This window comes from Salvelinus alpinus, chromosome 39, assembly GCF_045679555.1.
Source record: "Salvelinus alpinus chromosome 39, SLU_Salpinus.1, whole genome shotgun sequence".
NCBI classification, from domain to species: domain Eukaryota; kingdom Metazoa; phylum Chordata; class Actinopteri; order Salmoniformes; family Salmonidae; genus Salvelinus; species Salvelinus alpinus.
The window spans coordinates 3,921,161-3,991,989 of NC_092124.1; the positions used below are offsets into that span (position 1 = coordinate 3,921,161).

Consider the following 70,829-nt stretch of genomic DNA (forward strand, 5'->3'; position numbering starts at 1 on the left):
CAAAACACTGGCATAAAGTAGACAGTGACCTCTCACCATGGATTCCTTCACCAGAGACTGACCTCGAGGGGTTAACCACCCTAAGGACAGAGGCCCAATCCTGTGGCCCCTGGCTACAGTTTGGACACCTTATAGTTCCAACGTTGGTCCACTAAAGCACACTACTTCCCTGTTCACATTACTGAGCCAAACACAGCCAAGTCAAGCCAAGCTGTACTCCACTGACTTGGTAACTCATCTACTGTAGTTGCTTGAATGGAAAAAGGACAATGTGAAAAGAAAATATCCAGGCCAGCACAGTATGGTTTGGGTCAGCCCTGTAGTGTGAATTAGACATCTCAGTCAGTCAACAGTCTCCTGGACTTTTTCTTACTTTCTAATCGTTGTCTGGGATCTCTGTGTTCGTAATTCTGTACTTGGACGAAGGTGTGAATGAAGGCGTCATGATGGATAGCAACAAAAAAACAAGGACGATTGAACATGGCTAGAGGTCAAATGTGACACGGCTCACGGATCGCCACAGCTGGGGACTGAACTCTGAGACAACGGGTGAGAAGTTCAGCTCGTCTGGTCTTTCGCCGTCACCAAGAGCACACGTTGAGGGACCTTGACCAAGATGGCGGTGGAGTGGAGAGGGCGGAATCTGTTCTTCTCTATGCACACCAATGACGACACAGGAAGCCTCTCCACGCGCTGCCACAACAGTGAAACGGATAATCAAATGATGAACATCTCCGATGTCACTACGTGACATGTTGTCAAAGATGCATTCATGGTTTTTTTGTATGTAATACTGAGTATGTATACAACGGGTGGGTCTAATCCTGAATGCTGATTGGTTAAAACCGCATTCCAGCCGGTGTCTATTCCACAAGTTACTTAGTATGTATGTACTTCCCTCGCCGGGATATTCCTTATCATGTGAAGCCAGGCTTGGATTTGGAGTTATTTATTATCTTGCCTAGGTGATCTGATGCTTTATTTTCTCTCAGATTCTCTCCATCTCTGCCTTTTACTTGTTGTCGGTCAAGCGAACTCGACTTTGTTCATCATGTGACAAAAACAAACCGTATGCATCATAACATTCTAATAAAGAATCGCATGTGTAATGATTGTCATATATATGCATATGCAACTAACATTATAACTAACATTGATCAATGGCAATTTCTTTATGGTTGATATCATTGACATGGTATCGTCAATCAAATCTGTTAGAGCTATCATCGCTGATGTGTACTCGTTGGTTTGTAATTTATTGTTTGTAAGTTGCTCAATTTTATGCTTTACTCGGTCCGCAGTTGCTTTAAAACCTTTATCGTCAGGGAATGGGGAGACAGGGTGGATGGGGAGGACTATTGTTACAGCATCCCTGTTTACTGACTGACGTAATGGCTATCTCTATGTGGAACATACGGTGTGATTGACATCCTGTGGTGAGTTTGTGGAACTACTTTTTAAAAATAAACTGAACCCGTTTCAGTGACTTACTGTGTACGTTGTTTGGACAGAAGAGTGATTTAAATAGCACATTCGTCCAAAAAGATGTCCATACCACATGTGGAGAGATGTCAACTTTTATTATTTGATAAGTCATGCATTTTGTGACAACCTATAGCAAGCCCTACCGAGTATTCATTTTAAAACACTTTGACAGTCATTCTATGAAGTTACAATGAACATGTAATTTCATAGAATGAAGTTGTCCTTTTCTTTTGCAAACACGGCTTTTTTATATATGCATGCTACCCTCTCTCCCTCTCTCTTCCTCCTTCTCTCACGGCTCGGTCACTCGGCCCACGAACAGTGGGGCCTTGGCCTGGTCGCTCCACAGTATCATCAGGAAGGGCCTGAGGGCTGAGAAGGAAGAGAAGGAGCGGGAGAAAGAGAGGGAGGTGGCCGCCCCAGCCTCCACACCTTCCTCCGTCAGGGAGAGGAAGGCCCGGTGGCGGGCTTCCGTCAGGAGCAACTCGTTGTCGGGGTAGAGGCCACACAGGTTGGCGCTGTCGAACAGCTCCGACAAACCTAAGGGAAGAAAGAGGTGTGGGAGTAAGAGGAGGGAGATATGAGAGAAGGAGAGCGAAGAGGGGCAGAAGGAAAAAGAGAAGGTAGAGGGAGAGAAGTGAGAGAGTCAAATCAAGAAAAGCCAGAGTTGTTGGTTTAGGTTGACTTAGAACGACCTGGGGAACAGGTCGCCGTGGTCTAACAAACTGATGTCCTGTCACATGTGCAACAGTATGGCTGGCAGTCCAGTGAGTCACGTTTCCTTGGTGACAGTCACACAAGATAACCCTCCGTCTGAATTATTCTCTGACCCCTGCTCTGTGCCCTTTGACCTTTGAATTTTAGTGAATTGAAAGCTAGAGAGCACAGAGAGATTTCTGCGACCGTCTCAAACAAACTATAGCCCTCTACTCTAAAGAGGGGTTATCAGAAGTGATCAAATACCAACTATTGGTTGTGCAGGTTTTTGCTCCAGCTCCAGCCTAATGCAGTCTGGACAATAATAAGTGTCATCGGGTGTGTTCACGCTGGGCTGGAACAAAAGCATGCACAGTAGCTCTCGAGGACTTAGAGAGTTTCCTCCTAGTTCACTGCGCCCTTACACTAAGATTTTATTTGTAAATGACTGGATTTTTTCAATTTCGGTGAGCCTCTTGTAGACATTCAAATGTTCCATCTTGGAGAAAAAAATTATAAGAAAAAAATATTAGTGTGAAAAATATGGCAAAAACTCCATCTGTAGCCAAAGGAATAGGTTCATTTGACATTTGATCAATGTCTAAGAGGAGGAATTCAAGAAGTGTCTAGGTCTAGGAGTGTCTAGGTCTAGGTGTCTAGGTCTAGGAGTGTCTAGGTCTAGGAGTTTAGGTCTAGAAGTGTCTAGGTCTAGGTCTAGAAGTGTCTAGGTCTAGGAGTCTAGGTCTAGAAGTGTCTAGGTCTAGGAGTGTCTAGGTCTAGGAGTCTAGGTCTAGGAGTGTCTAGGTCTAGGAGTTTAGGTCTAGAAGTGTCTAGGTCTAGGTCTAGGAGTGTCTAGGTCTAGGAGTCTAGGTCTAGAAGTGTCTAGGTCTAGGAGTCTAGGTCTAGAAGTGTCTAGGTCTAGGAGTTTAGGGAACTATGCGAGAGAGACTACCCAGGCTGTTTTTATGAGAGAGGACTACCCATGGAGCTTAAAAGACTACCATGGGTTGGTTGGACAACAGAGATCCCGGGGATGGACAACAGATACCCCCCGCCCTGTGATGGATTTCCCCAGAGGAAAGAGAGATTGGCTGTGATGAATTATACTCAGCATGGCAACAATCCCTCCCAGAGGCTCGACCACTGGCTGTGTGGACAATCATGGACTAATGTACATGCAGGATCAAAGGATACCGACACAAAGTTTGTGTGTGTGTGTGTGTGTGTGTGTGTGTGTGTGTGTGTGTGTGTGTGTGTGTGTGTGTGTGTGTGTGTGTGTGTGTGTGTGTGTGTGTGTGTGTGTGTGTGTGTGTGTGTGTGTGTGTGTGTGTGTGTGTGTGTGTGTGTGTGTGTGTGTGTGTGTGTGTGTGTGTGTGTGTGTGTGTGTGTGGCGCGTTGTGTACATGTCTGTGTGTGTGCATGTTCATGCATTGAATCTGAACACACTCATGGACACCCCACTCCCCCCACCCTCCCTTGCAACAAAACAAAACACTGGCATAAAGTAGACAGTGACCTCTCACCATGGATTCCTTCACCAGAGACTGACCTCGAGGGGTTAACCACCCTAAGGACAGAGGCCCAATCCTGTGGCCCCTGGCTACAGTTTGGACACCTTATAGTTCCAACGTTGGTCCACTAAAGCACACTACTTCCCTGTTCACATTACTGAGCCAAACACAGCCAAGTCAAGCCAAGCTGTACTCCACTGACTTGGTAACTCATCTACTGTAGTTGCTTGAATGGAAAAAGGACAATGTGAAAAGAAAATATCCAGGCCAGCACAGTATGGTTTGGGTCAGCCCTGTAGTGTGAATTAGACATCTCAGTCAGTCAACAGTCTCCTGGACTTTTTCTTACTTTCTAATCGTTGTCTGGGATCTCTGTGTTCGTAATTCTGTACTTGGACGAAGGTGTGAATGAAGGCGTCATGATGGATAGCAACAAAAAAACAAGGACGATTGAACATGGCTAGAGGTCAAATGTGACACGGCTCACGGATCGCCACAGCTGGGGACTGAACTCTGAGACAACGGGTGAGAAGTTCAGCTCGTCTGGTCTTTCGCCGTCACCAAGAGCACACGTTGAGGGACCTTGACCAAGATGGCGGTGGAGTGGAGAGGGCGGAATCTGTTCTTCTCTATGCACACCAATGACGACACAGGAAGCCTCTCCACGCGCTGCCACAACAGTGAAACGGATAATCAAATGATGAACATCTCCGATGTCACTACGTGACATGTTGTCAAAGATGCATTCATGGTTTTTTTGTATGTAATACTGAGTATGTATACAACGGGTGGGTCTAATCCTGAATGCTGATTGGTTAAAACCGCATTCCAGCCGGTGTCTATTCCACAAGTTACTTAGTATGTATGTACTTCCCTCGCCGGGATATTCCTTATCATGTGAAGCCAGGCTTGGATTTGGAGTTATTTATTATCTTGCCTAGGTGATCTGATGCTTTATTTTCTCTCAGATTCTCTCCATCTCTGCCTTTTACTTGTTGTCGGTCAAGCGAACTCGACTTTGTTCATCATGTGACAAAAACAAACCGTATGCATCATAACATTCTAATAAAGAATCGCATGTGTAATGATTGTCATATATATGCATATGCAACTAACATTATAACTAACATTGATCAATGGCAATTTCTTTATGGTTGATATCATTGACATGGTATCGTCAATCAAATCTGTTAGAGCTATCATCGCTGATGTGTACTCGTTGGTTTGTAATTTATTGTTTGTAAGTTGCTCAATTTTATGCTTTACTCGGTCCGCAGTTGCTTTAAAACCTTTATCGTCAGGGAATGGGGAGACAGGGTGGATGGGGAGGACTATTGTTACAGCATCCCTGTTTACTGACTGACGTAATGGCTATCTCTATGTGGAACATACGGTGTGATTGACATCCTGTGGTGAGTTTGTGGAACTACTTTTTAAAAATAAACTGAACCCGTTTCAGTGACTTACTGTGTACGTTGTTTGGACAGAAGAGTGATTTAAATAGCACATTCGTCCAAAAAGATGTCCATACCACATGTGGAGAGATGTCAACTTTTATTATTTGATAAGTCATGCATTTTGTGACAACCTATAGCAAGCCCTACCGAGTATTCATTTTAAAACACTTTGACAGTCATTCTATGAAGTTACAATGAACATGTAATTTCATAGAATGAAGTTGTCCTTTTCTTTTGCAAACACGGCTTTTTTATATATGCATGCTACCCTCTCTCCCTCTCTCTTCCTCCTTCTCTCACGGCTCGGTCACTCGGCCCACGAACAGTGGGGCCTTGGCCTGGTCGCTCCACAGTATCATCAGGAAGGGCCTGAGGGCTGAGAAGGAAGAGAAGGAGCGGGAGAAAGAGAGGGAGGTGGCCGCCCCAGCCTCCACACCTTCCTCCGTCAGGGAGAGGAAGGCCCGGTGGCGGGCTTCCGTCAGGAGCAACTCGTTGTCGGGGTAGAGGCCACACAGGTTGGCGCTGTCGAACAGCTCCGACAAACCTAAGGGAAGAAAGAGGTGTGGGAGTAAGAGGAGGGAGATATGAGAGAAGGAGAGCGAAGAGGGGCAGAAGGAAAAAGAGAAGGTAGAGGGAGAGAAGTGAGAGAGTCAAATCAAGAAAAGCCAGAGTTGTTGGTTTAGGTTGACTTAGAACGACCTGGGGAAATCCATTCCTGCTTCTGGATGAAGACATTTTTGTTGTAGCCAAGCACAAACATCTGGTTCAACTAATCAAGGGCTTGGTGGCTAGTTGAATCAGGTGGCTACAACAAAATGCACAGTCTTATAATTCGAACAGTCAGGCAGCAGGTAAGCTAAAAGACAGACAGATAGACACGCATACGGACAGACCTATCTTCCTGAGCAGGGTGTTCATCTCGGTCCGGATGTCCAGTTTGATTTTGGGCAGAGTGACCTCGGTGGCCTGGGGAGACACCTGATTCATCTGCTCCACCATCTGGCTCACTGCCTTGTCCGTCATCTTCCCCTCCACCAATTGCAGGTCTGAGAGCTTGGTAGTGGGCGGGAGCAAGATGAACAAGCTACTTGCACCAGAGAGAGGGAACATCGCCACCTATGGGTGATAGACAAGGTCAGAATGTTACGTAGATTGTGTGTGTGTGATCGCTTACAGTGTATCTGTGCATGTAAGTGTGGGTGTGTGTAATCAAAATGGTTACCTGTGCCTTCACTGCCGGGACATATTTCACAGCCAATTTGTATTTGGCACTGTAGAGGACAGGCACCTTCACAGTATCACCATTCAGTTTCACAAATGGAAACATGTTGGATTTTGCATCAAATTTCATCTTCCATTGACCTGAAACAGATATATTTATTATCCACATACTCCATATCCGCTAAAATAGACTATATCCTATCAGATAGACACACACAGGATACTGACCATTGAAAAACACAGCATTGAGGAGTAGCAGTTCGGTGTGGGCGGGAACAGAGTCGACCAGCTCTTTGATTTTATTATTTGTCTGCTTTGCAACCCAACTGTTGATCATTTCCACGTTTACCTCACTGCTATTGGTCAATTTGACTGGATCCGCATCGTAGAACTGCATGGATTGGTTGGTAAAGGACTCACTCAACTTCATATCTGAGGGGGGAGAGAGAGGGAATGTCAGAGAGGTGGACAGACAGACAGACAGACAGACAGACAGACAGACAGACAGACAGACAGACAGACAGACAGACAGACAGACAGACAGACAGACAGAAAGACAGACAGACAGACAGACAGACAGACAGACAGACAGTGAGTTAAGGGGGTATGGCGACAATGATTAAATTGACAATATACGACGAGAATTCGAAATTATATGTGGAGAACAAGCTATAACTATCATGAGTATTAATTGTGCTCTGGTAGTACTGGGGTTGTAGTAGATCTGGGAGGCCATCTTCAGTGTGTCCTGAAGTTTCAGCTTCAGTTTCTTCATCTCGGAATGAACACAGAAGAAGTCGTGAGACAGACAGAGAGCCGTCTCCATGTCTCTCCTTGTCTTGCCACGAGCCCCTAATGAGAGAGAGCGAGAGAGAGCGAGAGAGAGAGAGAGAGTGAGAGAGAGAGGATGATACAGTATGTATTTTACTTGGCCTTCCACACATCAATCATTCAGTGAGAGTTTATATCAAGAGTGTTGCTTTATTTTCAAAAGAACTGAGGTCTAGAGTATGAGTGCAGTTGGACAACCCCTCTCCATGTTCCATTTTAAAGAAGCCCCACCCTCTCTTTCTTACCTAGTAACAGGTGGGTTAACACCCCGCTGATGCTGATTGGAGAGAAGAGCAGGTTATTCATGGGCTGTGATTGGCTGAGGTGGGCATAAAGCTTCATGGAGAACTCATTGAGGGATTCTCCTAGCATGGCCTCCCACGACCTGCTGGTCTCGTCCTGACACGATTCCCAGGGGGTCATGAACCCAACGCAGGAGTAAGGAAGAACGGTGGGCGCAGCTAAAAGAAATGGCGAATGAAGATTATAATTTCAACAAATCAAGAGTGTGACAGTGTCTTGAACATTGCAGGTGAGTGTCTAACATTTGGACATTATGGCTATTTGGAATCAATTTGGACATTTGCGAATTACACCAATTTAACAAACGTGTATATATATGCAAATTTTGAGAGTGTAATGGAAGAAGAAGAAGGTTAGCTAAACGTACCTTCCACAATTAGTTCAATTGTATTAAAGTTGCTGCTGTCTCTGCCCTCCTCAGCTGTCTCACAGTAATATATGCCGGCATCCTCCATTTTGACCCCATTAAGTGTGATTGTCATATCTTTTTCAAGGGGGCCAAAAAGCCATTCTAGTCTGTCACCATCCACCATTTCTCCAGTCTCTGCAGGATTCAACTGCTTCCGTGTGCCGTTCGTCATTCCTTTATCATATCTGTACCAATGGACCAGGTCTTTGCTGGATGGTGGGCGATCACAAGGTAAATTCACAGTGGACCCTTCGTTTACTTTGAGAATGTAGCTGCTGGACACTGGAGGGACAGAGACCAAGATGGAAGACAGAAAGACACCACAACAGTAGAAATAATTTCTGGAGCCAACCTCAAAATGCATGCAATGTTTGCTGACCTGTAGAGTTTGCTAAACTGCAACAAAATAATTGCCCCATATTTCACCAGTGTTTAGGAATCACAATCTATGAATACACTGAAGTTCTGGGGCTGTATGTTTAAATCGACTGAATGACTTATTCATTGTGATCTAAACCCTCTTGTCATGACTTGCCCTTTAAGGTGAGGATCATAGATGCCAGATTGCCCCCCCCCCCCCCCCCCCCTCTCTCTCCTCTCTTCGCGAAAACTCCATCATCCAAAAGTGGGGAATGAAACAATATTTCTGTAATCCAAAGAGTTGGAATGGTCCGTGATATTTAAAGAACAATTATGTCAGATCAGTTGTGTTTTGGGATCTCATGAAGGACAGTACAACAACCTAACTGTATCTCTGAATGTATATATTTCCCAGTTGTCAGGGTCACACCCAAATGTTGGGGGAACGTATATGATTAAATATTAAACTATTTGTGAGAAGATGTAACGTGATGTTAGCCTTGATTTTCATATGAAGTCTTAACCAGTCAGTGACCACACCCACGTGAGCACAGACATTACGACAAAATGAGGGAACGCCCCTTTTTCCCAGAGTGCTTAAATAGGACTCGTGACAAAATGTACATTAGGCCAGCGAGACCGACAGCGTGAGCTGAAAGGTACGGAATGGCTCGAAACTCTGAAACTTTCTTTAGAGAAGAAGAAAATCTCTACAAGTCCAGACATCACGAGAACCACACAAATGGTTAGACTCTATAGACCAGCTATGTGCAGCGCCAGCTGAATACGTTACAAATGGTTCAGAAATCTACAAAACTAAAGACTACACATTCACAGTCAGCAGCTGTATATGTAAAATAGTCTAGGAACCTCGACCGAAGACAAGAGACAAAGAACAATTTCCTCTCACCACCCTATTCTAAGGAACAGAGCCGCTGGACAAGCTACGACTGCAAAGGACATGGTGACCTCTGGTGGACAACCAGAGACTTTCTGTCGACTGACTCTCCAGAAAATGGACCGGCAATTTCAACAGAGAGACAACAAAGGCATACAATTGTAAATAAGTACATTGCAATTATTTTCGAATGAACGGGCCGTTCATGTGCAAAGTATTAGCATTTCCATGAGCATAGTTATCAGCTGTATGTATGATAGTGAAGTCCTTTGTCTTTTCTCCCGCTCTTTCTTAAATGCCCCTCCCTTTTCATTTTGTGTAGCAAGCCGTCATATCGGTTTATTACCCTCGGGACCTTTCATTGCTTTATGTAGTAATCAATGTGTAAGCTATTCTGTTTTTGTTTATGTATTTCTGTGTGATTATTTAGTTAGTTAGTAAATAAAAAATTAAGCCAATTTGTATATAGCTCTGATTCATAATTTATGCTAGGGTTTGTGCAGATATCCAAGGATTTTGCGACATTCAGAATGAGACTGATAGAAGATAACAATTAATTAATGACTGATTGATGACTGAAATGTAAGAGATCTTTATATCCGTGAGAGTTCATTTGAAAAATGGTAACTCGTTAAATAAACTTTTTCCGTGGTGCCCCAAGATTGGTATTGAGTAAATTGTTACAGGATTCATTTAATCATTGTAATAATTGAACATAGTTAATCGAGTTGATAAAACAATCGTCGTAACATTAATGATAGCCAAGACACAACACTCTGCTAAAGTTGTCGACCTATTTCTCTTCTCAACATAGACTTGAAGATTAATTACTAAGTGTAAAAATGTAGGCACTCTGTACGAATAAGGAAAAGTGAACCAGTGATTGAGTTTTAACTTGTAACATGATTTTTTTTTAAATGTTTAAATGAAGTGGAGTGTCTATTTCAAGAAAGGCCTACATCACGTCACAGGCAGTTGCGATGAAAATAGGAGGTGGCAGTATGTGTCCTTACCATCAACCTGGACTATGTGCACTTTTTGCCACTCCATATCATTCTGCTTGATCACACATTCATATTCCCCCTCGTTGGCTACACTGACAGGAGAGATTTCCAGATAGAAGCCATCCTTGGAAAGCTTGAGTTGCTTTGACGATTCTGGGTAGTCGGGAACCAGGAAGTCGTTGTATTTCCAGGTGATCTTAGCCCCAGCAAAGCTTTGTTGGTTTTGGCCAGGGAGACATGGGAAGACCAGGGTGGAGCCAGGTACACCTTGCAGGACCCCAACGGAGGAAGAGAAAAGCTGGATAGAGAGACAGGGATGGACAACCAAACAAGAAGGTGGAGGCAGTAAGGTACATGAGGTGTCTCTGTGCCACATTAGCATTTGTCCTAAAAACCAGGGTTTGATATTACAAAACAAAATGGGCCAGTTTCCCAGAACCAGATTTACGCCTAGACTCCTGGGCCCTTATTCAAAAAGTGTCTTCGAGTAGTAGTGCTGATCTAGCGTCAGGTCTGCCCTGTCCATATTATCATATTCATTATGATCTAAAAGCGAAAGCCAAACAGCAATCCTACTCTTTGTGAATGCAGGTAACGGACCCGGGACTAAAAAGCATTTTCAACAGAGATTCTCCATTTAGCATGCTTTTCAGTCCAGGAGTGTTCTTAATCTTTCTCCAGGAAACTGGACCTTTGTGTTACCTCAAAGACAAGCAGGAGGGAGACACACGATAGGACTGAAATCCCCATCTAGGGAAGATGAAGAAAGATAGAGAGGGAGAGAAGAGGTAGGAAGGGACGGTGGGACACAGCGGGCAAAGGGGCAATGGGAATGAAAAAATCAATAGAAGAAAAAAAAAACAAGACTAGTTTGGCACATATTCATGGATTCTTTCCTAATCCGATTGGTCATTCACTCATGCTCTATATCTCAGGGCAACAAGCAAAATATTAGACATGGCATTTGCAGTTATAACAACATAGACAAGCAATATCAGAAATATTATTTCTAGAGTACCTAACCATGATATCCCTATGACAGTAGGCCTATCGTGATTGAGTCATTGGTAGATCTTTAGAAAGGCATTTAAAAAGTTTACTCACACTGCAGGTCACTTGCAAATACTACAGCATCAGAAATTGTCTAAGGCGGATGATGATATATTATCTCAACTGGGGGGAAAAAAACGTTCACGTCCTACTGCGTGTGTTCAGTATGTGTGTGTCCTTCCCTTCCCTCCTCTCACCAAAAATAATGACTTATCTGTTTACTGTTTGATTAGTGGTCTTGTGTGTTTGCACTTTGTACGGGCTGATTTACCGAAAATCACATGGTTATTTGGCAAAAGCTCCCATAATACACTGAACAAAAAATAGAAACGCAACATCTAGTGTTGGTCCCGTGTTACACGAGCTGAAATAAAATAAAATGAAATGTTCCATACGCAGAAGTTTATTTCTCTCAAATGTCGTGCACAAATGTGTTTACATCCCTGCTCAAGAGCATTTCTCCTTTGCCAAGACAATCCATCCACCTGAAAGGTGTGGTATATCTAGAAGCTGATTAAACAGCATAATCTTTACACAGGTGCACCTTGTGCTGGGAACAATAAAATGACACTCTAGAATGTGCAGATTTGTCACACAGCACAATGCCAAAGATGTCTCGGGTTTTGAGAGAGCGTGCAACTGGCATTCTGACTGCAGGAATGTCCACCAGAGCTGTTGTCAGGGAATTTTATTTTAATTTCTCTACCATAAGCCGCCTTCAATGTCAATTTAGAGAATTTGGCAGTACGTCCAACCGGCCTCACAACCGCAGACCACGTGTATGGCATTGTGTGGGCGAGCGGTTTGCTGATGTCAACATTGTGAACAGAGTGCCCCATGGTGGCGGTGGGGTTGTGGTATGGGAATGCATAAGCTACGGACAACTAATACAACTGCATTATATCTATGTCAATTTGAAAGCACAGAGATGCTGTGACGAGATCCTGAGGCCCATTGTTGAGCCATTCATCTGCCGCCATCACCTGATGTTTCAGCATGATAATGCATAGGCCCATGTCGCAAGGATCTGTACACTATTCCTGGAAGCTGAAAATGTAATTTATAGAGTAACTAACTAGTTCTTCCATGGCCTGCATACTCAACAGACATGTCACCCGTTGAGCATGTTTGGGATGCTCTGGATAGACACGTACAACAGTGTGTTCCCGCCAACATCCAGCAACTTCGCACAGCCATTGAAAATGAGTGGAACAACATTCCACAGGCCACAATCAACAGCCTGATCAACTCTATGCAAAGGAGATGCATGAGGCCACACCAGATACTGATCCATGCCCCTACTTTTTTTTAAGGTATTGGAGACAAACAGATTCATATCTGTATTCCCAGTCATATGAAATCCATATATCATATCAAATCAAATTAAATTATATTTGTCACATGCGCCGAATACAAAAGGTGTAGGCCATACAGTGAAATGCTTACTTACAAGCTCTTAACCAACAATGCAGTTTTAAGAAAATACCAAAAAAAAAGTTAAAGATAAGAATAACAAATAATTAAAGAGTAGCAGTAAATAACAATAGTGTGGCTATATACAGAGGGTACTGGTACAGAGTCAATGTGTCAATGTGCTGGGGCACCGGAATTGAGGTAATTATGTACAGTGGGGCAAAAAAGTATTTAGTCAGCCACCAATTGTGCAAGTTCTCCCACTTAAAAAGACGAGAGAGGCCTGTAATTTTTCATCATAGGTACACTTCAACTATGACAGACAAAATGAGAAGAAAAAATCCAGAAAATCACATTGTAGGATTTTTAATGAATTTATTTGCAAATTATGGTGGAAAATAAGTAAAATAAGTATGCCACATCCGACGAGCTTCGGAGCCGGTGTAGTGCGATTCGATCTTAGGGCATGACTGATTTCCTTATGTGAACTGTAACTCAGTAAAATCTTTGAAATTGTTGCATGTTGCATTTATATTTCTGTTCGGTATAGTTTATCTTTGTATTTTTTATAGTTATGTATATTCATCTTGATTAACATTGATAAGGTCAACTTTTCACAAATATGTATCAATATAATATTTATGTGTGCCGCTTGTTGTTTTGCTATAAACATAACATGAACGAATGAACATGAACAAACATGAACGAATGAAAATTAACATTCGTGTTATTTTATGGATAATACTTTTTTTTCGTATTAAGTACATGATAAATCGACATTGCAAGGCAGCGATCGATTAGTAGAGCCTTTTCATTTGGGCGTATTAGAATCCGAATAGGTTTCACTCAGTCATGTCCAATCGTAAACCGGATGCATAAGGAAAGTCTAAAGTTTTGGGAAGTTTTTGCAGTCAGATTAGTATGGCATATTACAAACAAAGGCTTACAGCAAATAATGTAAATATGTGAACATGCACATGGAAACGTGAAATTTAAGTCAAATCGCCTGAAAAAGAGAGTAAGTTTATTCCTTATGTAATTTGCTAGCCGTTAGCGGAGCAGTGCAACCAAACAATGTAGACATAACCGATAAAGTAGCTATTAAAAGTTGCTTTTAAATGTTTCCAATAATTATCTCATAAAGAGCTTCAGATAATAATGTACGTTGACGTAAACGCATTTGTGTTTATTAGTTAGCAACGCTCTTTGTTGATGTTGTTTCTACCACTTAGCTAACGTTTTTCAACCGGATAACGTTACTAGTAACGTAATGCTGCTTAATGTCCTTATCTACGAAAGACGTGTTTGCCAGTCGCAGGGCTAGAGGGTACAGTGGAGATGTAAACAATTTGGTTTATCAAAGATTTACGCAAGATCTGTTTAATTCATATGAATGTTACAAATACGAAAAAAAAAAGAAAAAAAAAAATATCGCTGAATTTTCTTTGTTGAAAACGACATGCAGCCTGAGCTTCAATGTGGTTAATCATTAACCCAAAGGCTGGCTGTATGATGTCGATTTCACACATGTCGAACTGCTAACACAAGACGAGTCCACTTAACTATTAGCTTAACTATAGCTTAACTATAGTCCACTTAACTATAGCTATTAGTTTAGCCTAGATCAGAGCCCTATGTTGACATCCACATATATGGCCCTTGGATAGAAAATCTGCTTTTGTACATTTGATTTGATTTCCATTGTTTGCTGAATTTCCCCCTCAACCCACAGTGTATATCAACCAAAGCAGCGGCAAGGTGTGAGAGTATTGGCAAACGCCGGCTATGGAAACGCAGTTCAGCATCGATGACGCGTTTGTGCTGGAGGGAGAGGATGAAGGGGTATCTGATGGAGAGAAGGAAGGATGGAAGGGCCGAGAGAAAGACAGAGAGGGGGGAGAGATGACGTTCGGTACCCTGTCCTTTGCCAAACCCCAGACTCACTCGCCCTCCGCTGTGGCTGGCTCCCCCGACCACAGCAGCAGTCTGAAGTACCAGGTGATGCCCCATCATACACACACATACGTATAGACGTAACACACACACACACACATAGAAGTGATATCAGGGTGTGGTGGTGACCTAACATTTTTCTCTTTCTCTCTGCTCGCACAGAATCTGGAAAATGAAGACGTCTTGGGCAGCAGTGGCAATTCCTCTTTCAATAACTTCTTCAAAATCAGGTTTGTCTTCATTGGCGTGTTGTGATTGCATCTGGCATTACCTAGATGAAAATGGCACCCTCAAACGTAAATGCGTGTTCCTTATTTTCTATGATATCAAGAAAGATGTTCAACTTTCCCATTTCCCCCCCCCCCCCCCCCTCAGTGATCCCGCTACTCTGTCTTACTGCAGCTCCCAGTGGTCGTTCAGCACTTTGAGTTCTGTCACTCAGCTCTCTGCACACTGCTGCGGGTAATTAACCACGCACACAAACGCGCACACAAACAGTCATTCACAAGAATGCATTACACTGAACCATGCCCACAATATCACATAAGATCAAGGATGTACTCTCACACACTCTCAAACACCCACAATGACTGAGGAAAACCCTGATGTTTTCCTCAGGTGGACGTCTCACCCTCTGGTGAAGAAGAACAGAAGAGTGGTCCTCGCCTCATTCCTTCTCCTCGTCACTGGAGTCGGTAAGTCACACCATCTCTGCTGAAAGAGAAAACATCAACCGTGATTCTCCTCCAACAGTGTTTTTCGCCAATCCATTCCTGGGCGAACGCGCAAGGTGTGCACATTTTTGTACCAGCCCGGCACTAACACACTTGATTCAACTAACCAAAGGCTTGCTGATACATTGCATCCTGTGTGTTATTACCAGGCTTGGGAAAAAAATGTGCACACAGCCCAGGAATGGGTTGGGAAACACTGCAGTCTGACATTTAGTTTGTGTACGGCGGTTTATATTTTATAGATGTGTCTTGTTTTTTACCACCCATTGTCAGCCATTGTAATGCATTCATGGCACTGAACTTTGCCCCGGAATAACTCCTCTTGTGTTCTCATATCTATTTTTAGTTATCTTGAGATATTGCCTTTTCATTAAATGTCCATGTTTTCTTTCTCTCAGCTCTCATTTTCACTGGTGTCGTAATACAATTGAATCCGGATGCAGGTAAAAAAGAGATTCAGTGAATGTGGGATGTGTTGTCACATATCAGTGAAGATGTCTCTATTCTTGGTCGTTGGTAGTCTTTTACTGTGGGCTTTGACATGGTATCTTTGATGTTTTCCACAGGTGTCTCAAGTGCCATTTTCTTCATCCCTGGATTTCTTCTCTTCATTCCTGGGGGTATATAGTGCTCTTTACCTTGACTTGGCTGTATTGTCAATGTATTTCATGTTTCACACGTCTTTCAGCCTTTTCTCCTGTCTTTTTAATCATAACGTCTGGACAGTGCATGTGGGTGGGAATGTGAACATAAACAGTCCTGTAATGGTGTGTAGAAGTCCCTACTGTCACAGACTTATCACTGTGTATGTTGAAACAAGTAATCTGCAGATTAAATACACACAGGCATTACAAAAGCTTCACAGTTTACATGTGCATTACTATGGCTTCATATGTTTACTAGAGAAATGATTAAAACAGTGTGGTAATTGTTTTCTCTCCTTTTCCCTCAGTGTACCATGTGATTTACATCAGTTGTGCGGTTCGGGGAAGAAGAGGCTTCAAGTTCTTCTACTTGCCCTATTTTGAAAAATGACCCATTGCACTACACCTTTTTTTTGTACAATTTTGAGTATTGTACTTTTTTCAATTATGTAACAAAGATGTTTTTTCTTATTATGTCAAACCTTTTTACCCTGTCTTTATACTGACCACTACTACAAACTCAACCACTTTGTGCCTCGATAAGCTTCTTGCACATCCTGTATGGAAGAGAAGGAGTCTGATTTGCCCTGCCTGTTTGTGTCATGTCTCGTGAGTAAATAGTGACTGTGAAACTACAATAAACCTGTTTTTTTGTATATTACTTTTAAAAGGTCTCCATGAGTCAGTGTTTGTTAATAGTGCTGGTGTTGCGATAATGCGAAGCGCATGGGGATTTTAGGACAGCTGTGATGCGGTCGGTGCCGAAAGTATTAGGTATTTCTCTCAGATGTGTTTGGTGGGGCCACATACCCAAGATGTTAATGACTGGGATGATGAGTATTTTCGCTCTGCGTGCAAGACTAAAATGTTTTGCAGTGTTTTGGCTCCTTTTGGAACAAAAAGCATTTGAAAAGCATAATGTTGGTGTGTAGGGAAAACTTAGCCACATCAATGTTAGAGAAGAGTGGAGGAAAAGAATCAACGGACAATCACATTTTCATGGTTGTGGACTTCAGGAAACAGCAGAGGGAGTACCCCCCCTATCCACATCGATGGGACAGCAATGGAGAAGGTGGAAAGTTTTAATTCCCTCTGTGTACATATCACTGACAAACTGAAATGGTCCACCCACACAGACAGTGTGGTGAAGAAGGCGCAACAGTTTGTCACCTAAAACCCTTACAAACTTTTAGATTCACAATTGAGAGCATCCTGTCGGGCTGTATCACCGCCTGGTACGGCAACTGCACCGCCCACAACCACAGGGCGGTGCGGTCTGCACAACGCATCACTGAGGGCAAACTACCTGCCATCCAGGACACCTACAGCACCCGATGTTACAGGAAGGCCAAAAATATCAAGGACAACAACCACCCAAGCCACTGCTTGTTCACCCCGCTACCATCCAGAAGGCGAGATCAGTACAGGTGCATCAAAGCTGGGACCGAGAGACTGAAAAACAGCTTCTATCTCATGGCTATCAGACTGTTAAACAGCCATCACTAGCACAGTGAGGCTGCTGCCTCCATACAGACTTGTAATCACTGGCCACTTTAATAAATGGAACACTAGTCACTTTAATAATGTTTACATGTCTTGCATTACTCGTCTCATATGTATATACTGTATTCTGTACTATCTATTGCATCTTAGCCTATGCCACTTTGACATTGCTCATCCATATATTTATATATTCTTATTCCATTTCTCAGTTAGATATTTGTTGTGGAATTGTTAGATATTACTTGTTAGATATTGCTGCACTGTCGGAACTAGAAGCACAAGCATTTCGCTATACTCGCAATAACATCTGCTTGCTAACCATGTGTATGTGACCAATACAATTTGATTTGATTTAACTGGTAGAGGGTAATCAAATTTTTATTTTAAAAAATTATATTCAAAATACAGTTCAACAATTTACATTCTTACATCATACAAAACAGAATGCAGGTATTAACGAGAAAATATTGGAACAAACAAAAAATATAAAAAAATAAACAATTCTAGTGCAATTGTAATCACTCTGAAAAAATCTTATTGTAATGATTTAGGAAAATGTTATTCTTGTTATTGTTCACAAGGGTTAATGTTTTAATAAAATAGTTAAATTCAATCAAAAAAAAATTAATTTTGGTATAGAATTTTGGAATTCTTGTTTGTGTATGAAGTATTTAGCAACAAGAATAAAAAAAATCAATCATTTCCGTGGTTTTGTTATAAAAACATAGGTAGTGTTCATAATGGTAAATAAGTATTTTGCAAGGTTTTCCCAAAATTCTGACTCAAATTTACATTCAAAGAACAAGTGGGACAGATTCTCACCTTTTTCACAGAAAACGCAGATATCATCAACAGCCACAAATTTGGATGTCATAGAATTACATGGATATATCTTATGTAAAATTTTGAAGTGCACTTCCTTAACTTTCTTTGGTATACAGTATTTGTAAGGCCTTAACCATGTATTTGTCCAGACAATGTCAGGAATAAGCATGTTCCAGAAAAACTTTCCTCTCGGTGTAAGTTGGTTTTGTGAATGAAGAATTTGTCTATTATATTTATTACAACAAGATCTCTCAAGTAAGCCTACACCTTCCAATCTGAGTTCTGGATAAACTTTGTGATCATTACCAAAGCTAAGATGAGTTTTCATTAGTGTAGTTAGACCACTGGGAACGGCTTTGATCACAGAAATAAACTCTCTGAAAGGTATTGGAAACTCTTTCAATGTTATAAATTGTTCATATGTGAGAATATTACCCTTGTTGTCGAAAACATCAAGAACAAAGTCAATATTCCTCTCATGCCAGCTGGGGTAGAACAATGATTTATTCCTTACAGTTATGTCTGAATTATTCCACAAAAGAGCTTTATGTGGGGAGAAATTGTGCAGGATACATATTTTCCAGGCCATTAAAGCTTGTTGGTGAAACCTATCCAATTTAGCAGGTAATCTTTCAGGAATATAATTACATTTCAGTAAATATTGAAGACCTCTCAACTTATTAAACACCATTTTTGGAATTAAATACCATATTGAATCAGTATTGATCAAACATCTTTTCAACCAGTTTATCTTGAAAGTGTTATTTATGTCAACAAAATCCAACTCTTCCAGACCTCCTTCAGCTCTTTTGTTAGAAAGGACTGACTTTTTTAGTTTGTGAGACTTATTTTTCCAGATGAAGTCAAGAAAGGTCTTATTGATCTCTTTACAAGTAGCAGGATTTACACATAACGATAATGAGGGGTACACAAAACGAGACAGTCCCTCTGTCTTGGACAGAAGTACTCTCCCAAGTATAGAAAAATCTCTTTGTAGCCAATTATTGAATATATTTTTGGTTTTCTTAATTTTTGGAGAGAAATTCAAATGTTGTCTGACTAAGTGTTTTTTTGACAGATGTATTCCTAAATATTTAACACAGTCCTTTACAGGAATATTTTCTATTTCTTCATCATCAGAGTCAAATAAACATAAGATTTCACATTTAGAAACATTCAGTTTTAATCCTGATGCAGTAGAAAATGCAGTTATAGCATTAAGGGAATGGGCGACCTGGTCTTTGGTAAGAAAAGTGTAGCATCATCATCCAGTTGGGAAATTTTGATTTCTTTGTTAAAAATGGTTAAGCCATACAAATTTGCATTATTCAGAATATCTAGAGATAGAAGTTCCACAACCAAAATGAATAAAAATGGCGAAATTGGGCATCCCTGTCATACACTTCTGTTGATACTGAATCTTTTGTAAGTATTAAGGTTTAGTAACACATAACTATTTATATCTTTGTAAAACATGCAAATTACTTTGATAAAATTTTCACCAAATCCCAAAAGTTTAAGAGACCTAAAGAGAAATTCATGTTCAATTGTGTCAAAGGCTTTACAGAAGTCCAAAAATAAGACAACCGCATCTGAGTCAATTGCATCTGAATAATCTATAAGGTCCAAGACTAAACGAATGTTAGAGCTTATGTGACGGCCCTTCATAAATCCTGTTTGAGTCTCATTTATAATGGTATCTATTCCTTTCTTTAATCTTCTGGCATAAACCAGAGCAATCAATTTGTAATCAATATTTAATAAAGTAATTGGTCTCCAATTGTCAATGAGAGAAGGGTCTTTATCGGGCTTCGGAATCAGTGAAACAAGGCCCTGTTTCATAGTGGAGACCATTTCCCCACTTTTGATGCAATCTTGAAACATATTAAAAATCGGGTATTCTAGTAACTCTCAGAACTGTCTATAGAATTCAACTGACAGGCCATCAGGGCCAGGTGATTTCCCTTTTTTCATTGAATTCAGAGCCTCTCTAATTTCTTCAATTGACACAGGTGAATCGCAAACTGAGTGGAAATCATCCTCAATTACAGGGACATAATTCTGAATGTGGCAAATGTAGCTTTCACAACCATCTTCCTGAAATTGAGAGCCGTAAAGGTTTTCATAAAAGGAATTGACAAATGATGATATTGTAATGGGATCTTTGCATAAAACATCGTTAATTTTGAGTGCAGTTATAGATTTTATTTTATAGTTTCTCTTTTCAAGTGCAAAAAAGTAACTAGTGTTTCTTTCCCCCTCTTCAATCCATTTTGATTTTGACCTTACAAAGGCACCCTTTGCCAGAGCCGTGCATAGCTGTTCTAATTCTAGTTGTAAAGACTTGAATACAGACTCCTCTTCTTCAGATAGATTATCTTTCTTTAGAAAACTGTCAAGCTTGCTCATTATCTCTTTTTCTCTAAGGTTCTTTAATTGCATCAGCTCTTTGGCGCGTTTAATGGCTACCACTCTGACTTTATATTTGAAAAATTCCCATCTACTTCCATGACCCAAGTCTTCTCTTGCAAAAATATATTTAGCTAACGATTTGATGTTTTCAATGAGAGTATGAAGATGAAGATGTGGATTCTAGAACGTCACCTTTAAACTTGTGAATAGGTATCAAAACACCAGCAGAATGATTTGATCCATGACTGAAGAGGAGGATAGAGGGTAATCTAATCACAAGACTGCTTGAAGTCCCAAGGCGTCAGCAGTGACGTCAATTGATGTGTCGATTGCTCGCGAGCTCTCCCGAAGATAGGCAGTCGGCTTGACACTCGGGGGAAGCAAGGATGGAGGAACTGGCTACCAAGCTACTAGCAGAAGGCATTCAGAAGAAAGTGGTCAGTCCAGGCAAAGGAGAGCTGTCAACGTTTCCTGATGGGACCAAGGTGAGTTGTAAAATTGTGAATTTAATCCACGTTCAAAGGGTAGTTTTGTATGTGTAGTGCTGGCTAAACGGATTGGCATTATTAGCTAGCTGCTAACGTTATAATGGAGTGAAATTATCGAGGTTTGACATGTTCTGAGTTGATATATACGTTACCTTATTTTAGCTAAACTATAACTCGGTCTACCAGAATTGTTATTTACAGAAATTATCAGCCAATAAGTAATTATTGGAGTAAAAACGAAAGGTTTTTTTGTGATACTGTAAGAGGGCGGTCTTTATTGATTTTCATCTCTCTTATTGGTCGGTGGGGATGTCCGTCAGCTTGTAAACATTACTACTACGTTTTAATTGGAAAGTCGGCAAGATTGACCGTATGGTTGGATAATCAATGTGAATTTGTGCCTCTGCCTGTTGATAAAAATCTCGAATTTCGTTTGATATGGGGTCTTTTAATATGTGAAAGACATGCATTTTAAACCTTAACAAGCTCACTCTATCAGCATTTATTGTCCAACTGCTGAGAAGTGATTATGTAGAAACTACACCTTTTACTGTTACTAAACAGAACAAACTCTGTTTCATCAATACAATGTATGTCATGTACACTGAACAAAAATATAAACGCAACATGCAAAAATGTTAAAGATTTGACTGAGTTTCAGTTCATATAAAGGAAATCCAGTCAATTTAAATAAATACATTTGGCCCAAATGTATGAATCTCAAATGACTGGGAATACAGATATCCATATGTTGGTAACAGATACCTTAAAAAAAAAAAAAAAAAAAAAAAAAGTAGGGTTGTGGATCAGAAAAGCATTCAGTATCTGGTGTGATCACCATTTGCCTCATGCAGTGCGACACGTCTCCTTCGCATAGAGTTGATTGTGGAATGTTGTCCCACTCCTATTCAATGGCTGTGCGAAATGCTGGATATTGGCGGGAACTGGAACACACTGTCATACACCTCGATCCAGAGCATCCCAAACATGCTCAATGAGTGAAATGTCTGAGTATGCAGGCCATGGAAGAACTGGGACATTTTCAGCTTCTAGGAATAGTGTACAGATCCTTGCGACATGGGGCTGTGCATTATCATGCTGAAACATGAGGTGATGGCGGTGGATGAATGGCACAACAATGGGCATCAGGATCTTGTCACGGTATCTCTGTGTGTTCAAATTGCCATCGATAAAATGCAATTGTATTTGATGTCCGTAGCTTATGCCTGCCGCATACCATAACCCCACTGCTACCATGGCCCACTCTGTTCACAACGTTGACATCAGCAAACCGCTCGCCCACACAACGTAAGACACGCTTTCTGCCATCTGCCCAGTACTGTTGAAACTGGGATTCATCCATGAAGAGCACACTTCTCAAGAGTACCAGTGGCCATCTAAGGTGAGCATTTTCCCACTGAAGTTTGTTACGAAGCCTAACTGCAGTCCGGTCAAGACCTTGGTGAGGACCACGAGCATGCAGATCAGCTTCCCTGGGACGGTTTCTGACGTTTGTGCAGAAATTCTTTGGTTGTGCAAACCCACAGTTTCATCAGCTGTCCGAGTGGCTGGTCTCAGACGATCCCGCCGGTGAAGAAGCCAGATGTGGAGGTCCTTGGCTGGCATGTTTACATGTGGTCTGCAGTTGAGGCTGGTTGGACGTTCTGCCTAATGCTCTAAAATTACATTTGGAGGTGGCTTATGATAGAGAAATTAACATTAAATTCTCTGGCAACAGCTCCGGTGGACATTCCTGCAGTCAGCATGCCAATTTCATGCTCACTCAAAACTGGAAACATTTGTGGCATTGTGTTGTGTGACACAACTGCACATTTTAGTGGTCTTTTTATTGTCCCCAGCACAGGGCACACCTATGTAATGATCATGCTGTTTAATCAGCTTCTTGATATGCCACACCTGTCAGGCGGATGGATTATCTTGGCAAAGGAGAAATGCTCACTAACAGGGATGTAAACAAATTTGTGCTAAACATTTGAGTAATACGTGTGTTTTGTGCGTAATGGAACATTTCTGGGATCTTTTTATTTCAGCTCATGAAACATGGGACCAACACTTTACATGTTGCGTTTATATTTTTGTTCAGTGTATTACATGATTTGTTCACTTGTGTAATACCAGTTCTCCATTCTATCCCCCCAATTTTCCAACAGGTGATATTCCACTACCGCTCCAGCCTGTGTGATGGCACGGTGCTGGATGACTCCAGGACCATGGGGGGCCGGAGCAAGCCCATGGAACTTATCTTGGGAAAGAAGTTCAAGCTGGCCGTGTGGGAGCGAGTCATTGGCACCATGAGGGAGGGAGAAGTGGCAGATTTCACATGTGACGTCAAGGTGGGTCGCCCAACTTAACATGGTTGACGTGGATGGATTAGAGACCGTTACTTTTGTGCACACACCCACAGACATGCAAATGGGAGGCAAAAACATTGATCGTTATGGAATTTGACAGGGTTTGTCAATACGTTTTGTTAATTGTTTCCCTTCAGAGAACTGCCTTAATTGTACTTTAAAATCCACCAGTCCCTCAATTTGTCCTAGTGAATAATGTAACCATCCTCTTTCCTTCTCCCTACAGCACACAGCCCTATACCCGCTGGTGTCCCAGTCCCTGAGGAACATCAGTGCAGGGAAGGACCCCCTGGAGGGCCAGAGACACTGCTGTGGCATCGCTCAGATCCACTCACACCACTCCCTGGGCCACTGTGACCTGGACCAGCTCCAGGCCAACCCTCAGCCCCTGGTCTTCACCCTGGAGCTCATGGAGGTGAAGTGGGGGCTTATTTATTCTCCATTAGGGGTTTTTCCCCTTTGCCACTGCTTGCTCTTTGGGGGTCTAGGCCTGGTTACAGTAAAATCACTTTGTGACAACTGGTTCTGTTAAAAGCACTACATCAAAATGTTTTTTAATCCTTTTATCACCCAAGCAGCACTCATGCCGCTGTCATTTCACTGCGTAAATTCATTTTGATTGAATAATATGATTGACTCCTCCCCCAGGTTTTGACGCCCGGCTCGTTCAGACTGGACATCTGGGCGATGACGGACGAGGAGAAGCTGGAGGTGGTGCCTCAGATCCACGTGGAGGGTAACGCCCTCTACAAGAAGGGCGACGTGAAGGAAGCGGCCGAGAAGTACCACAATGCCATCGCCTGTCTAAAGAATCTGCAGATGAAGGTAAAGATTTATGACTTCGAACCTAGTCCTGGGGACCTGCTTTTTTTGGCATTTAATAGGGTAACATTTAGAGCACTGCAGACAAATACTTTTAATTTAGTTGAGATAACTAGCCATTCTGCGCGGCAAATGAGATCTATGCATTCCCTGTATATAGAACATCTTAACCCCACTAAATAAGTAGCTAGTCGTCTAACTCCTCCCCATCCTTGCCCCTCCTCCAATCAGGAGCGTCCAGGCGACGAGGGCTGGATCAAGCTGGACCTCATGATCACGCCCCTGATGCTGAACTACTGCCAGTGTCAGCTGGTCCAGGGTCAGTACTACGAGGTGCTGGACCACTGCTCCTCCATCATCTCCAAATACGAGGGTGAGTCACACACTTCTGAATACATTCAGGTGTAGCCCTGCCCTAGGATCAAGTGAATATGCTGAATTCACATAATAGGCTATGCTCTAAAAAATAAACATTTGTTACTTTTGCTGTGCTGTTGTCTACAGCAGGCCTGTTGCTAGTGAATGACAAGTCTTTTTGAATTTTTATTGCTTACTACCAGCTACTTAACTTAAGTGTGTAAACTTAACACCATTTTGACACACTCTTACCTCTCACCCCCACAGACAACATGAAGGCCTACTTCAAGCGGGCCAAGGCCCACGCGGCAGTGTGGAACGAGACGGAGGCGCGGGCCGATTTTGCCAAGGTGGTGGAGCTGGACCCGTCGCTGGGGCCCTCGGTGGCTAAAGAGCTGAGGGCCATGGAGGAGAGGATCCGCTCCAAGGAGAAGGAGGAGAAGGGCCGCTACAAGAGTCTGTTCAGCTACGACAGCAACGCCACCGCTACCACGGTGAGTAGCCGAGTACCTTCTAGAAGTTTCCTCGAATCTGGGCCCATATTAAAACAGCATCTGAGAGTAGCAGTGCTTTTCTAGGATCAGGTCCCCCCTTGTCCCTATAATCTAAAAGGCCAAATTAATCTATATCAGCACTCTTACACGAATGCTATGAGTGTTTTTCCCAAATCTACGATCAGATTACCTGGTGTGAAGAAAATGTCTACACTTTATTTTACTAGTGAAATGAATGATCCATGTGTCTTTACACTAATTGATGTCTTTTTAAATTGGCAGTATTATCCCTTAGTGTTGAATTACTAATTAGGTAATGTTCTTTTTGAATGTCTAAAACTGTTATGCACTCTTTTAGGGCTGAATTAAGAAGACCATTATTCTTGTTATAAAGAAGAGGAGGAGCAGTTGAGGACACATTGACATGTTTAGTTTTATCCACACACCAAAGCCATATTCACTTTCCCCATGAAACATCACTTTCGCAGTGCACATGGCACATTCTCTTTCTAGATTCACTTATCTTTTATAGAAAGACATTACACACCCACATCTACCCTCAACACCAACAGACTTTCAAAGTTCAGCTTTCCCCTACCGCAAACAGCCAGTTACATCACACACACATGCTGTAAAAGTACAGGAATACACAGGAGATCCTCCACTTCTGGCAGTATGACTGGGACATCAACTTCGGAGACAATCACAAGATATATATTTATGGACACTAGAGCAGTCTCCACCATTTCCCTCTTGTTCACCCCTTATTTATCCCTATTAATGTTTATATGTTTATATCCCTATTAATATGACTATTCAATGTATGTACTCTTACCTTCACTTGTATCTATGTTAGTATTACATTTCATTTGCTAATTTGTCTTTGTGGTCCTGTATATTTTAAGCTAGAACATTTGTAATGGACTCTTTTGCCCTCAACTCAAACACCACCCCACTTGCCTTTTGGTCAGTCGAACAGAGCTAATGATTTGCCAAGTCATTGGCTTCAGTGAGTGTAGTTTAGGATAGTGGCCATCATTTTGGCCCCTAGCTCCTTCCCGGTCTGTTAAACTGAAAGGACTGGATAGGGGAAGGCAATATGGTGAAGGCTCCACTTTAGTCTATTGGAGGCCTGGAAGGAGTAGTCACTGAAGGGCTCCAGATGGTAATAGAACTCGGGTGATGACTCACTGGCAAGCATCAAGTAAAAGGTCAAGATAGCCTTTTTTGTAGGGTCCATTTTCATAGGTTTGCACATCAAACGACTGACATCTCATCATACCAGCATTTAGCTCATTTGTCCCTTGTATTTTGTGAAAATGTTATCTAAAGGGTCACCATGACTTGACTCAAGTGTCAGTTGTATGAAATGGGTGTTATCTAGCCTGGTTAAAAAGCAGAGTAAACACTACACTCAACATTGTTTTCATTGGTAAGCAGTGTTCAACCTGGTTTAACCAGGCTACTTATCATGCTTTCTATAAAATGTCTACGACGGGACAGCGAGTGCTTTTTGCAGCCATGTTATGACTGCAAAGGCAAATAAAGAGGTGCAACTCTTACTGGTGTGTTTGTAATGATACCCAATGTTTGCATGCGAGCACACTCACCCAGGCCTCATTGTGCAAAGCGTTCACCTCCACACAGTGTTTATAGAAAGTCCACACCCCCTTTTAAAATGATCACCTTTTGTTGCCTTAGCCTGGAATGTAAATGCATTAAAAAAATTAATTGGTCTTTGCATCCTACCCCACAATTTCCAAGTGAAAAAAAAAACAATTTAGTTTTTTCCCCTAAACTGAAATAGCTTGGTTGGATAGCAATCCTAAATTACCTCCAGTGTAACCAATCACATTAAGTCACACAAAGTTAATTGGCCTCCACCTGTGTTAAATTGTAGTGATTCACATGATTTCAGGATACATTTAGCAGTTCCTGTAGGTTCCCTCTGCTGGGTAGTGAATTGCAAAGCAAACGCTCAACCATGACCTTTCAAAAGAACCCTGGGACAGATCAGAGGATGAGCATAAAAAGATTTCAAAGGCCTTGAATATCCCTTGGAGCACGGTCAAGACGAAGTGAAAGGTGTATAGCACCACCTAGACTGCCCTCATCTGGATGACTGAGCAGAGGCTACCAAGAGTCTGATGGCAACTTTGAAAGAGCAGCAGACTTATGGCCAAGACTGGTCAGTGTGCATGTGACTTGCTCAAGCCTTCCACAAATATGTAATGTAGGGTGGCAAGAAGGAAGCCCACCTTGAATCAGTTTAAGTATGCAAGAAGCACTCAGGAGATTCTGTAGCAAAAGGTTTTGTGGTCTTATTAAACAAATTTTACTTTTTGACCGAAATGCCAAGTGTTACATTTGGCGCAGCATCATGTTATGGGGATATTTCTCATCGCCAGGGACTTATCAGGATAGAACAGAAAAGTCCTTGAGGAAAACCAGCTGAAACTGGGATGGAAGTTCACCTTTCAGCATGACAACGACCTGAAGCCCATAGCCAATGCTACTGTGGAGTGGCTAAGGAATAACTAGGTAAAGTCCAAGGGGCCCAGTCAGAGCCCCGACCTAAATCCAATCTAAAATTTGTGGCATAACTTGGAAAATTTCTGTCCATCAACTTGAGCATGAACAAACATTGTCAAATCTAGGTGTGCAAAGTTGGTAGAGACCTATACCAACAGACTCACAGCTGTAACTGCTGCCAAATATCCGTCACCAAGTATTAACTCAGGGGTGGAGACTTATTTTTCTTCACACAAAAATTTGCCTTAAATGTGGAGTATGTTGTGTAGATACGTGGAAGAAAATCCTGATTTAAATTAAAAACGGAGGCACTGACAACCAAATGTAAAAAGTTCAAGGGCGTGTAGACTTTCTATAGGCACTACATCACAGAAGGCTGCTGAGGGGAGGACAGCTCATAAATGTCTGGAACAGACAAAACGAAATGAAAATCAAACACATGGAAATCATGTTTGATACCATCCCAGGCATTACCTCCCCAATTAAAGGTGCCACCAACCTCCTGTGCACTAGATACAAATGAAAAACACTCACTTTTTTTAATTGGAAAACTTTTCTAACTTTTAATTAAATTCAAGTACAGAACTGCAAAAATTGGGTTTACAAAATTGCCATACTAACAAAACTGATTTCAGGTGTGTAGGGAGGAGGTAATAGTTAATTGGGTGGAGGATGAAAGGCAAGGAAAGCTTGACTGTGTGGCAGATAGAGGGTGCCATGACAGCAGAAAATGTGTGTAGGGTGGAAGCATGTGGAACAGAGAATGGGGTATTTTCAAGATGCTGTAAAGCCTTGTTTACATCAAATACATTATTTTTGCATATCCGATTCAAATGTTAATTTTCCTGCAGTCTGAACAGCCAAAAAACATATGGAATAGGATGACTCAGATACAAATCTGATTCCTGGCCGTGCGACTTGTGCCTGAATGGTCAAATCTGATTTGCCCTCGTTTTAAAAAAACTTATTTGGCATATCTTGTTGCTTCCTAGCTACTCTGACAGTTTGGCAAGAATATGTGGTAACTAACTAGCTTATTGTTTACAAACAAATTAGTGAATGTGCTAGAAAGATAAACAGCTACCTCGTTAGTTGACTGCTGTGGCTAGCCAAACAATACTTGTTTTGAAAGTTGGATTGCCTTATCCTTTGGAGGCTTTAAAAGTGTTCTTACACTATGATTTTGAACATTCAAAGCAACTGGGGAACATCCATTGCAGGCATTGTCACCTTAGCTTGCTACATAACTTCTGAGTGATAAGGAACGCACACATTCGTCATTACTATGACAAGTAGCATAGCCATGTCAACAAATGACTGCTGTCTAAACACACACACATCCAAATTTGGTCACTTAACTTGCCGTTTGGACAGTGACGTATTCCAAAACGGATTTGAAAAACAAAGCTGATTTGAGCATTAAGGCCTGCAGTGCAAACAAGGTTTAAGTGTTGCTTACTGTAAAACAATGTGGAATTAAACCTTTGGATGTAGAGTGGTCTCAGTATAGCAGCTAAGAGAGAAAGTCAGTATCAACCTCATTTCATTGTGACAGTTTTCAAAAATCTATCAGAAATATTTTACAGCACTATCACCTCACCCCCACTGAACAGGACTACCAAAATGAGAAAATATTTACCAGCCCCTCGTGATGCCTATGAAACTGAAATAAGCTACAGAATGATCTGAGAGCGAACTGTCCTACAACTGCAAAAATGTGTTACACATTCTTTACACACCCCCATAAGGCGGTGTGAGAAACTAAATGGAAAAAAAGGTTACAGGTTCAGTGGAGCCATACAGACAAAAAGTCAGGATAACAAAGACGGGACACATAGACGAGGCCTATACAAAGACAAGGGAGGGGGGGGATGGAGGGATTCTGCAAAGGGTTATGTGCGAGCGCTCCTCTCTGTCTCCGCCAGACACTCCCTGACCAGCGCCCTCGCGTGAATGATACCTAGAAGACAGATGAACCACATCACACGTTGGGATTTAGAACTTTTACTTCATGTGTGGAGAGAAATACTGTCTCCTCATTGAACCTTAAAATGTGAATTGAAATCCATGTGTTTCCAAGTAAACTCATATGGAGTAAGTAGGCCTATGGGATGGGATCCTTGGGACTCGAACTCTGTCACCCCATTGAAGTTGAAATGTGTTAGGGTAGGGACATCCCAAGGATCCCGGATAACCATGTGAGTCGAGAGCCAAATGGCCGTGGTGTGAGAAGCATGGGTGAAATGTTTGTTTGGTGAAAAGTATTTACGGCAGTAATTATACATGGGAGAAACATTTTCCTTGGGATTACTAGCCTTGGAATAGGGATTTCGGGACTGACCGTCTCACATACTGAAGAACTAGGACTACATTTAATCACCAAGTACTAGTTTTGTGTGTCCTGCATTTGGGCAATTCCACAGTAATGTAACTATGACGAGACTCTGATTTTTCACTTTAAAAATGTATGCCAAACAAAAACCACTGATTTCAAAGTTCAACAAACCATACAAAAACAATGGTTTTTGTTTGGTATCCTTTTTAAATTGAAATCTGAGTCTGAGCGTAATTCCGTTACCATCAAATTGCCCATTTCTCATTTTGTGCAAAGCATATTATTTGAACTGAGCCTAATTTAGGCATCTTTGGATTTAAAAAGGACAATGTCTGATTGGACTGGCTATTTTGCTAATTGAACTTGGTGGATTTAAACTGATGATTGATTGATTGACTGGATGACATATACTGTTTGGCTTTTATTATGATTTACTTTTGCTGCTGCCATGCAATGTTGATCATTGCTTTCATCCACTGCCTTATGTTCATTTCTTGTTGCTGTGTTTATGCGTATAATATTCAAGTGCTTACTGCCTGCTTGCTGGGTATGTGCAGCGTGGTTAGAGAAAAGGAAAGTAAACTCTATGGAGTACTGATAAACACCCTATGTCAATACAACCACAACCTTTGCTCCAAGCTTTGTGGATATTTGTGGCCTAGGCGTTTAGCCGGTCAGGCTGCAGTACCTCTCTTTAGCCTCTCCATGGCGCTCTTGCTCCCGGCGTAGGTGGGGCGGATCTCGCGACTCATCTCCTCGATAACTGACAGCAGCTCGCTGTAGGTTGAGCCCTGAGACACTTTCACTGGCTGTGTGTGTGTGTGTGTGAGAGAGGGGGGGGGATACGAGACAAAGGTCATATGCTGGAAGACAGCCAAAACAACTAGAACAAGATATAGTCCCTTTATATCGTACAGAAGAGTAGAGATACAGGGGGATAATTGCCATGACGAAGTGACAGTTATGCAAATAAACACTCGCCAACAAATCTATTTTAACTAAAATGACCAGTAATGATCTGCTTTGTATTTGTTGTTAGTGATATCTGGACCCTATTGATTATAGTCACAGCCATGTATATCCCCCCCAAGCAGATACTTCGTCGGCCCTGAAAGAACTTCACTGGACTCTATGTAAACTGGAAACCATACATCCTGAGGCTGCATTTATTGGAGCCGGGGATTTTAACAAAGCTAACCTGAGAACGAGACTTCCTAAATCAGCATATCGAATGCGTGACACGGGCTGCTAGCATTCTGGATCATTGCTACTCTAACTTTACACAATGCATACAAAGCCCTCCCCCGCCAAATCTGACCATGACTCCATTTTGTTGCTCCCAGCCTATAGACAGAAACTAAAACAGGAAAAGCCCGTGCGCTCAGGTCAATACAACGCTGGTCTGACCAATCGGACTCCACGCTTTAGGATTGCTTCGATCACGTGGACTGGGATATGTTCCGGATAGCCTCAGACAACAACACTGATGTATACGCTGACTCGGTGAGCGAGTTTATTAGCAAGTGCATTTGAGACGCTGTACCCACTGTGACTAAAACATTTCCTAACCAGAAACTGTGGATTGATGGCAGCATCTGCACAAAACTGAAAGCGTGAACCACCGCTTTTAATCATGGCAAGGCGACTGGAAACATGACCGAATACAAACAGTGCAGCTATTCCCTCCACAAGGCAATCAAACAAGCAAAGCATCAGTATAGAGACAAAGTAGTCGCAATTCAACGGCTCAAACACGAGACGTATGTGGCAGGGTCTATAGTCAATTCACGGATTACAAAAAGAAAACCAGCCCCGTCGGGGACATCAACATCTTGCTCGCTTTGAGGACAATACAGTGCCTCTGACACGGCCCGCTACCAAAGCCTGTGGGTTCTCCTCCTCCGTGGCCAACGCGAGTAAAACATTTAAACGTGTTAACCCTCGCAAGGCTGCCGGCATCCCTAGCCGCGTCCTCAGAGCATGCGCAGACCAACTGTTTTTTACAGACATATTCAATCAATCCCTATCGCAGTCTACTGTGACCACATGCTTCAAGATGGCCACCATTGTTCCTGTTCCCAAGAAAGCTAAGGTAACTGAACTAAATGACTATCGCTCCATTGCACTCACTTCTGTCATCATGAAGTGCTTTGAGAGACTAGTCAAGGAGCACATCACATCCACCCTACCTGACACCCAAGACCCACTCCAATTTGCTTACCGCCCCAATAGGTCCACTGACGATGCAATCGCCATCCCACTGCACACTGCCCTATCCCACCTGGAGGAATATCTATTGAAGAATGCTGTTCATTGACTACAGCTCAGCATTTAATACCATAGTACCCTCCAAACTCGTCATTAAGCTCGAGACCCTGGGTCTCGACCCTGCCCTGTGCAACTGGGTCCTGGTCTGACGGGCCGCCCCCAGGTGGTGAAGGTAGGAAACAATATCTCCACCGCGCCGATCGTCAACACTGGGGCCCCACAAGGGTGCGTTCTCAGCCCTCTCCTGTACTCCCTGTTCACCCACGACTGCGTGGCCATGCACGCTTCCAACTCAATCATCAAGTTTGCAGACGACACTACAGTGGTAATCTTATTACCAACAACGAGACGGCCTATAGGGAGGTGAGGGCCCTCGGAGTGTGGTGTCAGGAAAATAACATCTCACTCAATGTCAACAAAACGAAGGAGATGATTGTGGACTTCAGGAAACAGCAGAGGGAGCACCCCCCTCCCCCACCCATCCACATTGACGGGACAGCAGTAGAGAAGGTGGAAAGTTATAAGTTCCTCGGTGTACACATCATGGACAAACTGAAATGGTCCACCCACACAGACAGCGTGGTGAAGGCACAACAGCGCCTCTTCAACCTCAGGAGGCTGAAAATATGTGTCTTGTCACCTAAAACCCTCACAAACTTTTACAGATGCACAATCGAGAGCATCTTGTCGGGCTGTATCACCGCCTGGTACGGCAATTGCACCGCCCTCAGCCGCAAGGCTCTCCAGAGGGTAGTGAGATCTGCACAACGCACCACCGGGAGCAAACTACCTGCCCTCCAGGACACCTACAGCACCCAATGTCACAGGAAGGCCAAAAGGATCATCAAGGACAACAACCACCTGAGCCACTGCCTGTTCACCCCACTATCATCCAGAATGCGAGGTCAGTACAGGTGCGTCAAAGCTGGGACCGAGAGACTGAAAAACAGCTTCTATCTCAAAGCCATCAGACTGTTAAACAGCCATCACTAACATATGAGCCTGTATGTTGTCAGCAGCCTCTCTCTCTGGCCACTTTAGTAAATGGACTCAAAGGTATCACTAGTCACTTTAAATAACACCACTTTAATGTTTACATTACTCATCTCATATGTATATACTGCTCTATACCATCTACTGCATCTTGCCTATGCCGCACGGCCATCGCTCATCCATATTTATATGTGCATATCCTTATTCATCCCTTACATTTGTGTGTATAAGGTTGTTGTTGTGAATTTGTTAGATTACTTGTTAAATATTACCGCATAGTCGGACCTAGAAGCACAAGCATTTCGCTACACTCGCATTAGCATCTGCTAACCATGTGTATGTGACCAATACTATTTGATATAATACCCTGAGTAACATAACATATTTAACATGACTCTAAAGTATCATAGGCATTAGTTAAAGCAGTTAGACGAGGGTCAGGCTGTTCTGTCCTACCTGAACGAAGCCCATCGACGGCGGGCCGAAATCACTGAACGCCGGTCTGAAGTTGGAAGGGAGTGAGGGGGAGGGCACACTGGAGCCTAGGCAGAGGAAAGACAGAATTCAGACGCACTGAAGCGCCCTATGACTGGTTATCATCTTTCAAATGGAAGGCAGGGGCATAAACGCTGCGTGGCATCGGTGGCGCATTCATTCTGGGGCGGCAGGTAGCCTAGTGGTTAGAGCGTTGGACTAGTAACCGAAAGGTTGCAAGATCGAATCCCAGAGTTGACAAGGTAAAAATCTGTCGTTCTTCCCCTGAACAAGGCAGTTAACCCACTGTTCCTAGGCCGTCATTGAAAATAAGAATTTGTTCTTAACTGACTTGCCTCGTTAAATAAAGGTAAAATAAAATAAAAGTAAGTAATTCTCAGGTGAGAGGGTTTGTTACATTATGGTTGGTAGTATATGACACTCAGGTTGGTTGCTGATGTGTAGTGTTCCCTGGGCAGGTCTCTGGGTATGTCGCAGGGATAGGACCGCTAGTCTTATCTATTGAATGGAATCCACTGCACTGTGGTAGGGTTGAGTTCAGCAAGATGGGTGAAGACCAAACCAACAACGGGTAGTGTAGAGGGTGCATCCATAGAAATAGAAATTCAATGTCTATGGGTGCACCCTTGATAGCAATAATAGTGGATACTAAAGAACCAATTGACAGTTGGCAGAAACCTGGCGGGGTGTGGTTGGAGCCGGACGGGGCAGGGGCGATGGGTTTGTAGCTCATCGTGCTGTCACTACGGACCTCCCCGTACGACGGCGCACCGCTTCCATCCGTCCCGTCGACCCTGTGCTTATACAGCTTTACTGGTGGGCTGGGCCCCTGAGAGCTAGGAAGAGAAAGTAATGGTGTTATGTTCCATCATGTATGACATTCATCAACAACGCGGTCAGTCTAGCCTGGTCCAGAATAGATTGTGTGCTATGCAAGTCATTTTGAATGTTCTGTATGGCCAATTGGGTTTGGCATGACAATGATTTGAGGTATGTTGTTTAACTCATACAGATTTGGACCAGGCTGTCATGTTGTCAGTGGATCACTGACGTTTGCAAACGTCAGTTCCTGTTCCAAGATGGCGTAGCAGTCAGATGTCTTTGTCTTATATATATTTTTCTCTGCGTTCTTTTTAATATTTTTCCTAAACCTCAATTTCAAAATACTCTCCTGCAACCCGCCTCACCCAATGTGGTGTGGATCTTCTTTTTTTTTTTTCTAAAGTATTTATATTTACCTCCGAACTGGAATACCTCAACTGAAGCTAGCTAGCTAACTAGCTACCAGCTATCAATCAGCTAACCACTGCTGGCGGTCATCTGCTAACCTTCAGCTCGGAAAGCTCTCGCCAGTTCGTACAACGCGTTTCAAACCAGAGCATACCGGACCTATTTTTCTCTCCATATCCCCGAATTCCTACCACAAACTCTGATCCTTTTCATCTGGATCATCACAACTAGCTAATCGCAACCCGGGTTGAATACTCCTGGCTAACGTTTCCGTCCCGGAGCTAGCACCAACTAGCCCATGCTAGACCCATCTCCCGGCTCACTCCTGGGCTACAATATCCGGACCCCTTCTACTGCCGGTACGGGGCACGGAACCCCACCGATCCTCTACGACTGGAATACCGACATAATCAGCCAGAGGATTCCAACAGGCCCCTCAGGTGCGACGCCCGCTGAAGGCCCATTCTGCTAACCTGCTAGGCCTGCTAGCTACCTAGAGCTACTTGGAACCCTACTAACTCCACGACGTCACCGCTCGAAGAGGCAAACACAGACTTACCCCCATCGCGACGTCCCCCAAAGACTAACTTGCTAGCCCCGGTCTACTGACTGCTTGCTTGCTAACCCGGTCTGCTAACTGCTAGCTTGTTTAGCCCTGGCCTACTAACTGTTAGCGTCAGCCTGCTAACTGTCTGAATCGCTGTGTCCCCAAGTCAGCCCAACCACTCACTGGACCCATATGTTCACTTGGCTACGCATGCCTCTCTCTAATATCAATATGCCTCGTCCATTACTGTCCTGGTTAGTGATTACTGTCTTATTTCACTGTAGAGCCTCTAGCCCTGCTCAATATGCCTTAACCAACCATGTTGTCCCACCTCCTACATATGCGATGACATCACCTGGTTTAAACGTCTCTAGAGACTATATCTCTCTCATCATTACTCAATGCCTAGGTTTACCTCCAATGTACTCACATCCTACCTTACCTTTGTCTGTACACTATGCCTTGAATCTATGCTATCGTGCCCAGAAACCTGCTCCTTTTAATCTCTGTTCTGAACGTGCTAGGCGGCCACTTATAGCATTTAGCCGTACCCTTATCCTACTTCTCCTCTGTTCCTCTGGTGATGTAGAGGTTAATCCAGGTCCTGCAGTGCCTAGCTCCACTCCCACTCCCCAGGTGCTCTCATTTGTTGACTTCTGTAACCGTAAAAGCCTTGGTTTCATGCATGTTAACATTAGAAGCCTACTCCCTAAGTTTGTCTTACTCACTGCTTTAGCACACTCTGCTAACCCGGATGTCTTAGCCGTGTCTGAATACTGGCTTAGGAAAACCACCAAAAACCCTGAAATCTCCATCGCTAACTATAACATTTTCCGCCAAGATCGAACTGCCAAAGGGGGGTGTTGCAATCTACTGCAAAGATAGCCTGCAGAGTTCTGTATTACTATCCAAGTCTGTCCCCAAACAATTCAAGCTTCTACTTCAAAAAATACACCTTTCCATAAACAAGTCTCTCACTGTTGCCGCTTGCTATAGACCTCCCTCTGCTCCCAGCTGTGCCCTCGATACCATATGTGAATTGATTGCCCCCCCATCTATCTTCTGAGCTCGTGCTACTAGGTGACCTAAACTGGGACATGCTTAACACGCCGGCCATTCTACAATCCAAGCTTGATGCCCTCAATCTCACACAAATGATCAATGAACCTACCAGGTACAACTCCAAATCCGTAAACACGGGCACCCTCATAGATATCATCCTAACCAACCTGCCCTCCAAATACACCTCTGCTGTCTTCAACCAGGATCTCAGCGATCACTGCCTCATTGCCTGCATCCGTATTGGGTCTGCGACCAAACGACCACCCCTCATCACTGTCAAACGCTCCCTAAAACACTTCTGCGAGCAGGCCTTTCTAATCGACCTGGCCGGGGTATCCTGGAATGACATTGACCTCATCCCGTCAGTAGATGATGCCTGGCTATTCTTTAAAAGTGCCTTCCTCGCCATCTTAAATAAGCATGCCCCATTCAAAAAAAAATGAAACTAGGAATAGATATAGTCCTTGGTTCACTCCAGACCTGTCTGCCCTTGACCAGCACAAAAACATCCTGTGGCGTTCTGCATTAGCATCAAACAGCCCCCGTGATATGCAACTTTTCAGGGAAGTTAGGAACAAATATACACAGGCAGTTAGGAAAGCTAAGTCTAGCTTTTTCAAACAGAAATTTGCATCCTGTAGTACTAACTCAAAAAAGTTCTGGGACACTGTAAAGTCCATGGAGAATAAGAGCTCCTCCTCCCAGCTGCCCACTGCTCTGAGGCTAGGAAACACTGTCACCACTGATAAATCCACTATAATTGAGAATTTCAATAAACATTTCTCTACGGCTGGGCATGCTTTCCACCTGGCTATCCCTACCCCGGTCAACTGCCCGGCACCCTCCCCAGCAACCCGCCAAAGCCCCCACCATTTCTCCTTTACCCAAATCCAGATAGCTGATGTTCTGAAAGAGCTGCAAAATCTGGACCCTACAAATCAGCCGGGCTAGACAATCTGGACCCTCTCTTTCTAAAATGATCTGCCGAAATTGTTGCAACCCCTAACCTCTCTTTCGTGTCGTCTGAGATTCCCAAAGATTGGAAAGCAGCTGCGGTCATCCCCCTCTTCAAAGGGGGAGACACTCTAGACCCAAACTGCTACAGACCTATATCTATCCTACCCTGTCTTTCTAAGGTCTTCGAAAGCCAACTTAACAAACAGATTACCGACCATTTCGAATCCCACTGTACCTTCTCTGCTATGCAATCTGGTTTCAGAGCTGGTCATGGGTGCACCTCAGCCACGCTCAAAGTCCTAAACGACATCATAACCGCCATCAGTAAGAGACATTACTGTGCAGCCGTATTCATCGACCTGGCCAAGGCTTTCGACTCTGTCAATCACCACATTCTTATTGGCAGACTCGACAGCCTTGGTTTCTCAAATGATTGCCTCGCCTGGTTTACCACCTACTTCTCTGATAGAGTTCTGTGTGTCAAATCGGAGGGCCTGTTGTCCGGACCTCTGGCAATCTCTATGGGGGTGCCACAGGGCACAATCCTCGGACCGACTCTCTTCTCTGTATACATCAATTATGTTGCTCTTGCTGCTGGTGATTCTCTGATACACCTCTACGTAGACGACACCATTCTGTATACTTCTGGCCCCTCTTTGGACACTGTGTTAACTATCCTCCAGACGAGCTTCAATGCCATACAACTCTCCTTCCATGGCCTCCAACTGCTCTTAAACGCAAGTAAAACGAAATGCATGGTCTTCAACCGATCACTGCCCGCATCTGCTCGCCCGTCCAGCATCACTACTCTGGGCGGCTCTGACTTAGAATACGTGGACAACTACAAATACCTAGGTGTCTGGTTAGACTGTAAACTCTCCTTCCAGACTCACATTAAGCATCTCCAATCCAAAATTAAAGCTAGAATTGGCTTCCTATATCGCAACAAAGCATCCTTCACTCATGCTGCCAAACATACCCTCGTAAAACTGACCATCCTACTGATCCTCGACTTCAGTGATGTCACCTATAAAATTGCCTCCAACACTCTACTCAACAAAATGGATGCAGTCTATCACAGTGCCATCCGTTTTGTCACCAAAGCCCCATACACGACCCACCATTGCGACCTGTACGCTCTCGTTGGTTGGCCCTCGCTTCATACTCGTCGCCAAACCCACTGGCTACAGGTTATCTACAAGTCTCTGCTAGGTAAAGCCCCACCTTATCTCAGCTCACTGGTCACCATAGCAGCACCCACTCGTAGCACGCGCTCCAGCAGGTATATCTCACTGGTCACCACCAAAGCCAATTCCTCCTTTGGTCATCTTTCCTTCCAGTTCTCTGCTGCCAATGACTGGAACGAACTGCAAAAATCTCTGAAGCTGGAGACTCAAATTTCCCTCACTAGCTTTAAGCGCCAGCTGTCAGAGCAGCTCACAGACCACTGCACCTGTACATAGCCCATCTGTAAACAGCCCATCTATCTACCTACCTCATCCCCATACTGTATTTATTTATCTTTCTCCTTTGCACCCCAGTATCTCTACTTGCACATCTACCATTCCAGTGTTTTAATTGCTCTATTGTAATTACCTCGCCACCATGGCCTTATTTATTGCCTTAACTCCCTTATCTTACCTCATTTGCACTCACAAGTTCTCATTTGCAGACTTTTTGTTTTCTTTTGTTCTACTGTATTATTGACTATGTTTTGTTTATTCCATGTGTAACTCTGTGTTGTTGTATGTGTCGAATTGCTATGCTTTATCTTGGCCAGGTCGCAGTTGCAAATGAGAACTTGTTCTCAACTAGCCTACCTGGTTAAATAAAGGTGAAATAAAAAAACATATGACTTAACGACGCAGACCTTAGGTTACCTAGCTAGCTAGTAATCGAACAGCCCAAGCTGGTTTCAAACATTTGTCACAACCGTGCCTGTTCTCTACATCAGCTTAGCGGGCAACTTTGCACAATACGTCAGTACCTCATCGGGTCGTAGCCTATCTTTAAAATGACTGTACTAACGTTGGCTACGTAGCTAAGCTAACGTTAGCTAACTGTAGCTCGCTAACTAGTTACCGAACCAAAGGTCGACGAGATGACATCTCGCTTCAGACAATGTCAAATTAACGGAAACAAAGCTAGTTAGCGGGTGACCTAACTTGTAATTGCAATGACTTCGTTGATCACTGCACATTTCATAGCTAGTTAATCTCTACTTAGCAAGGACGCTGACTGGTTTGCATTCGGTGTGAAACAGGCTAACGTTATCTAGCTAGGTGCATAGCTATAACGTTAGATTGCAGCAAGTAGTTACATAATGCATTTGCGTTCCATGGGTTTAAGTATCTCAGTAGCCATTAAAAACATGTAATAGAAAACAAAAGTCAAGGGGAATGCTTTCGAAATGTACCTTTCTAGGGGAAGATTTTCAGCCAGGTCGAAAAAGCAGCTTCCTTTCTCCTGCTGAAAAGGGGCGTGGTTATTGATGCAAAGTCGACTGAATATTCATAAAGTGATGCGTTGTCATTGGCAAAAAAAAATCAATGGCAGGTGAGCAGAACTGTCTTTTTATCAGAGCCTTCCCTTCTATTTATTTGAGGGTTCTGCACTGGTGTGTCTTTTTTAATAATCTCTTTGTTATTCAGAGTTTGAATGTAAAAAAAACATTATTTGATGGGGCACACCTCACTGATTTATTTTCCCTGTGGTTACATGACGTGTGGACATGTCGATCATCATGTCAACATGTAGATCATCTAAGGTTACTGCCTGAAACGAAACATCAATCACACAATAAACCAAACGTTTTTTCTATTATGCCACATGAAGGCCCTTCTTCCCCAGGTTTGCCAAATAAATGTAATCTAACTACGTGTCCGCTTGCGTGCGTGTGAGAGTGATCTGAAAGAGTGGTATGAGGTCTGTCAGTTAGTTAAAAAAAATATATAGTGATTTCAGGCTGTCACTGTCCAAGACCACAAAAGCTGATTTGCTACATGGTTGACTTGCAAGTGGACACACTGCATCATTAACCTTGAACGAGAGATAGAAGAGAACAATGAACAGTGGCAAAGTTGTATTTTTGGTTGGAACCAGTGGCGGATTTAGGTATGGGCGACATGTGCAGCCGCCCAGGGCGGCATCTTGACAGGGGCGGTACGAGGTGCCCACACAACATTTTTGGGGGAATGGTGACATTTGCACATTTTGTTTTCTATCGATCATTTGCACATCACGTCAAGGATATCATGTCACCGTGTGGGACTGTGGGTCAATTAAGCTTGTCGGAGTGGACGCCCTGATTCTAGTTTGTGAGCTAGGCAGGCTACTGCCTGGGAAGGCCTCCCACTCAGAAGTACGAGATGTAGAGGTGGGCGTGGGTAAGTTGACCATCCACCCACTGGAAGCCCGAGGTAAGGGGAGCGGGGGAATCTATCAAATTGCGTACCTCTAACTTTGTACAGTACTAATGCAATTAGAAAAATCAGTCACACAAAGAAATGCTACCAAATAAAACACAATTCATTCATGATACTGTGAATATATAGTTTCACAGACATATTGTTGCATTTTTTTATGGTTTGTGTGAAATCGTTAAGAATAAAATAAAACCAGTCTGCACACCACCAAGGTGAATTGGTTGAGTCTTGACTCTTGGTTGACAGTGTTGGGGGAGGGGTAATGTATTGATGCTCGAGTGCCAAATCCACACAAATGGATAAGAAATGGTCTAAGCCATCAGGTGCCCTGTTTAGGAAAAAGAGGAAAGAAGAAGAGGAGAAACGTGCAAAAGATAAGGGTATGCAGCTATGTCATCTCTTTATGAGTTTAATATTATGCATGTAATGAAATAGGCTAGTATAACACTTATGTTTGTTAGCCTATGTTGCTATGCTATTACACATAGGGCGACAATATTCCGTTTTCTGTCCAACTAGCTTCCATAACATTGGATATAATTTCACACAGTTTCATCATGATAATGTGTGTAGCCTGCAGCAAAACGATTACAACCTAACTAGCACATTATTGATTTGGTTAACTTTCATTGAGGTGACATCATAAAGGTTTCCTGTGATTGTATTGACTAGGTCCTGAGCTCAGTAAGGGGAATTTCCAATGCTGTAGGCTAACTTAAAATATGTCTATATTATGCTGATATTTTGTATCTTTTGTCATATTTTGAGTCTTTTGAGGTGTCTTATGCCTAGAATTAGCCAATGAGGTTGTATGGTTCATTTGGTTCCTAGTCTGAAAGTTTGATAAATGGTGCATAATGACATGAATATTTAATTGTGCAGCAAATGTATTTAGGGCGTCAGACTATTTCAATGCAAATTCAGGGGCACTTTTGAAATATTTTGGAGCACCCTCTGGCACTGGCCAGGATGAGGAGCCATCTACCTCCTTAGCCACACAGGCCTCTTCAGAAATGATCTCAGAGCCTCAGGATGAGGAGCCATCCACCTCAGCCACACAGGTGTCTTTACAAATGTTGCCTGAGCCTGAGGATGAGGATGAAGACCCATTTGCTTCAACTTCTCCCCAGCAGGATTTTTTACGTGTGTGTGTGTGTGTGTGCATCCCTGCGTAACATAAACAAAATAAATAATTTCCCTTCTGCAAAGTTTTAAGTTTCCATACTGCAGATAACTATGATGATTTTATTATTACTGGGTATGTATGTGGGATGTTCCACCACTATAAATGCTGTGAATAACGTCAACTAATGCCCACGTGATCTCCATTAGAAATGCCTGTAGCAGCATCCCCACCAAATCCTGCTAGAGAGCAAGAACCACTGTCTACAGACCCTGTTGACTTGCCTTTAGTTCTGACTGATGTAATCTAACTACATGAATCCGGACACAACTAGTTTGCAGAGGACCAAGTGAGGTACCACCTGACTTTGATTTCCCAAGGAATGAGAGTGATGGAAGAAGTTGCCACCATCAGTATTTCAGGAAGACCTTGGTAAGTGGTGAAAAAATCCCAAGAAGTTAGTTGGTGTATTCTGAAAGAAACAACAGCCTCTTCTGCTTCTGCTGCAAACTATTTTCTAAGAAGAAAATTAATTTGGCAAACTCAGGACTGACAGACTGGAAACATGCAAGTTCTTTGCTGACTTCACACGACAGCAGTCCAGAACACCAAAACTGCATGAAATTATGGAAAGAACTGGCAATGAGGATCAAAAAAGGGGAAACAATTGATAAGCATGAGATGGCACTTATAGAGGCTGAGAGGATAAGATGCAGAGGTGTTGACACGTCTGACTGTTATTGTGCAGTCTCTGGCAAATAGAAATCTGGCACTAAAGGGGGGACACAGACACACCGTACTCTCCGTCAAATGGAAATGTTCTCAGAGGTTGAACTGATGGCACGATTTGATCCAGTCATGAAAGAGCACCTTAACCGTGTCCAAAAAGGGACCTCGAGTCACACCACCAGCTACTTCGGCCACCAAATACAGAATGAACCCATTGATTTGTTGAGCAGCAAGGTAATTTCAATAATGGTGAGTGACATCAAGCTGGCAAAATTCTTCTCTATCATTCTGGATTGCACCTCAGATGTCAGCCACACTGAACAGTTAGTTGTCAGTTGTGATTAGAATTGTGTCACTGAAGGAGGAGCCCCACATAAAGGAACATTTTCTGGGCTTTTGAGGCAGAGGAGTCCACAGACCAACATTTGGCATCCCTGATTCTCAAAAGATTAGAGGAGCTAAAAAATCATTTTGAGGACTGCAGAGGAAAGTCTTATGATAATTTCATTGTGATGTCCTTTATCTTTAATGCAGGGTTGAAAAGGCCAGTGTCTTTCTCACAGTGAATGGTAAGGGTTATCTCTCAAATTGATGGTGAAACTGTATTGTGGTGTAACCCCCAAAGCACCTGATCCTAGATCAGCATTCACAGTTTACAATTGCTTTAGGGGTTCAGCCACTACAAACTACAGCTGACTTAGCCTAATATAACCCCCCCCTCCAAAAAATTTTTTATCTATGGAAGCGATAGGCTATTTAATGTCAAAAATAAAATGGGCAAACCACATTTAAGTAACTTGAAACGAAATAATTGAAAGTTGATTTGAGTTGTTTTGGCCATGATATTTAGAAAATGTCATGGATGCCCGTGTCACTCCTATTGAATGTTAGATAGCGGTGGCTAAAGTTAGCTAAAGTTTGTCGTGGTCATCTAAAAGAAAACCAAACCATGGAATACAGTTTCTCCTGGCCCATAGACTACTTTCAGAGTAAGTAGCCATCTAGCATTAAATTGTAAAATACATACACTACCGTTCAAAAGTTTGGGGGTCACTTAGAAATGTCCTTGTTTTTGAAAGAAAAGCTATTATTTTGTCCATTTAAATAACTTCAAATTGATCAGAAATACAGTGTAGACATTGTTAATGTTGTAAATGACTATTGTAGCTGGAAACGGCTATTTTTTTATGGAATATCTACGTAGGCGTACAGAGGCCCATTATCAGCAACCATCACTCCTGTGTTCCAATGGCACGTTGTGTTAGCTAATCCAAGTTTATCATTTTAAAAGGCTAATTGATCATCAGAAAACCCTTTTGCAATTATGTTAGCACAGCTGAAAACTGTTGTTCTAATTAAAGACACAATAAGACTGGCCTTCTTTAGACTAGTTGAGTATCTGGAGCATCAGCATTTGTGGGTTCGATTACAGGCTCAAAATGGCCAGAAACAAATACATTTCTTCTGAAACTCGTCAGTCTATTCTTGTTCTGAGAAATGAAGGCTATTCCATGCGAGAAATTGCCAAGAAACTGAAGATCTCGTACAATGCTGTGTACTACTCCCTTCACGGAACAGTGCAAACTGTTTCTAACCATAATAGAAAGAGGAGTGGGAGGTCCCGGTGCACAACTGAGCAAGAGGACAAGTACATTAGTGTCTAGTTTGAGAAACAGACGCCTCACAAGTCCTCAACTGGCAGCTTCATTAAATAGTACCCGCAAAACACCAGTCTCAACGTCAACAGTGAAGAGGCGACTCTGGGATGCTGGCCTTCTAGGCAGAGTTGCAAAGAAAAAGCCATATCTCAGACTGGCCAATAAAAATAAAAGATTAAGATGGGCAAAATAACAGACACTGGACAGAGGAACTCAGCCTAGAAGGCCAGCATCCCGGAGTCGCCTCTTCACTGTTGACGTTGAGACTGGTGTTTTGCGGGTACTATTTAATGAAGCTGCCAGTTGAGGACTTGTGAGGCGTCTGTACGCCTATGTAGATATTCCATAAAAAATCTGCCGCTTCCAGATAGTCATTTACAACATTAACAATGTCTACACCGTATTTCTGATCAACTTGATGTTATTTTAATGGACAAAAAATGTGCTTTTCTTTCAAAATCAAGGACTACTTCTAAGTGACCCCAAACTGTTGAACGGTAGTGTATCTTGCATTCTTCCAATTTATCCTGTCATTCTATCTGTGTCCTAAAAGTTTTGGCTTGTCCCCCCCCTTATCTATCCATTAGTGACAGGTGGTGAACCAGTTCTCGCTGTGGCTGAAGGAAGAGGAGGAGGAGGTCAGGTGAACGTTACCTGTTCATCAGCGGGCTGGCCACCACAACCTGAACTCACCTGGAGAAACAAAGATGGGACAGAGATCAGAAATGGACAAGTACTCGACACCTCTGGTAATTACATTTGGGTACTTCCTCAAACTGCCTTTGCTCTGCTGACACAAACGTGTTCTAGACCTGTGCTGTGGTCTACTTTCAGTTGCACTTCTTTGTGTAAGTCAATGTGAATGTTTTTATTTCCCCTCAGCGGAGACGAACAACTCCATTGAAGGTAATGTTCACTATCATGATATACAGTATATTATGTAATAGTATAACTTTGATGATAATAATGTAGTAGCCTAATTTTGTATCAGTAAAATGTCTGATAATGCATTGCAATATAATGACCAAAATGTGCTCTGTTAGGGGCCGAAAACACAGTGAAGACATACCGAACACATAACATCTGGTATAGAAGTTCATCTGAAAGGTAAAATTATACAGGGCGGGGATGCATTACCCTCTAAATTGTATAATGTTCATAAAACTACATCTGCTGACATGTTGGAGTGTCACGATCGTCTTGAGTGGAAGAAGTGGACCAAGGCGCAGCGTGTGGAAAATACATTCTTTTATTTGAGAATAAAGAAAAACACGAAACGAACACTATTATAAACCTAAACAAAACAACAAACGATCGTGAAGCTATAAACGTAAGTGCGCACACAAGCTACAAACGTACAACATAGACAATTACCCACAAAACCCAAATGCCTATGGCTGCCTTAAATATGGCTCTCAATCAGAGACAATAAACCACAGCTGCCTCTAATTGAGAACCAATCTAGGCAGCCATAGACATACAAACACCTAGACAAGTCACTGACCCATTAAACGTACAAACCCCTAGACAAACCAAAACACATACATTCCCCATTTCACACCCTGACCTAACTAAAATAATAATGAAAACAAAGATAACTAAGGCCAGGGTGTGACATGGAGTGCATTAAAACCATTTCTAATTTATACATTTACACAACTTTTGGAACAATTGAAATACAAGACACTCACCAATGGCACAGTTATTGACAGCTCAGATACTTAAAAGTCCTATTGGTACATTTGAATGACCTCTGATCAATCGGACACAGGAACCTCTTGTCCCATTACACAATGGATTACACCAGTTTGTACGCAATATAGTGTACATTTGAACTCCAGGATTGGAATTGCAATGAATCTGGCAACCGTGTCAGCGTGCACTGCTCCCAGCCCGCCACAGGAGTCGCTAGTGCACGATGGAACAAGGACATCCCTGCCGGCCAAACCCTCCCCTAACCCGGATGACTTTGGGCCAATTGTGCACCGCCCCATGGGTCTCCCGGTCGCGGCCGGCTGCAACAGAGCCTGGACTCGAACCCAGAATCTCTAGTGGCACAGCTAGCACTGCGATGCAGTGCCTTAGAACACTGCGCCACTCGGGAGGCGGTGGACCATTATTGACACACACAAGAAACGGTTGAGTGTGAAAAACTCAGCAGTGTTGTAATTCTTGACACAAACCGGTGTGCCTGGCACCTACTAGTACCATACACCATTCAAAAGGCACTTACAGTACATCTTTTGTCTTGCCCGTTCACCCTCTGAATGGCACACATACACAATCCATGTCTCAATTGTCTCAAGGCTTAAAATTCCTTTGTTAACCAGTCTCCTCCCTTCACCTACACTAATTGAAGTGGATTTAACAATAAGGGATCATAGCTTTCTGGATTCACCTGATCAGTCTATGCCATGGAAGTTGCAGGTGTTCCTAATGTTTTGTACAGTGTGGATTAGCCTAATTGTTTTACCTGGGCATAACCCAAAAACCAAGGAATAATTATAAATGAAACTCGTTTTTGATAGTATGGAGCACAAAACCACGGGGGAGTTTAGAAGAGAGGAACTCCGACTTGTGTTCTAGGCTGGGTTCCGCACTATGCAGCTGTTGCAGAACCGCATTTTTCACTGGCTGGCCACTGGGGCGTATTCATTCGATTCTGTTGCAAAATGTTTCTTAAACGGAAACAAACTGAACGAAACGGGGACCTACCTGAATTTGTCCAATAGAAACGTTCGTTTTCCTCTGTTTGGTTCTTAAATGGTAAACGGTGTCCATTATAAATGCACCGCTGGTAGCAACAAAAAAAAACAATGATTGATAGGCAACTGAAACTTCTTCAATTCAACCATTATTGAGTTAAAATACACATGTATATTTGTGAACAGCCATCCACAACAACCACAATCCGTAAGGCACAAATAAATTAGAGCAGCAGTGTGATTCAGGCCTACCAATAATAAGTGATATAAGTGTCGCCTTCAGGCTACGTAGACTACACCACTGCTGTGATCCTTACCTCCAAGCGTTTATTCAAATTGGTTCATCTTTGGAATGCCGACAGCAGCCGCACCATTGGAAGACATAGGAACCTGTGTTCCTGCTCGATCGATCTAACGCATTTGGGTTGTCACCATATTGGTCGCTGATATGTGTTCAGATTCACTCAGGCAGAACTAACTTAAGTCCAGTAAATAAGGTACATGATCCCACGCTCGAATTGCCGTACAGCTGAAGGCATAAACAGAGGAGAGAAATATTTTTGTCTAGACTATCAATAGATGAATAAATAATATGCTCTCACTGAGAAGTTGAGGGAATGTCCCATAACCGTTTTGTAGTTATTTTGTCCGGGTTTTGAAATAGCTGTGCATTCTTAAGGACTGATCCAGAATCACATTTAAACAGAAACTGAAAATTGGGTGAAACCAAAATTGGAATGGATTGCAGCCTAGCAGGCATTTTACACCTTTAAAGGAAGCACACTTCAGGTAATTTCAGGTAATGTCTTGTAATTTCATTGATTTTAGATTTGCAGAATCTTCTCCTCCCTCTCATGAAAGTGTCATTTGATTAAGAAGGGGCCTTTTCAGTGAATAATGGAACACATAGCTTCAGGAAGGTGTTTGGGAGTGGGGGTGGGGCTTTTTTGTTGTTGTTGTGGGGTGGGGCAAAATTCGTTTTTGTTGCCCGCACTACAGACGGCTTTATCAGTCCGCTAATACAGGACTAGTAAAGGCCCAGTGAACTTTTTTTTATTATGATTTTTCAAGGAGGGCTGCAGCACCCTCAGCACCCACACCTCCGTGGCTACGATGGGACAAGTTAATCACTGGTCTCGCTCTCTCCGTGGCAGTAGATCTTACAGAGCAGCACAACAAAAGTCCCCCAAATCACTATGTTTGTCAATCTTTGTCGCCACATTTCCATTGACATCTTTCAGTGCTGTACATTAATTACATTTCCTGTGCTCAATCATGTATAACTGACCTTGGACCTCTTGCTCACTGGACAAAATTACTCCCACTCGCATGAATAGTAGCAGAGTGGGAGTTTAGAAAAATAGACTGACACACACAGAGACTTAAAGAAGGAAGTCCAGAAAACAATATCATCATCTATGAATCACACCAGCCCATCCTTGTCACATGGCTTTTGAAAAGAGAAATAGTTCCAACCATCAATGGGTTGGATAATGAACATATTGACCAATTACTCGGTTAACAATCAGCCAGTCGTGAGCCAATACCAACCCACACATACAAGCAGGTGCACACACTTGCACACACACATACACAGGCACACACACACACTCTCTGGCTAGTGCAGGGCTGACCATATGAAGTTAAAAACATGTACACTATGAGAGAGAGAGAGAGAGAGAGAGAGAGAGAGAGAGAGAGAGAGAGAGAGAGAGAGAGAGAGAGAGAGAGAGAGAGAGAGAGAGAGAGAGAGAGAGAGAGATCCCACATCAAATTAACATCACAAAACTGTAATATTACAGACGGTCATGCCCGATGTTACCATCAACTCACAGTAAACCAAAGCGTCAACATTTAAAACATTCATCAGGTATAAACCCCCATTATTATCATCTTTACAAATGTGGCCATCGTGTTACAGGTGCTCACATTCTTCATCCAATCCGCTCAACAATCAAATCAATACAGAACTCAACATTAACACAAACATGTAAAAATCAGTTGTTAAAATTACACTCTTAGATAAAACGGTTCCAAAAGAGTCCTGCCGAAGGAGCCTTGTCTAGGGTTTTTTGTTTATCTATGGGGATTTGTATGTCTAGGGAATGTAGGTTTATGGTGGCCTGAATTGGTTCCCAATCAGAGGCAGCTGTTTATCATTGTCTCTGATTGGGGATCCTATTTAGGTTGCCATTTTCCACTTATGTTTTGTGGGTAGTTGTCTATGTGTTGTTGCCTGTCAGCACTCTGTTATTTATAGCTTCACGGTCTTTTTGTTAGTTTGTTTAGTGGGTCATTCGTTTATTAAAAAAAAGAATGTATTCACATCACGCTGCGCCTTGGTCTCCTCACTACGACGATCGTGACAAATATTCAATATTTTTTTCTTGCATATTTAGGTCAGGATGGAGACTGGACCATTCAGGAACACTCAACACCTCCTGGAGAGCCATTCTGGTGTGTCTTTGGAATACGTTTATCTAATTGTCCCACAGAAAAATGATTATATCCCAGGGTAAGATTTTCAGAAGACTGAGGCAGGTTTTCCTCTAAAGTTTAACCGGGCTCTGAAACAAAGTTTTATTATTGCTGTCCAATGATTCCCAAGCAAATTTACTGAGCTTGAACAATTTTGTCAAAAAAATTGACATATGTTGCCCTAAGAATTGTGCGATGTTGGTAGAATATTATTCAAAATGATTCACAGCTGCAATGGCAACCAAATGTGCTTCCACACTCTGGGGTGTGAAGACATGCAATCAACACATCTTAGTTATTTCTTTCACCTTAAATATGTGGAGTAGGTTGTGTAAAAAAAACGAAGCAATGTAATCCCTTTTAGATTTTTTTTTTTTTTAAGGCAACAAAATGTGAACACTGTGCAAGGTGTTTGTAGACTTTCACTACCCAGCTAGTACCCTATGGGACTCCCAATCACAGACGGTTGTGATACAGCCTGGAATCAAACCAGGGTCTGTAGTGATGCCTCGAGCACTGAGATGCAGTGCCGTAGACCGCTGCTCCACTCAGGAGCACTGTAACTGCATTCTTATGAGGACTTGTTCAGAATACAAGTCAAACAGAAACTGAAATTGACTCCCACAGCCACAATGTGTGAATCCAAAATTTGAAAAGATTGTGTATAGCTGCCTAGCAGGCATTGTAAATGTCAACACACTTGTTCGTCACGGCAGGACTGAAATTGAATTTTTCGGAAACACCTCTGTATCTTGAAAGTGTACTTTGATTACAAAGGGGCAGAGAATGTTAATCAACATTCATTTGCTTGAGGTCATCAGACAGATGTCGCCCAATTTGTGCTTCTTCGACGCCACATTTCCATCTTTCAGGGGTTTCATGTGCCGTACATGAAATGCCCTGCACTCATTTATGTAACTGACCTTGGACCTCACGTTCCCTCGACAGAATCACTCCCACTCTCATGAATAGTAACAGAGTGGGAGATCAGAAAGATTGACCACACACACACACACACACACACACACACACACACACACACACACACACACACACACACACACACACACACACCTAATGGAAGAAGATAGGGAGTTCAGAAATGATAGTGCACAAAACCATACCGTTATCTAGGAATCACACCAACCCATCGTTGTCACATGGCATACTTTAATGGCTTTTGTAAAGAGAAAAAGTTTAAACCAACAAGGGGGTTGGATAGTGAACATATTGACCAATTGCTCCGCCAGTCATAATCCACTACTAAAGAGCTAGACCAGAACAGAAACTTTATTCAAACCCTTTGGCAATACCGACCCACACATGCAAGCATCTACACACACACACTCACGCACGCACGCAGAAGCATGCACACACACACACACACACACAATCTGGCTGGTGCAGGGCTGACCATGTAAAGCAAAAATATACATTTTACACCTTGAGTCACTTATATGTAATATTACAAACACAGACACATCTATAACACAATCATTGGTGGATCATCATAATTCATTAACAAATTGATAAATATCTCAGAAGGAAAGTGTAGTGTTATGAGAAAGGCATGTACACAACAAAAAGAAACTCAGCAAAAAAAGAAACGTCTCTTTTTCAGGACCCTGTCTTTCAAAGATAATTCGTAAAAATCCCAAAACTTCGCAGATCTTCATTGTAAAGGGTTTAAACACTGTTTCCCATGCTTTCCCATAGAACCATAAACAATTAATGGACACGCACCTGTGGAACGGTCGTTAAGACACTAACAGCTTACAGACGGTAGGCAATTAAGGTCACATTTATGAAAACTTAAGACACTAAAGAGGCCTTTCTACTGACTCTGAAAAACACCAAAAGAAAGATGCCCAGGGTCCCTGCTCATCTGCGTGAACGTGCCTTAGGCATGCTGCAAGGTGGCATGAGGACAGCAGATGTGGCCAGGGCAATAAATTGCAATGTCCGTGCAGTGAGACGCTTAAGACAGCGCTACAGGGAGACAGGATGGACAGCTGATTGTCCTCGCAGTGGCAGACAACGTGTAACAGCACCTGCACAGGATCGGTACATCCGAACATCACACCTGCAGGACAGGTACAGGATGGCAACAACAACTGGCCGAGTTACACCAGGAACGCACAATCCCTCCATCAGTGCTGGCTGTCCGCAATAGGCTGAGAGATGCTGGACTGAGGGCTTATAGGCCTGTTGTAAGGAAGGTCCTCACCAGACATCACCAGCATCAACGTCGCCTATGGGCACAAACCCACCGTCGCTGGACCAGACAGGACTGGCAAAAAGTGCTCTTCACTGACGAGTCGCGGTTTTGTCTCACCAGGGGTGATGGTCGGATTCGCGTTTATTATCGAAGGAATGAGCGTAACACCGAGGCCTGTAATCTGGAACGGGATCAATTTGGAGGTGGAGGGTCCGTCATGGTCTGGGGCGGTGTGTCACAGCATCATCGGACTGAGCTTGTTGTCATTGCAGGTAATCTCAATGCTGTGCGTTACAGGGAAGACATCCTCCTCCCTCATGTGGTACCCTTCCTGCTGGCTCATTCTGACATGACCCTCCCGCATGACAATGCCACCAGCCATACTGCTCGTTCTGTGCGTGATTTCCTGCAAGACAGGAATGTCAGTGTTCTGTCATGGCCAGCGAAGAGCCCGGATCTCAATCCCATTGAGCACGTCTGGGACCTGTTGGATCAGAGGGTGAGGGCTTGGGCCATTCCCCCCAGAAATGTCCGGGAACTTGCAGGTGCCTTGGTGGAAGAGTGGGGTAACATCTCACAGCAAGAACTGGCAAATCTGGTGCAGTCCATGAGGAGATGCACTGCAATACTTAATGCAGCTGTTGGCCACACCAGATACTGACCCGCCCTTTGTTCAGGGACACATTATTCAATTTCTGTTAGTCACATGTCTGTGGAACTTGTTCAGTTTATGTCTCAGTTGTTGAATCTTGTTATGTTCATACAAATATTGACACATGTTAAGTTGGCTGAAAATAAACGCAGTTGACAGTGAGAGGACGTTTCTTTTTTTGCTGAGTTGATGTGCACTATGAGTTAAGGCAATGGATCTCAGAAAGCACAGATAGAGAGAGGGAGAATTCACAATTAAGATCCCACATTTACATCACATAACCATAATATTACAGATGCTCATGCCTGTTGTTACCACTATCTGACATTTGACCCTGGCATCAACATTCAAAACATTCAAAACAAGAACAACTTTAATGAAACCAAGCATAAACACAAGCATGTTCAAATGTAAGGATTAAACTACCATCATTATCGTCTGTACACGTGAACATCAGGTCACAGATACTCACACTCTTCACCTGGTCCGCTCACCATTCAAATGAATTAAGAGGAAAACATTAACACACACAGACATGTACAAATCTGTCATTCAAATCACCATCAGGTCTTGGTGAAAGAGGAACTTGTTTAATTTCACATACTTTAAGTGCGCTTGATTTAGCTTGCCCTACAATAGAATAGTCCCAAAGGTGCAAACCCCACCCACCTGGCGCTCTTGGTCAGCTAAATAAAATGGATATAAAGTGTTTTAAAGAAAACAAATAAAATTGTATCCAAGGTCTGGTTAACAGTACCACCAACAGCAGAACAGAACCCGTTGACTCTGAGTGCCTCATCTTTTCCACCAGCCGGCTCACTCTGTAATTGTGCCTGCGGGCGAGATTACTGAGTGCCTAATTTCCAACACGCTAATGCATAACGTAGCATTCAAGCAGTAGCCAATCATTATAGGAAGTGTCCCAAATGGCACCCTATTCCCCTTTCGTGCACTATTTTTGACCAGGCCTATAGGGTTCCTTCCGTCAAGTATAGTGTACCACTTTCTTATTTCACACAGTCCTGAACTCAATCAGTCCTTAAAAGGTCTGGTCTAGTACTTTCATTTATTTATCCAACTGAAAGCATATTTATGCTCTGGTACTTTGGCAACTAGTATTTTTTAAGTATTTTTTTAACCTCCCGCTTTGGGCTGGATGTGTCAATATGTATACATACAGTACATCAATAATCTATGAGCAGAGTGACTATTTTATGTCAATTAGCCACAAAATCCCTAGGCTGAAAGGGACTGTTTTCAGGAAGCTGTGCAAGCGGCATTCTCCTTACATTTACCCCCACGTGGGCCAGCCCCCTAGCAATTAGAGTTTTGGCCAATGAGCTTCAGCCCCTCGCCATTTGAGTGACAGCTAGCAAGAATCACACACAGCAGAGCGAGAGACCGCAGTGACGTGGCACACATTTTCGGGGACCACAAAAGTACCGGAGACTAATAGCCATCACCACGTGTGTAGTCAGGTGTCCATGTTTCAACCTGTATCTTATACAGAGACTGCCAGCAGATGTAGGGAGGAAACGTCTGGAGCAAAAAATCTTCACCCCACCTCCATAACATTCTTCTTTCCCATGGACCTGAACTAAATCAGTTCTTAAAGATTCGATCTACTTCTTTCATTTACAGTCAGCGGTTAAAAGTGTTTCCCCCGCACTTGTTTGTAAACTTTAGGAGTGGATCTTGGCAAATGTACAGAACCTGCTACAGAGTTACTTCAATTCTGTGGGTAACCGTCAGTTACATTTGCCAAGCGAGACCCGCCCCCACAGTATACAAGAGTGCAGGGATAGCACATTCGACTGGAAGTGAAAGTCACAGATTGTTCCTTCAAACTCTAGCTCCATCAGCGCCCCTCTCCTTCCTGCAACTCCCCGGCAGCAGCAGTGAAACTCAGGGAGCAGAATACTGCGCTCACAGTCAAGATTTCCCACTGGCTAGAAAGTTCTGTCTTCAACAAAAACTCACTAGAAAGCTGGCAGGGATCCACACCACATAACAATTTGTGTGCAGTGGGCGAGACATGGTCAATCAGTGGGAATGAAGACAATATTACTTTTTTTTGTAGGAATGAAATATGGAATAAACCGCAACTGTTGAAACGGCAAAACTCCACGTTGGCCGTCTCTGCCTTTTGAAGTCCAATGATGGCTATAATTCTCTGTGAATGATTTGAAAAGCGAGACAGAAGAACTGGCCAGAGACAGAACAAACAGATGTCTTGCAACGCGGTCCCGAGGAAAAGCAGAACTATCTATGCCGCGACAATACCGTCCTGCTAATATACACCGAGTGTACAAAACTTTAAGGACACCTGCTCTTTCCATGGCATAGACTGACCGGCTGAATCCAGGTGAGAGCTACGATGCCTTATTGATGTCACTTCGTTAAATCCACTTCAATCGGTGTAGATGAAGGGGAGGAGACGGGTTAAAGAAGGATTTTTATGCCTTGAGACAATTGAGACATGGATTGTGTATGTGTGCAATTCAGAGGGTATATGGGCAAGACAAAAGACAAGTGCCTTTGAACGGGGTATGTGGCAGGCGCACCGGTTTGTATCAAGAACTGCAATGATGCTGGGTTTTTCATGCTCAACAGTTTCCCGCCTGTATCAAGAATGTTCCACCACAGAAAGGACATCCAGCCAACTTGACAGCCAACTTGACACAACTGTGGGAAGCGTTGGAGTCAACACAGGCCAGCATCCCTGTGGAACGCTTTCGACACCTTGTAGAGTCCATGCCCTGACGAATTGAGTCTGTTCTGAGGGCAAAAAGGGGGAGGTGCAACTCAATATTAGGAAGCTGTCCTTAATGTTTTGTACACTCAGTGTATACAATATGTGCTAACAGAGTAGTTGTTCGTTTGGGTGTTGCATTTGTTGCCAGACCTCACCACACCCTTTTCCCATCCATGTGAGACCTTTCTTCCCGAAGGTGGCGCTGTCATGAAAGTTAAAAGATGATACATTTCCTGTTCTAGAGCCCCAACCGTCTTTAGCAGATAACGTAGTCCTTCAACAGGACTCACCACCAAATGCAGCAACTTTACATGTCTTTAATTGTCAAATAAACTCAATCATTCACTCAATCCCAACCCAAGTGCATTCTGGTAGTTGTAGTTAACTGACAGCTACTATAGGCTCCACTGATAGGATGTCTGTTTTTTTGGCATGTCTAGCAGAGAAAAGGACATGCCTGTCTTTAGGAGGCTGGTGAAAGGACGAGGAGTGGCTTGGCCGAGAGGAGGCGCGGCCTGGGTGTGAAGAGGTGTGGCTCGGTCGAGAACAGGTGCGGCTCTCCGGCCAGGCGGCTCTGTGGCAGAGTGCGCAGGAGGGTGGAGCCACCAGCACCGGCCCCAACCCTCCACGCCCCCTCCTCCGGCACATGCCCAATAGCAGCCTTAGCTCCTGGCGGAAGGCGGGGTTCAGGCAACAGTAGATGAAGGGATTGTAACACGTCGAGCTCATCGCCAGCCAATGAAAACAGAAATACAAGGCATTGGATGACTGAATGGCCTGGCTGGAGAGAAGCACCACGTAGCAGTTCAGAGGGAACCAGCATACCGCGAACACCCCAACAACCACCAACAACATAGCCAGGGTGCGCCGCCGCTTCCGCCGCTGCACAGCGAACTGCGCAGTGGTGGTGTCCCCGATAGCGTTACGGCGCCACAGGCGGCGTGCCACGGTTGAGTAGGCGGCGGTGATGATGAGGAGGGGTAGGACGTAGAGGAGGATGAAGGTGAGGAGGTCAATGCACTGCCAGTAGACGTCAGAGGGCTCGGGGAAGTCGGGGACACAAAGGCTGCGCACCTTCTCCTTACTGAGAGAGAAAATGGAGAGGGAGTGAGAAGGAGGGGAAGATAGGGGAGAGTGAGAAGGAGATTGGAGGACGATAGAGAGAGCACATAACCAGCTATGAGTATAGCACAGAGAAGAATACAGTCATGAAAAGTCAACAAGAGAAACAGCAACAACATTTGAAACCCCTAAACAAAACATCTAATGATAAATGTAGGGAGAGGGAGAGTGAGAGAGGCTGGAGGGAAGAGAGAACTGTGAGAAAAGTACACCTGGTGGTTATTGTGTACACAAAGGTGAAGTGTTTGTTCTATCAATTTCAATCAATTTATTGTGTGTGTGTGTGGGTACCTGTACACGAAGGTGTGTGTGTGTGTGTGTGTGTGTGTGTGTGTGTGTGTGTGTGTGTGTGTGTGTGTGTGTGTGGTGGGTACCTGTACACGAAGGTGTGTGTGTGTGTGTGTGTGTGTGTGTGTGTGTGTGTGTGTGTGTGTGTGTGTGTGTGTGTGTGTACCTGTACACGAAGGTTAGGAGCTTCTGGTAGATGGCATGAGGCAAGGAGAAGCAGCTGGCCATGACCCAGATAAGAATCACACACACAACACCGCGAGCCGGAGACATGCGAGGCCTCAGAGGGTGGAGAATGACCTGTGCACACACACACACACACACACACACACACACACACACACACACACACACGCACACGCACAGTGTTTTAATCAGGCCGCATTATACACACCAGGCCGCACACATTCTCCATGACACACACTCCATTACACACACCTGCTGCTGTTCACTGTTCCACACTCCTCCCTTACAAACCACACTTTTAGTTTGAGATAAAAATGGTACTCAAACTCAGCTTGAGCTCTGTAACTCATAAATACATAGTAGACTCATATCCACTCATATCCATGACAACTCTATGAAAAACAACTAAATGTGAAAACCGTCAAATATTCTTTCTATTGAAAGGATAGACTACAGCAGATGCCAGAAGATAACATACTGTCCCTATAGCTTGGAAGCTGCCTTGTCCCTCAAACTGTGGCAATAAACCAATAATTGACTGTCACGCTCCATTGAAATAGACCTATACCCAAAAATATATTTATAAGAGGACAAAACAGCAGAATAGTTGCTTTTGTTGCCTGTATCAAACTGTCAGCCTGGTGATTGGTGATTCACTGGTTACAAGCTGACAATTTGCGAGTCTATTTGAGAAACCTCTTGAGCTAAGGCACTTTCAGCACTGCCGCTTGGACAGCTCCCCCTCGCGCTTTCGAGTGCTGACGCTTTCCTTACAGCTTTCCTTTACAGCTTTATTTTACTAGGCCAAGCAAACTGCAACCCTTTAATTAGAAGAAGCACACACAGGACATTCACGATATTCACCGATTTTATGCATGACCGTTAGTCTACCTGGCGTCTGTCCAGCGCGATTGCCGTGAGCGTGAGTGTGGATACGTGCAGGGAGCAATACTGGACGAACCGGCTGATGTGGCACATTCCCTTCCCGAACCACCAGCTGCTATTCACAAAACGGATCTGAGGGAGACCACACAGGCATGTTGACAAGGCTGTTTTCTACTGGCATGATTGCGTGATGAAAAGCTGGAGCCTTCCTATCCATACGCGCTTAATAGATCGATTTAACACAGACATATCCCCCTCACTGCAAGGACTCTCATCATTCAAACCACCTGTGGAAAAATGGTTCAAATTATTTAAAAACCCACGCGTTCTTCCACTTTCCGGAGATAATCACTGATCTACCATGATGAAAAATGTAAAAATAATAGATATCATTTCTATACCGCAAGAATTTCAAAGACGCTCTTGTGTGTGTGTGTGTGTGTGTGTGTGTGTGTGTGTGTGTGTGTGTGTGGTCATTTGTGTACAGTGATATTTGTTGTGCCTGTGCCCATAGACAGTAGCGAGGTTGTCATGTCCCCGGTCCGTATCGCACCAAAGTAAAGGGCATGTTGAGCAGCGTGATGAGAATGTCTGCCACCGCGAGGTTAATGATGAACAGGCTCGTGGCGGAGTGCATCCGCTTGTTCTGGATCACCACGTGACACACCAGCGTGTTTCCGAACAGCGAGATGACAATGATGAACGAGTAAGCCAGGACCAGCAGGGATTTCACTGTCCGGTCATGGGACTCTCCACCGTAGCAATTTTTAACTGCCATGGAGCGCCAGTCCGCGAGCGTGCCCTCGTCCAGGTCAAGCGAGAAGACATTTGTCAGGTTGGGCGTGTACGGGTCTGACAGGTTCAGCAGCCCTTCTGCATCCACAAAGAGACCCCCGCCGAAAATGGTTGAGTTGTTGTATTCCCGTGCCCCCAACCCGTCGAGGCTGGTGGCCAAATAGGTGAGGGAGAGCCACAGACACGCAACTCGCATGTCTGCTGGGGAGGTTTATAAAGATAAGCACCGGACGTCCAATCATCAGTCTCCCTCTCGCGTATCAGTGGCGGCGTGAGGAGAGGGGGACATTGCTTTCTCTGCGCAGACACTTGAGAAGATGTGATGCGCACGATGTGTTGGCAGCACTTTTAAACCCATGCGTGCATGCGCGCGCGCAGTGTGTGTGTGTGTCTGTCAGATATTGGCGGCTCAATGCTTATTTGTTCACGCTGAGAGAGAAGAGGAGCGAAGCACGGAGATAGAGAGAGGTGGAGGGAAGTGGGACAGAAGGGAGAGAGAGAAATCAAAGTATGAATTTTAAATGTTTACTTTTACAATGATCAATGAGGCACAGCAAGCAGTGTTATGTGAAACTCTTTGTTGTATATAGCTGTTGATTTGAGGGTTACTGTATCTTATTTGTAGCTTACCATAAATGGCATTCATCGTATTTGTATTGTATGCACGGTCATTTATGGCGCTACCCCTTGGTGCAGAGACCCTTTGCATCCATCTTTCGTTAATTAAATGTCAATGGGACACATGGAAAGGATGACGAGAGTAAGACAGACAGACATGAAACCGGTATCTAATATAACCAACAGAGAGAAAGACGGACGGTGAGAGAGAAAGAGAGATATCCATGCATTTAAGACTGAGATAGTCAGCTCATTATACAATGTTTATTTGCCCATGCATACAGTATTTTGAAACGATACGGCAAGAGGGACTTGCGCCATCAAATGATGGATCTGATTATGGAAATTCAGGGACAGTTTGTTCTTTAATTCCCAAACTTGCAAGTAAACGTGTACTCCATCAAGTTTTATTAATATTTATGAGAGTGCACACACACACACACACACACACACACACACACACACACACAGTCTTGTACAGCTAACCTTGTGGGGACATACAATTCAGTCCCATTCAAAATCCTATTTTCCCTAACCTCTAACCGTAAACCTAACCCTAATCCTAACCCGTACTCTCACCCTAACCCTAACCCTAACCTTAACCTTAACCCAAAAACCTAAACTTTATCCTAACCCTAAACCTAACCCTAGCTCCTAACCCTAACCCTACAACTAACCCTAGCTCCTAACCTTAATATTTAACTTAATTCTAACCCTAACACTAATTCTAACCTTAACCCTAAACCCCCTAGAAATAGCATTTGACCTTGTGGGGACTAACAAAATGTCCCCAGTTGGTCAATTTTTACTTTGTTTACTATTCTTGTAGGGACTTCTGGTCCCCACAAGAATAGTTAAACACGTCCACACACACACACACACACACACACACACACACACACACACAAAATAGAACATGAAGCACACTGCCAGATAATTCCCATGTGTGTTTGTTTTAGCAATGTTTCGCATTATAGGATATTGCACTGAGTGGAATCTTCTGTTTTGATTGTGAATATTTTTGACACTTTGATTTGCCTATGTTTTAGCCTGAGATCTAATTACATTCGCTTATAGTTTCACTTTGATGTATTGAATAAAAGCTATCTCGTCCAAGGCTGTTATATAACTGAGATATGTGATATCACTTACTTAGATGTCTGAAATAACTGAGGTATCTGATATAACTCACTGAAGTATGTGATATAACTGAACTGTGATAGCTAACTGATCTGGTACAATAAGGGAAGTGTCTGATACAACTACCTGCTCATGAAAAGCCCAGCCATTTGACTCAACCCTTAGTCTGTCACTGAGCCATTAACACTTACATCACACCAACACATGCATGCACACGCTGAAGCAGCTTGAGAAGTGCGTGAACTTGTACCACATGAGACCCATACAGACACATTGTATGGACCAGGTGTACTGTCTCGCTCTAAATCCCTCTCCCACACAACTGGATCAGGTGTTGTACCGAAAAGCTCCCCCCTGCCAGAACCCCCCCTCCCCCCCCACTCTTCGCGTGAACGCGCACGCACTCAATTCTTCATTGCTGCGACTTGCTTGGTGGTTGAGATTTCTGTTAACGTTCGGCTGCGTTTCATTATATTATTTATGTCGGTTTGATAGCGGGGAGGCACTAGTAATGTCTGCAGTTTTTGGTTTGGCTATTTGTTTCAAGTGTATTAGTCTATAAAAAAATCTCTGCCAAAATTCGTAATCTTTCCCATTCGACTCGTAGTTGTTCTGAAATGTTTTTTGCTTGCCTACATTTTACTCCCTCTGTTTAATATAACACACATATATTAATTATTAATTTCGGTTGCCTATGCTGAAGTGAAGTTTGTTCTATAGAAAATATTTCGGGCAAGGGTATTTTCTTGCCTGAAGAAATTCTCCCCCTTGTATCTTGGGACTGCAAGGCCTTGCACACTTCAGAATCATTAGTAGCTCATGTTGACCAGTAGAGTGTGCCACAGAAAGCAACATTAGAGTATAAATAAATACACTTTTATTTGAGAAACATTTTGTAATGTTTAAGAAAATGATAATACACACATATTATCACCCAACACAAAAACATCACAGAAAGTTCAGTTTGTTAACAAACATTAAATAAGAAATACACCTTTCGATCTTTGCATAATAAGATGTAAAATGACAATAAATCAAATATAAAAAGACAATATATAACATAAACAAATATTGGAAAGCTGCAACAGCTCGACTGAACATTTAGTCCACTTTTTATGGGAAGTTTTCCAGGTGATACCGTTGCCTGGAACTCATAGGCGGAAATCCCAGGGGGGACGGGGGGGACACGACCCCCCCATCTTGGGAAAAATATGATTTGTCCCCCCCAATATATCACTGTAAACATAACTATGTAATTTTTAATAATATTAATAATACGCAATGAAAGCACTTGTGCTGATTATAGACACTTAATAGCGCGTTTTTAAGTTTCAAAAGATTGCGACCCCCCCCGCCCTTTGCCTCACAATGGTTTGATCCACTGCCAGTTCTTTAGCTGGCAAGGTAATAGAGGGTTCGTACCTACTGTCCGAAAGGGACATGTACGTAACTGACGTGAGGTTAATCCAGTCAATCCATAGCAGGTCCATAGCAATGTTATTTATTTATTTTTATGTTGGCAGGGTTCACACACTAGCTGAATTTGCAGAGCTAGCGCGCAAACTAAAGCAAACATTAACTATCAAGCTAGCTAGTACCTATTCCATTTATGTGGAGTCGTCAAAGATGGAATCTTTGCTATCGTCAGTTTATTCCAAGATCAGCATGCAGCTGTAATGCTTCGACGTCCCTGTGATAAGGTTAGCGATAAACTGAAGTCCAAACTGAACAGAACAGAACTACACTCTCTTCTACCATTGTCTTAAATATATATAATGGTCTCGTTGCAAAAGATAAATTGTCGCTAGTGAACTTTTTTTATTTTATTTTATTTCACCTTTATTTAACCAGGTAGCAAAGATTATAGCAAACACACAGAAACGGAATTGGTGCTCGCTAGCTTTACAAATTCAGCTATTGTTGGAAGCCAGCCAATATGAAACAAACTATTAAAATTACAAAAGGTTGCAGCATGTGTTGTGTAAATGTGTGTGTGTGCAGCTAGGCCAGCCAGCCAGGTAGAAAAATGGCAGAAAAAAGTAAGAAGACAGACATCAGAGTATTTGTCAGTACACCAAAACACATAGTAAGAACTCTAGTATCCTAATATCTCAAAGACTAGTTGATAAAATGTTCATAAGAAAGAAGTGAAATGCTAATGGAAATGTTTCACAATGATGTCATTAGGCAGAGCAGGCAACAGATGGCACACAGACAGCAGAGCTGGGGACAGATATGCAGGGACAGATTGGCAGACAGGGAGTCTCAGGTAAGTTTGTTGAGTCTTTGTTTGGCAACATTATGAAAGGTTCTCAATTTTTTTGACTTGTAAAATAGGGACATAATTGGAAAATGCCATGGATACCCCCACTCTCAACTTAAACTGGTGACTAAACTAAGATTTGTTTACGGCAATGGTATTGCTGTTGTGATTAATTGTGTAGTTTTGGGTACCGGTAGTTACGAGTACGGCAAACACCTTATTTCTTTTCTAGGGGACAGACTGAGTCAGTGAGGGTGGTGAAAGGGAAAGAGCCAGGGAGAGAGACTTCAGAGGACAGTGTCACAGCCACGGCAGGACCAAGCGTCACCCTTGTTGCCAGCAGCACCAGTATAGGGGACAGTGGCACAGCATTGTCCAGTTACCACAGTGATGGCACAAAACCATATCAGCCACACCCACAATTTATAGAACCGCAAACTCTTGCCAACAGAGTGTTGACGTTTCAAGAGAGATGGTTTCGTGATTTCCCCTGGCTACATTATAATCCATCAATAAAAGGAGTGTTGTGTTTTCACTGTAGCCAAGGGTTTTCAAGCCAGCCATCTTTTGGCCAAAGAGCAGATGCTGCCGTCATTAGTGCAGGATTTAGGAACTGGAGAAAAGCCATTGAAAAATTCACAGCACATCAAAACTGCCAAACCCACCGCCACTTTGTAATTGTAACAGCACACCAGCTAAATCCAATCAGTGTACAGTTATCCAGCGCGTGGGGTAAACAGCAGGAGGACGCAAGGCATTGCTTGATGAAAATTGTTAGTTCGGTGCGGCATGTAGTAAGACAGGGACAAGCATTTAGAGGCCATACGGATGACAGTGGGAATTTATACCAGATTTTGAAACTTAGGGCAGAAGAGGATGATCCCATTTTACTGAAGTGGTTAACAGAGCGTACCACAATGTACACAGGCCCCAAAGCACAGAATGAAATGAAAATTCTGAACATCATGGCCAATAGTCATTCGAGGCAGCTGAGATTAGGTCTCTTCCGATTGTACAATTTTCATTAATTGTTGATGGTACTCAAGATGTCTCTGGTGCTGAACAGGAGAATGTCTGTCTGCGTTATGTTGACCATGACCATGTCCCTCACAAGGAGTTTATTGGGCTATACAGGGTGTCGGAGACAACAGGCGAGGGCATTGCGAAAGTGGCAACTGATGTGTTGTTGAGGAAACCCGCAAACATATGCTCGGTTCTTTTGTTCAGTAGTGTGTATAGCAGTGGTTCTCAACCTTTTTGGGGTACTGGAAACCCTGCATATTTTAAGGCAAGGTTTTGAGCGGTCCTCAGGGACCTCCACCCCCTCTATATTATATGTAAACTTACTGGAAACCTTGTGGTACTGACTACATTCATTACACTTTTTTATTTCACGGACCCCTTGCAATTAGTCCATGGACCCCTGTTTGAGAACCCCTGGTGTAATTGATATTTGTTCTTTTGTTTAGTAGTTTTCAGTACACTTACAAATTATTTATTTCATGTTATTTTATTTAAAATTGCATACTTTGTGCGACATACTTGTCCATAGCTGCTGTTTGAAGAGTTGAGACACTGACTGAAGGATATTTTGTTTGATTTATTTGGGTTTTTCATTGAAGTAGTTATTTTGCTTTTAGAACTGTACTTATTTTAAGCTTTTTGTTCTTGCAAAGATATTGTAGTAGACTCAGGCCAGGTGCACATATTTAATGACTATATAAATGTATCAGAAAAAGTCAAATTAAAAAGGTCAATTCAATACGGAGACCAACTTTGTGATGGTTCTCAATGGAGATTATTTTAGATGTGATCACACCATGTTCATTGTATTTATGAAAACTACACCCATACAGTGTACAGTACCATTGTCACCTACTGACCTTTCTTGATATTGCTGGTTGTAAGTACGAATACCTGCATACATACTGGACTGGTAAGGAGCACTGCTCTAACTATTATTAGTAGTAGAATTATAATGATTTAAACATTTGAACAAGTTGGGAAAACCCTTCAGTTAACTACTGTACCTATCAATTATCCAGTTATAGGAATTATGGTTCATCAATATACATTTAACATATAACAACGTATGCTATGTGTTACAGCACTACTTTTGGTGTCCCCCTCAGGAATTGCTCTTGAGAAAATTTAATGTAATTGTCCCCTCCAAGGTTGATATCAGATTTTCGCCCCTGCCTCAAGCCTGACCTAGTCCTGACAGGCAGCGCAGACATAATCCTCCAATGGGATGGTTTTCATACAGGACTGGTCAGGGGCGAAAATCTGATATCAACCTTGGAGGGGACAATTACATGAAATTTTCTCAGGAGCAATTCCTGAGGGGGACACCAAAAGTAGTGCTGTAACACATAGACTATGTTGTAATATGTTAAATGTATATTGAGGGACCATAATCACTACTACTGGATAATTGTTAGGTACAGTAGTTAACTGAAGGGTTGTCCCAACTTGTTTAAATCATTATAATACTAATAATAATAATAGTTATAGCAGTGTTCCTTATCAGTGCAGTGTTCCTCTCTCTTGAAACGTCAACACTCTGTTTGCAAGAGTTTGCGGTTCTATAAATTGTGGGTGTGGCTGATATGGTTCTGTGTCATCACTGAGGTAACTGGACGATGCTGTGCCACTGTCCCCTATACTGGTGCTGCTGGCAACAAGGGTGACACCTGGTCCTGCCGTGGCTGTGACACTGTCCTCTGAAGTCTCTCTCCTTGGCTCTTTCCCTTTCACCACCCTCACTGACTCACAGTCTGTCTCCTAGAAAATAAATAAGGTGTTTGCTGTACTCCTAACTACCGGTACCCAAAACTACACAATTAATCACAACAGCAATACCATTGCCTTAAACAAATCTTGGTTCAGTCACCAGTTTAAGTTGAGAGTGGGGGTATCCATGGCATTTTCCAATTATGTCCCTATTTTACAAATCAAAAAAATTGAGAACCTTTCATAATGTTGCCAAACAAAGACTCAACAAACTTACCTGAGACTCCCTGTCTCTGCCAATCTGTCCCTGCATATCTGTCCCCAGCTCTGCTGTCTGTGTGCCATCTGTTGCCTGCTCTGCCTAATGACATCATTGTGAAACATTTCCATTAGCATTTCACTTCTTTCTTATGAACATTTTATCAACTGGTCTTTGAGATATTAGGCTACTAGAGTTCTTACTTTGCGTTTTGGTGTACTGAAAAATACTCTGATGTCCGTCTTTTTACTTTTTTCTGACATTTTTCTACCTGGCTGGCTGGCTGGCTGACCGGTCTAGCTGCACACACACACATTTACACAACACATGCTGCAACGTTTTGAAATTTTAACATAGTTTGTTTCATATTGGCAGGCTTCCAACAATAGCTGAATTTGCAAAGCTAGCGAGCACCAATTCCGTTTCTGTGGTGTTTGCTATAATCTTTGCTACCTGGTTAAAGGTGAGAAAAAAAAATATATTCACTAGCGACAATTTTGCTTTTGCAACGAGACCATTTAATATATTTAAGACAATGGTATAAGATAGTGTAGTTCTGTTCAGTTTGGACTTCAGTTTATCGCTAACCTTATCACAGGGACTTTGAAGCACTACAGCTGCATGCTAATCTTGGAATAAATTGACGATAGCAAATATTCCATATTTGACGACGCCACATAAATGGAATAGGTACTAGCTAGCTTGATAGTTAATGTTTGCTTTAGTTTGCGCGCTAGCTCTGCAAATTCAGCTAGTGTGTGAACCCTGCAACATTAAAAAAATATATACATTGCTAAAGCGCGATTGACTGGATTACCTCACGTCAGTTACGTACACTGAGTGCCTTTAGGACAGTAGATACGAACCCTCTATTACCTTGCAAACTAAAGAACTGGCAGTGGATCAAATCATTGTGGGGCAAAGGGCGGGGGGGGGTCGCAATCTTGTGAAACTTAAAAACGCGCTATTAAGTGTCTATAATCAGCACAAGTGCTTTCATTGCGTATTATTAATATTATTGAAATTACATAGTTATGTTTACAGTGATATATTGGGGGGGACAAATCATATTTTCCCCAGGATGGGGGGGTCGTGTCCCCCCCGTCCCCCCTGGGATTTCCGCCTATGGGACTGGTGGAACCATCGTGGGCAGCGGTCACAACCAATCTGTAATGTATGATGAAAAATGGTAATATATTTAAAACATTAAATACATTTTCTTGAATTACAATTATTTCATTATCAGACAAAGCAGATGATACTACCTCTAGAAATATTACTGCTTATACAAATTCGTACTCCTAAAAAAATGTGCCTTTAGAAGTGAACAAGCAATTACCCCAATTAGTGTCTTCCTCATTATTGTCCACCTCCCCACAGAAGTGGCACAGTTGGCTCAGGTCATCTAGCAAAACATAATTTTAAGTAGTCTATACATCTTTACATGTATTTTTCTGCGCAAAATAGTCTTGCCGAAATCCCCCCCGTTCTAATTTCCTTAATTTTGTGGCTAGAGTCAAATACTTTCTGTGGCACCATCAGAGTCAAATACTTTCTATAAACAAACTTCAGTCAGCATAGGCAACCAAAAATAATAATTAATGTATGTGTGTTATATTAAACATGGATGTAGTAAAATGTAGGCAAGCAATAAACGTTTCAGAACAACTACTAGTCGAATAAGACGTGGGAGAGATGCCGTATTTCGGCAAAGAGATCTATATATAGACTAATACACTTGAAACAAATAGCCAAACCGAAAACTGCAGACATTACTAGTGCCTCCCCCACGATCAAACCGACATAAGAAATAAAATGAAACGCAGCCTAACGTGATCAGAAATCCCAACTAGCAAGCAAGTCGCAGCAATGAAGAATTGAGTGCGTGCGCGTTCACGCGAGGGGGGGGTGCTTTTCGGCACAACACCGGCTACAATTTTAGCCTAATGACAATTGCAGAATGCAATTACAATACACATAGGTGTTTGGTAACAGATGTCTCTTTCCATTCTACAAATTGCGGGTTCACAGTGCAAAAATTATATTTTGTGAGTGGACGAATGTGCGCGGGTAGCCACAGGAGCGCCTTTGTTAAGTAATTGACAATCAGATGAAAACATCATGACTGGTTGTGTTTATGCCACATTAAAAGGCATAGGCGGCGTGTCCATAAGGCTAGGGGTAGCTTTCAGGAAAGTCATTTGAATTAAAATGCCAAAATGATATTGCCTATGATTTAGCCTATGTTCATCTCTAGGAGACAGAATGCGTCTCCTTGCTGAGCGGTTTGACGGCTGCGTGGTCCCATGGTGTTTATACTTGCGTACTATTGTTTGTACAGATGCATGTGGTACCTTCAGGCATTTGGAAATTGCTCCCAAGGATGAACCAGACTTGTGGAGGTCTACAATTTTTTTTCTGAGGTCTTTGTTGATTTCTTTTGATTTTCCCATGATGTCAAGCAAAGAGACATTGAGTTTTAAGGTAGGCCTTGAAGTACATCCACAGGTACACCTCCAATTGACTCAAATTATGTCAATTAGCCTATCAGAAGCTTCTCAAACCATGACATTTTCTGGAATTTTCCAAACGATTTAAAGGCACAGTCAACTTAATATATGTGAACTTCTGACCCACTGGAATTGTGATACAGTGAATTATAAGTGAAACAATCTGTCTGTAAACAATTGTTGGAAAAATTACTTGTGTCATGCACAAAGTAGATATCCTAACCGACTTGCCAAAACTATAGTTTGTTAACAAGATATTTGTGGAGTGGTTGAAAAATGAGTTTTAATGACTCCAACCTAAGTGTATGTAAACATCCGACTTCAACTGTATATACAGGTTAGGACATCTACTGTGTGCATGACACAAGTCATTTTTCCAACAATTGTTTACAGACAGATTATTTCACTGTATCACAATTCCAGTCGGTCAGAAGTTTACATACACTAAGTTGACTGTGCCATTAAAACCTTTTGTCAATAGGGGGAGCTGTTAGCATTATTTATTTTTTTACATTTCCAAATTAAACTGCCTCGTACTCAATTCTTGCTCGTACAATATGCATATTATTATTACTATTGGATAGAAAACAATCTCTAGTTTCTAAAACCGTTTGAATTATGTCTGTGGGTGAACCAGAACTCTTTCTACAGCGAAACTCATGACAGGACATGCGAAGCTCTGAAAAATAGTCTCTGATCTCGGATCAGTTTAAAACTCTGTGTGTGCCCTATGGCTTGACATGAACTGCACCCGCCTTCCCCTGGATGTCAGTAACCAATGAGAAGTGGAATGGTGTCTCTACGTGTTTGTCAGAGTTTTTAAAAGGGAATGGAGTGAGATGTCCCTTCTTTTCGACGCTTGCCAGGACGCAAGGGAGGACATCAGAATCGCATGCTCAAAAGCTCTCGTTATTGATCAAAGATATATCCGTCTGTGATTTAATTCGATATACAGTGGGGAGAACAAGTATTTGATACACTGCCGATTTTGCAGGTTTTCCTACTTACAAAGCATGTAGAGGTCTGTAGTTTTTATCATAGGTACACTTCATCTGTGAGAGACGGAATCTAAAACAAAAATCCAGAAAATCACATTGTATGATTTTTAAGTAATTAATTTGCATTTTATTGCATGACGTAAGTATTTGATCACCTACCAACCAGTAAAAATTCCGGCTCTCACAGACCTGTTAGTTTTTCTTTAAGAAGCCCTCCTGTTCTCCACTCATTACCTGTATTAACTGCACCTGTTTGAACTCGTTACCTGTATAAAAGACACCTGTCCACACACTCAATCAAACAGACTCCAACCTCTCCACAATGGCCAAGACCAGAGAGCTGTGTAAGGACATCAGGGATAAAATGGTAGACCTGCACAAGGCTGGGATGGGCTACAGGACAATAGGCAAGCAGCTTGGTGAGAAGGCAACAACTGTTGGCGCAATTATTAGAAAATGGAAGAAGTTCAAGATGACGGTCAATCACCCTCGGTCTGGGGCTCCATGCAAGATCTCACCTCGTGGGGCATCAATGATCATGAGGAAGGTGAGGGATCAGCCCAGAACTACACGGCAGGACCTGGTCAATGACCCGAAGAGAGCTGGGACCACAGTCTCAAAGAAAACCATTAGTAACACACTACGCCGCCATGGATTAAAATCCTGCAGCGCACGCAAGGTCCCCCTGCTCAAGCCAGCGCATATCCAGGCCCATCTGAAGTTTGCCAAGGACCATCTGGATGATCCAGAGGAGGAATGGGAGAAGGTCATGTGGTCTGATGAGACAAAAATAGAGCTTTTTGGTCTAAACTCCACTCGCCGTGTTTGGAGGAAGAAGAAGGATGAGTACAACCCCAAGAACACCATCCCAACCGTGAAGCATGGAGGTGGAAACATCATTCTTTGGGGATGCTTTTCTGCAAAGGGGCCAGGACGACTGCACCGTATTGAGGGGAGGATGGATGGGGCCATGTATCGCGAGATCTTGGCCAACAACCTCCTTCCCTCAGTAAGAGCATTGAAGATGGGTCGTGGCTGGGTCTTCCAGCATGACAACGACCCGAAACACACAGCCAGGGCAACTAAGGAGTGGCTCCGTAAGAAGCATCTCAAGGTCCTGGAGTGGCCTAGCCAGTCTCCAGACCTGAACCCAATAGAAAATCTTTGGAGGGAGCTGAAAGTCCGTATTGCCTAGCGACAGCCCCGAAACCTGAAGGATCTGGAGAAGGTCTGTATGGAGGATTGGGCCAAAATCCCTGCTGCAGTGTGTGCAAACCTGGTCAAGAACTACAGGAAACGTATGATCTCTGTAATTGCAAACAAAGGTTTCTGTAGCAAATATTAAGTTCTGGTTTTCTGATGTATCAAATACTTATGTCATGCAATAAAATGCAAATTAATTACTTAAAAATCATACAATGTGATTTTCTGGATTTTTGTTTTAGATTCCGTCTCTCACAGTTGAAGTGTACCTATGATAAAAATTACAGACCTCTACATGCTTTGTAAGTAGGAAAACCTGCAAAATCGGCAGTGTATCAAATACTTGTTCTCCCCACTGTAGGTGTTAGAAACATCATAACGAAGTTATTTGAAACCGATTTATATCAGTTTATGCGAGTATATTG

General features: G+C 42.9%; 5 protein-coding genes across 7 annotated transcripts; 2 read left to right on the forward strand and 3 right to left on the reverse strand.

Annotated features, from left to right (window-relative positions):
* Positions 1 to 5,229: 5,229 nt before the first annotated feature.
* On the reverse strand, positions 5,230 to 11,437 carry LOC139566628 (plasma protease C1 inhibitor-like). Its single transcript, XM_071387863.1, has 10 exons — positions 11,280 to 11,437; positions 10,878 to 10,925; positions 10,185 to 10,473; positions 7,872 to 8,195; positions 7,447 to 7,662; positions 7,079 to 7,222; positions 6,599 to 6,802; positions 6,372 to 6,511; positions 6,043 to 6,265; positions 5,230 to 5,693 (listed from the first exon to the last, which is right to left on the reverse strand). Exons 2-10 carry the CDS (start codon positions 10,923 to 10,925, stop codon positions 5,446 to 5,448), a joined length of 1,836 nt encoding a protein of 611 aa, XP_071243964.1. The 5' UTR covers positions 11,280 to 11,437; the 3' UTR covers positions 5,230 to 5,445.
* A 1,989-nt stretch (positions 11,438 to 13,426) lies between these two features.
* LOC139566631 (transmembrane protein 134-like) lies at positions 13,427 to 16,639 on the forward strand. Of its 2 annotated transcripts, none has more exons than XM_071387866.1 (8): positions 13,427 to 13,656; positions 14,371 to 14,636; positions 14,754 to 14,821; positions 14,967 to 15,053; positions 15,210 to 15,286; positions 15,724 to 15,768; positions 15,892 to 15,945; positions 16,278 to 16,639. In XM_071387866.1, exons 2-8 carry the CDS (start codon positions 14,424 to 14,426, stop codon positions 16,358 to 16,360), a joined length of 627 nt encoding a protein of 208 aa, XP_071243967.1. In that variant the 5' UTR covers positions 13,427 to 13,656; positions 14,371 to 14,423; the 3' UTR covers positions 16,361 to 16,639. The 2 variants fall into 2 exon arrangements, with proteins under 2 accessions (XP_071243967.1, XP_071243968.1); XM_071387867.1 differs by having other exon boundaries at positions 13,487 to 13,656; positions 14,994 to 15,053.
* A 4,313-nt stretch (positions 16,640 to 20,952) lies between these two features.
* Positions 20,953 to 26,804, forward strand: LOC139566630 (AH receptor-interacting protein-like). Of its 2 annotated transcripts, none has more exons than XM_071387865.1 (7): positions 20,953 to 21,194; positions 23,369 to 23,551; positions 23,796 to 23,984; positions 24,218 to 24,394; positions 24,623 to 24,764; positions 25,016 to 25,242; positions 25,601 to 26,804. In XM_071387865.1, the coding sequence occupies exons 1-7, from the start codon at positions 21,096 to 21,098 to the stop codon at positions 25,604 to 25,606; spliced, it is 1,023 nt and encodes a 340-aa protein (XP_071243966.1). In that variant the 5' UTR covers positions 20,953 to 21,095; the 3' UTR covers positions 25,607 to 26,804. The 2 variants fall into 2 exon arrangements, 1 of the variants encoding a protein (XP_071243966.1); XR_011673128.1 differs by having other exon boundaries at positions 21,040 to 21,194; positions 24,623 to 24,768; positions 25,601 to 26,113.
* Positions 26,805 to 28,308: 1,504 nt separating this feature from the next.
* On the reverse strand, positions 28,309 to 40,193 carry LOC139566632 (cyclin-dependent kinase 2-associated protein 2-like). The gene is made up of 5 exons (XM_071387869.1): positions 40,078 to 40,193; positions 34,544 to 34,701; positions 33,827 to 33,912; positions 30,798 to 30,918; positions 28,309 to 29,734 (listed from the first exon to the last, which is right to left on the reverse strand). The coding sequence occupies exons 2-5, from the start codon at positions 34,596 to 34,598 to the stop codon at positions 29,667 to 29,669; spliced, it is 330 nt and encodes a 109-aa protein (XP_071243970.1). The 5' UTR covers positions 34,599 to 34,701; positions 40,078 to 40,193; the 3' UTR covers positions 28,309 to 29,666.
* Positions 40,194 to 50,931: 10,738 nt separating this feature from the next.
* On the reverse strand, positions 50,932 to 59,041 carry LOC139566858 (G-protein coupled receptor 83-like). Its single transcript, XM_071388184.1, has 4 exons — positions 58,439 to 59,041; positions 57,892 to 58,017; positions 56,981 to 57,114; positions 50,932 to 56,488 (listed from the first exon to the last, which is right to left on the reverse strand). Exons 1-4 carry the CDS (start codon positions 58,874 to 58,876, stop codon positions 55,786 to 55,788), a joined length of 1,401 nt encoding a protein of 466 aa, XP_071244285.1. The 5' UTR covers positions 58,877 to 59,041; the 3' UTR covers positions 50,932 to 55,785.
* Between the last annotated feature and the right edge of the window lie 11,788 nt (positions 59,042 to 70,829).

Bases quoted from the DNA above. Each gene is read 5' to 3' on its own strand.
- LOC139566628 (XM_071387863.1), bottom strand. From the start codon at position 10,925: ATGGGGATTTCAGTCCTATCGTGTGTCTCCCTCCTGCTTGTCTTTGAG. The intron at 7,663-7,871 runs GTACGTTTAGCT...CATTTCTTTTAG, and splicing joins AATTGAACTAATTGTGGAAG to CTGCGCCCACCGTTCTTCCT. The intron at 7,223-7,446 runs GTAAGAAAGAGA...CTCTCTCATTAG, and splicing joins GTTAACCCACCTGTTACTAG to GGGCTCGTGGCAAGACAAGG.
- LOC139566631 (XM_071387866.1), top strand. From the start codon at position 14,424: ATGGAAACGCAGTTCAGCATCGATGACGCGTTTGTGCTGGAGGGAGAG. The intron at 14,822-14,966 runs GTTTGTCTTCAT...CCCCCCCCTCAG, and splicing joins AATAACTTCTTCAAAATCAG to TGATCCCGCTACTCTGTCTT. The intron at 15,287-15,723 runs GTAAGTCACACC...TCTTTCTCTCAG, and splicing joins TCTCCTCGTCACTGGAGTCG to CTCTCATTTTCACTGGTGTC.
- LOC139566630 (XM_071387865.1), top strand. From the start codon at position 21,096: ATGGAGGAACTGGCTACCAAGCTACTAGCAGAAGGCATTCAGAAGAAA. The intron at 21,195-23,368 runs GTGAGTTGTAAA...ATTTTCCAACAG, and splicing joins CGTTTCCTGATGGGACCAAG to GTGATATTCCACTACCGCTC. The intron at 24,395-24,622 runs GTAAAGATTTAT...TCCTCCAATCAG, and splicing joins TAAAGAATCTGCAGATGAAG to GAGCGTCCAGGCGACGAGGG.
- LOC139566632 (XM_071387869.1), bottom strand. From the start codon at position 34,598: ATGAGCTACAAACCCATCGCCCCTGCCCCGTCCGGCTCCAACCACACC. The intron at 33,913-34,543 runs GTTTCTGCCAAC...TCCTCTGCCTAG, and splicing joins CTCCAACCACACCCCGCCAG to GCTCCAGTGTGCCCTCCCCC. The intron at 30,919-33,826 runs GTAGGACAGAAC...ACACACACACAG, and splicing joins CGTCGATGGGCTTCGTTCAG to CCAGTGAAAGTGTCTCAGGG.
- LOC139566858 (XM_071388184.1), bottom strand. From the start codon at position 58,876: ATGCGAGTTGCGTGTCTGTGGCTCTCCCTCACCTATTTGGCCACCAGC. The intron at 57,115-57,891 runs GTAGACTAACGG...GTGTGTGCACAG, and splicing joins TCGCGCTGGACAGACGCCAG to GTCATTCTCCACCCTCTGAG. The intron at 56,489-56,980 runs GTACACACACAC...TTTCTCTCTCAG, and splicing joins CTCCTAACCTTCGTGTACAG to TAAGGAGAAGGTGCGCAGCC.